This window comes from Triticum aestivum, chromosome 3D, assembly GCF_018294505.1.
Source record: "Triticum aestivum cultivar Chinese Spring chromosome 3D, IWGSC CS RefSeq v2.1, whole genome shotgun sequence".
Taxonomy (NCBI): domain Eukaryota; kingdom Viridiplantae; phylum Streptophyta; class Magnoliopsida; order Poales; family Poaceae; genus Triticum; species Triticum aestivum.
In genome coordinates this window covers 199,768,853-199,840,941 of record NC_057802.1, presented here as the reverse complement: position 1 = coordinate 199,840,941, position 72,089 = coordinate 199,768,853, and the positions used below count along the sequence as shown (strand labels likewise).

Genomic DNA, 72,089 nt, shown 5'->3' with positions numbered 1-72,089 from the left:
GTCTAACCATTGTTTAGGTTTTCAGCAAAGATTATGAACTAACCATATTCAAAATAACACTTAGGTCTCACATTTTCTCATATCAATGACATAACAAACTAGCGAGCAATAATAAGATATCTCGGATGACAACACTTTTTCAAAACAATCATGATATAATGTGATAAAATGGTATCTCGCTAGCCCTTTCTGAGACCGCAAAACATAATTGCAAAGCACCCCTGAAGATCAAGCACTGACTAGATATTATAATTCGTAGCAAAAGAGATCCAGTCATAGTCATACTCAACATCAACTATAAACAAAGCATATAAATGACAGTAGTGCTCTCCAACTGGTACATTAATAAGAAGATGATGACTCAACAATAAAAGTAAATGGATAGTCCCTTCACAGACGGAAGCAGGGATTTGCAGAGGTGCCAGAACTCGAAGCTTTTTAAAACAGAGATCAATATAATTTTGAGAGGCATGCTTTCATTGTCAACATAACAACCGAGAGATCTCATTATCTTCCATGCTAGACACATTATAGGTGGTTCCCAAATAGAAAGGTAAAGTTTTTACTCCCCCTCCACCAACAAACACAAGCCATGGCTAGCCGAATCCTCGGGTACTCTCCATACCAACAACAATCCGGGGGAGTTTTGTTTCATTATTATATTTTAATTTTGATTTTGATCATAGGACTAGGCATCCCGATTACCAGCCACTTTCTCGTGAATGACAAGCGAATAAACACTCATCGTGAGAATAACCCACCTAGCATGAAAGATATTGATAGCCCCCTGTCGCTACATGAGCGATTCGGGCATACAAAACAGATTATTATTTGAAGATTTAGAGTTTGACACATGCAAATTTACTTGGAACGGCAGGTAAATACTGCACATAGGTAGGTATGGTGGACTCATATGGAATAACTTTGGGTTTAAGGAAGTGGGCGTACAAGCAGTATTCCCTCTTAGTACAAGTGAAGGTTAGCAAGTAGATTGAGGAGCGACCAACTAGAGAGTGACAATGGTCATAAACATGCTTTGAGGTTAATCAACATTGAATTCAAGCATGAGTAGGATATAAAACACCATGAACATTAATATCGTGGAGGCTATGTTGATTTTGATTCAAATACATGCGTGAACATGCGCCAAGTCAAGCCACTTGAATCATTCAGAAGAGGATACCATCCTATCATACTACATCATAACCATTCTAAATGCATGTTGACACACAAGATAAACCATTATCCACTCCTAGCTAATTAAGCATGGCATGAATAACTATGATCTCTAATTGTCATTGCAAACATGTTCCATTCATAATGGCTTGAATCAAGAACAATGAGCTAATCATATTTACAAAAAAAAATAGGTCGAGTTCATACCAGCTTTTCCTCATCTCAATCATTTCATCATTATTGCCTTTCACTTGCATGACCGAACGATGTGAATAATAATAAGAGTGCCCGTGCAGTGGACTAAGCTGGAATCTGCAAACATTTATTCAAATGAGAAGACAAGGTAATATGGGCTCTTTGTTAGATCAACAATAGTGCATATGAGAGCCACTCAACATTTTCATCGTGGTCTTCCCCTTACGACCCAAAGAAAAGAAAAGAATTTCAAAGAAACACATTGAAATATTTTTGGAGTTTTTGTTTTTCTCTGAAGAAAGTAAATCAAAGGAAAAATGAAAACGAGAAAACTATTTACACTGGAGAACTTCCAACAAGTAAAGAAGAACGAGAAATCTTTTTGGGTGTTCTTTTAATATTACAACTAAATAAAGTGGAAAGAAAAACTAAAAAGAAGTGAGAAATTTTTTTGGATTTTATCAAAGTTTTTCAAACACATAAGAAGAAAGCAAGAAAAATAAACTAACATGGATTATACAATGAAAAAGTATGAAAACCGAGAACTAGAATGAATACCGAGAACTAGAATGAATGTGTGATGCATGAATGTAATGTCGGTGAGAAATACGTACTCCCCCAAGCGTAGGCTTTTGTCCTAAGTTGGTCTATGACCACGACTCATAGTAACCCTCTCCTGGATACTGCGGAGGGTCCTGAGGGTTCCACTGGTTGGCGAGCTCCTGTGGCTCTCACTGATAAACAGGCTCCTGATATGGCTCAGGTGTCGGTGCTGGCTCAGGTACTGGGGGTTGTGTCAGACCCCGTGTGCATAGATGTCCTCGGGCATAATAATGTACCTGCCTGAATAAATATTGAACAAAGAAGGTGCAGGAAAGGTAAGAATCTCACAAGTACCCTGACTGAATACCAAGTTGTACAGGAGTCGCTTTTGCTTATCATTGTTAATAAAGTGATGTGCTACCATACTAGCATAGTCTAAGTATTTAGTGGGTAGCCGCATCTCCTCATCATCATCATGTCTAATAGGAATCTCGAAATGTGTAGCGAGGCGGGAGGCATAAATACTACCGTAAATGGCACCCTTCGACCGGTTTGTGTGTAACTGTCGAGCAACCATAGCGCCCAAAATAAAAGTTCTATCAGCATAAAAAGCATGGCGTAAAATGGCAAGGTCGGGTGCATTGAGAGTTCCACTCTCCCCACGACCAGTCAAACATCTCCCGGCAGATAATGCATAGTAACGTAAAACAGGAAAATGTAAACTAGGCACTCTCATTTCCGACACTCCTCTCTCTTCCCCCACAGTAGTTTCAGAGATGGAATCCTCCATGTCTCTATGATGTGGCTCACTGATACTGTCGTCAAAAGGTATTTTGCAAACATTGCAAAAATCATATAATGTCATTTCCTTAGGCACATCATACAAGTGAATTCTACCATGGGTGGTTCCTTCCTAGGACAAAAAGTGAAAGTTCTGCAAGAAGGTATTAGTGAGTAGGAGGTATTGGTCGCACTTATCTTGGAGGAAGGGGACGATGCCGACATTGTTTGCCAAATAAAAGAAATCCTCATAAATTCCCGCCTACTTAAAAAATGTGTCACTTGGCCACTCACACGGCCTAACCTCTGCCGCACGTGGAAGATTGTACTTGGGCTTCTCCTCCGGAGTTTTCTCCGAATTACGGCTTGATGAACCCCTTAACCACCTCCTCGTGTTTTTTCTTTTCTCTGAAAATTTCTGAAATTTTTAATAACTCAAAATAAAAGTGAACAAAACTCGACAAAATTGATAGCAACTACTCCTACAAGTGCCTATAGGCTATATTATGCAACAAAACTACTTTGAACCATATACATTTGTCATGCAAGCTCAAAAACATGGTCACCACAGCAGCACAAATTTGCAATATATAAAGCACTAGAACAAAAACTAATTGGACCATTGGAGGAGTCACATACCGATGAACAATCCCCCAAAGCAGTTTCGGAAACGGAGCTCCGAGCAAGGAGATCAAAAATGGCAGCAAGATGAACAAGAACACGGGTTTGAACAATGGAGTGATCTTTTCTGGAGGAAGACGAAGTGCATGGGTGGCTGGAATAAGTGAGGGGGCCTATGTGGGCCCCACAAGCCTGCTAGGTGGGCCCTGTGAGCTTGTGGCTCAAGGTGCACCCCCATGGTGTGTGTTTAGTGCCATAAGTTTCCAAATATTGCAGAAAAAATCATATAAAATTTTTAGGTCATTTGGAGAACTTTTATTTTCTGGTCATTTTTTATTGCATGGAAAATTCATAAAACAGCATAATGATAACATTTCTACTTTATTAATTCTAAATAACAGAAAATAAAATGTGGGTACAGAAAGTAGTGTTTGCTAAATTCATCCATCACATGCCCGTCAAAAGGAATCCGTTAATAAGGTTGATCAAGTCTTCTTAACAAACTACGTCCGAATGACATGAAACCGAAGAATCTTCGTATAAACTAGGTTACCTCAACAGGGATATGCATGTCCCCAACAATAAGAATTTCATATTTCTTTTTGACAGTAGGAATAGGGAATTCAAAACCTTCAATAGTAATTGTTGAAATTTTTCCAATAGAGTTGATACTCTTGAGGTTGTTTCTTCGGAAAGTGTACCGTATGCTCATTACCATTAACATGAAAAGTACCATTGCCTTTATTGCAATCAATAACAACCCCTGCAGTATTTAAAAAGGGTCTACCAAGGATGATCCATACTGTCGTCCTCGGGTATATCAAGAATAACAAAGTCCGTAAAGATAGTAACATTTGCAACTACGACAGGTACATCCTCACAAATACCGATGGATATAGCAGTTGATTTATCAGCCATTTGCAAAGAAATTTCAGTTGGTGTCAACTTATTCACATCAAGTCTTCGATACAAAGAGAAAGGCATAACACTTAACACCTACTCCTAGATCACATAAAGTTGTTTCAACATAGTTTCTTTTAATGGAGCATGGTATAGTTGGTATTCCTGGGTCTCCTAGTTTCTTTGGTATTCCACCCTTAAATGTATAATTAGCAAGCATGGTGGAAATTTCAGCTTCCGGTATCTTTCTTTTATTAGTAACAATATCTTTCATATATTTAGCATAAGGAGACATTTTCAGAATATCAATCAAACGCAAACGCAAAAAGACAGGTCTAAGCATTTCAACAAAGTGCTCAAATTCTTCATCATCTTTATTCTTTGAAGCTTTAGGAGGAAAAGGCATGGGTTTCTGAACCCATGGTTCTCTTTCTTTACCATGTTTTCTAGAAATGAAGTCTCTCTTGTCATATCTTTTATTCTTAGGTTGTGGGTTATCAAGATCAACACCAGGTTCTATTTCCACATCATTATCATTATTAGGTTGAGCAACTTCATGAACATCATCATTGTCATCATTACTAGGCCTATGTTCGTCACCAGATTGTGTTTCAGCATCAGAAATATAAATATCATTTGGATTTTTAGGTGTGTCTACAGTAGGTTCACTAGAAGCATGCAAAGTCCTATCAGCATTCCTTTTCTTTTTATTAGAAGGACTAGGTGCATCAGTATTAATTCTTTGAGAGTCTTGCTCAATTCTTTTAGGATGGCCTTCAGGATACAAAGGTTCCTGAGTCATTTTACCACCCCTAGTCATAACTCTAACAGCATGATCATTCTTCTTATTGTATCATTGAACTCAACTGAAAAATACTAGATAAAACTATTAGTCCAACAAAAGATATGTTGACATTAATTACCAAAATCACCTAGGGAGCACTTGTCCTTTCAGAAAGATCTAGACACATGTTAGCGGCGGCGATGGCAGTTGCAAGATTACTTAAGGTCTCATTTGTACTTTTCTTTTCTGGGAGAGTTTTTCCTGCAAAGTTCTGTGGACACGTGTTGTCTTTCGACCCTTCTGGTCGGTTCCGCGTGTATGCTTGTATTCGTCTTATTTGTGATTAATGATATATGCAGTTAACTTCAAAAAAAGAAACGTTGCTTCCTTGCTAAACCCAGTTATTAACTTATAATTTTTTTGCAAAAGAATTAACTTATAATGCTTGTTAGTGTCAATGAATAAATGAACTAAAAGATGATAGGCTATGCTCATACTATTTGGCAGGTTTTCCTTTTAGCTGGCGCAAATCATTTGCAATAAAAATGCCATAATTTGACCTCGATCAGACGATTTTTTTTAAGATTTAAATGCACTAGAGGTCCTATAAGTTTCGTCGTGGTGTCACTTTAGTCCTAATTCTTCCAAAATGCACCCTTAGGTCCTACTTCTTTAGTAAGTGGTTCATGTGAGGTCCTTTTCTTATGAGCGCTCATTGACCTGCCCACGTGGCGTGTTGATCCACGCCACGTCGACAGATGGCCCAACCGCCAGGCGAGAAAAATACACTGGAGGTCCTAAATTTTTTTGGGCAGTGTCACTTTAGTCCTGCTTTTTTCAAAATGCACGTTTAGAGTCTAATTCTATAGTAAGTGGTTCACGCGAGCTCCTTTTTTGCACGATGTTTCGCTGACCTGCTTGCGTGATGCGTGGACCCATGCCACATCAACTTTGCCTCCTTTTTTTACAGAAAGCCCCTTGTAACTCCCCCTCTTGACATTTCCCAACCCCTACTGAATCTCTCTCTCTCTCTCGTGCCCGCACCGTTGCCATGGATGGGGCAGCAAGCTCCTCGGCAGGGAAGCGGGTGACGAAGAGGAGTGTTTCAGCAGCGTCGGCACTGATGCCTCCTCCACAAGCTCCTACCGCCTAACCCCAAATCGAAGCAAGCGGTTTGAGAAACTTAACGAAATGGTGCAAATCAAACTAAATCAATGTCTACAGCTAGTGATTGTTGCAGAGTAGAGGAAATCACATAGCTACGGGACGGTAGCGGTGAAAAAATTAGGGTTTTTTGCAATGTTCCTCATCTGCTAGTGACCCTAAATGGACGTGGCGTGGGTCAACGTGCAACCAAGCAGGTCTGCGAATGCTCGTGCGAAAAAGGACCTCGGGTGAATCACTTACTATAGAATTAGGACCTAAACATGCATTTTGAAGAAAGTAGGACTAAAGTAACACTGCCCAGAAACTTTTAGGACCACCAATGTATTTTTCTCACCAGCTGGTTGGGCCATCTGTCGACGTGGCATGGGTCAACGTGCCACGTGGGCAGGTCAACGAGCGCTTGTGAAAAAAGGACCTTAGGTGAACCACTTACTAAAGAATTAGGACCTAAAGGTGCACTTTGAAAGAATTAGGACTAAAGTGACACCCGATAAAACTTTTAGGACCTTCTGTGCATTTAACTCTTTTTTAATTGCCATAATTTGGTCTCGATCAGACGCGTGCGGGGGCGTTCACGGGGAGTTCCTTCCCTAGCAAACGATTCGCCAGTTAACATTACCAGATCATTTTGAAACTGGGAATTTAAAACTTGTGTTACATAGTTTTGATTGCTTTACTGAAAAAGGCTTCCGCCCTGCTTTATATATAAAGCAACGAGCAACATACAGGAAGCACACCACCTGACACCACACACACACCCAAGGCAGATACAAGGGAGCTGACGAACAACAACGCTACTCCAAACAACCCAAAGCAAACAACTAGACGAAAGAGTATAGCTAAGGATCTAAAGAGCTCTCCACCGTGAACGAACCACCATGACGAGACGAAGCCGCAACTCGACGAATCAGGGTGTAACACCCCGGATGTAACTTTCCATATTTGTAACTCCAACTCTTACCATTTTCGGCTATGTGCTATGATATTCCCTTCGTGGTCGGGTTTTGTTTTTCGTTTTGCATTTTGTTCATGTCATGCATCTCATATCATGTCATCATGCGCATCTCATTTGCATACGTGTTCGTCTCATGCATCTGAGCATTTTTCCCGTTGTCCATTTTGCAATCCGACACTCCCACATGCACCGGCGCACCCCTCTTGTTTCTTTTCATGAGCGGGTGTTAAACGTTCTCGGAATGGACCGAGGTTTGCCAAGTGGCCTTGGTATACCACCGGTAGACCACCTGTCAAGTTTCGTTCCATTTGGAGGTCGTTTGATGCTCCAACGGTTAACTGGGTAACCGCAAAGGCCTCTTGTGTGTTGCAGCAAAATCCCCCTCCTAACAGCCCAATAACCCCTCTAAGTCACATCCATGCTCTCGGTCATTCGATCACGATCATGTGGGCGAAAACCGCACTCCATTTGGAGTCTCCTAGCTCCCTCTAGCTATAAATAGGTGATCCCCCCGAAATTTTCGCAGATCAAACCCTAACCTCTTCCTCCTCCGCGCGCTGGACAAAACATCCCCCGCCGCCGGACACGTCCGCCGCTGCCCCCGCCCAATCCGCCGCCACCACGTGTCCCATGTCGCCGCTCCCGCGTCGCCGGCCCGCGAGGCCCGCGCCTGGCCTCCCGCGGCCCGTGCCCCGTCGCCCGCGCCCGGCGCCTCCCGCCGCCCGACTGCGCCCGCGCTCCGCCGCCCGGCCCTTCGCCGACCGCCGCCGCCTCGTCGCCTTCACCGGCGCGCCCCGCCGCCGTCGCGTCTTCCTCGCCGCCGCCGCCTCCTCCCGCAAACTCGCGTCCTCCGCCGACCCCGACCCCCGACGTCGGGCCCGCACCTCCTCCGGTCGCCTCCTCCCTCTCCGGTTGACCTCCGGCCGTCCTCTCCTTCTCCCTCTCCGGCAAGATCTCCGGTGAACCTCGAAGACCGCGCCGGATCTGGATCTGAAGGTTGACCCCGAAATATCCTCCAAGTCCCCGAATTATTACATTATGTTGCATTATTCATCATGGCATATCTCCTTGCATACTGCTCCGTTTTGTGTGCATGATATATCGAAATGTTCGTCACGAGATGCTCTTCATTTTGTTCCATTGTGCCATGCTCGTTTGAGTCCATCTTGATGCCCAAATCTCTGTTGCAAGAGTGTTCTATGCTGTTAACTGTTGTCTGTTTACAGAACTTGGTGTTTTGTTATTTTTGCTACTTTTGATGTGTGCATCTTATGAGCATGAGCTCTACAGGTGTTTTGATCTATGCCATGCCATCTTTACAGAGGTGTATGCCATATATTTTTGTGATCTATGTGGTGACTAGCACAAGCATGCAAACTAGGCTTCGTGATGTTTCTGTTTTCAGGGAATTAGGATTTTTGCGGTCTGTTACTGCTGTTATTTTGTTGCCATGTATCCATGTGTCTACAGTGAGATCCATGCTTATTTTGAGCATGTTCAGTAAGGATGTTTTGTAGATATAGTTGTGCTCTATCCATCCATGCCCCTGTTTGCAATTATGGAGTGTCCTAGCATGTCTTAATCTTGCTCTACTTTTGCTATAAAATATTTCTGGCAGTTTGTTAACATGATATTCAATTTTGCCAAGGTTGTTGTAGTTGATCCATACATGCTATGAGCTTGCTCTTGCCATGGTTAGCTGCATAGACATGTCATCTTGCTGTAGATATGCTTGTTTTGTCATGAATTGCTTTGTGATGAGTGCATCAAGCTCACCAAGATGCCCTCATAATTTCTGTTAATGCCATGTTCTGTTTTCTGCTAAGTCTGAAACCTATTAACGAAACTTGCTATGTTTACATGGGTGCCATCATATCTTCTGATCCTTTTTGGCTTATGGTCAGTAAGGGACTTTTGTTATATGCATTTATTAGATTCATGCCATGCCTTGTTTTTCTATATTAAGTTCCTGTAGCATGTGTTTTTCTTGCTCTGAACATTACTACCTGATGTTGTTTCTGCCATGTCCAGTAATTTCACCAAGTCTGTGAACCTGATATCTTTTGCATTCTTGCCATGCTTGTTTGAACCTGTTATTGTGTGATCTAGCCGTAGCTCAGTGTTCATCTTTTGTCAAGCATCTCCTGTAGATTACTGTCATATACTTTGTTGCTATGTTGGGATGCTGTAGCATAGTTACTTGATGTATTCTAAGTGCTATCATGCTGTTAATCGCAGAATCGAGTCATTCTTGTTTTGCTTGCCATTTGCAAACCGTGCATCCGTTTCCGGTGATCTTTATATCGATTTCGACCGAAATCATCTCATCTTTCCAGTGCCATACTTGGTTTGCCAACTTACTGCCTTGTTCATCCTTTTTCTTCCGGAGCATGCATACGCATCGCATATCATATCTCGCATATCATGCATGTTTTGCATCATGTTGCTTGTGCATTTCCCGTGATTGATTGTGGTTCCATTGCTTGTGTTTTTGTTGTGGGTAGAGCCGGGAGACGAGTTCATGAACGAGGAGCCTGTTGAGTACGCTTACGAGGATCAAGCTTTCGACAACTCTGAGAACCTTGGAGGCAAGATGACCATACCCTCAAAATCACTTCTATCTTTGCTTTGCTAGTTGTTCATTCTATTACTATGCTACGCTACCTACCACTTGCTATATCATGCCTCCCATATTGCCATGTCAAGCCTCTAACCATTCTTTCCTAGCAAACCGTTGTTTGGCTAAGTTACCGCTTTTGCTCAGCCCTTATAGCGTTGCTAGTTGCAGGTGAAGTTGAAGTTGGTTCCATGTTGGAACATGGATATTTTGGAATATCATAATATCTCTTATTTAATTAATGCATCTATATATTTGGTAAAGGGTGGAAGGCTCGGCCTTATGCCTGGTGTTTTGTTCCACTCTTGCCGCCCTAGTTTCCGTCATACCGGTATTATGTTCCTTGAGTTTGCGTTCCTTACGCGGTTGGGTGATTTATGGGACCCCCTTGACAGTTCGCCTTGAATAAAACTCCTCCAGCAAGGCCCAACCTTGGTTTTACCATTTGCCACCTAAGCCTTTTTTCCTTGGGTTTTCGCAAGCCCGAGGGTCATCTTTATTTAAACCCCCGGGCCAGTGTTCCTCTGAGTGCTGGTCCAAACTAGAGCCCTTTGCAGCGCCACCTCGGGGAAACTTGAGGCCTGGTTTTAGTTGTATGGACTGCTCATCCGGTGTGCCCTGAGAACGAGATATGTGCAGCTCCTATCGGGATTTGTCGGCACATTCGGGCGGCTTTGCTGGTCATGTTTTACCATTGTCGAAACGTCTTGTAAACCGGGATTCCGAGACTGATCGGGTCTTCCCGGGAGAAGGTTTATCCTTCGTTGACCGTGAGAGCTTATAATGGGCTAAGTTGGGACACCCCTGCAGGGTATTATCTTTCGAAAGCCGTGCCCGCGGTTATAAGGCAGATGGGAATTTGTTAATGTCCGGTTGTAGAGAACTTGACACTTGACTTAATTAAAATACATCAACCGTGTGTGTAGCCGTGATGGTCTCTTCTCGGCGGAGTCCGGGAAGTGAACACGGTCTGGGTAATGTATGCACGTAAGTAGTTTCAGGATCACTTTTGATCATTTCTAGCTTCGCGACCGTTGCGTTGCTTCTCTTCCCGCTCTCATTTGTGTATGTTAGCCACCATATATGCTTAGTGCTTGCTGCAGCTCCATCTCATTACACCATCTTTTCCTATAAGCTTAAATAGTCTTGATCTCGCGGGTGTGAGATTGCTGAGTCCCCGTGACTCACAGATTCTACCAAAACAGTTGCAGGTGCCAACGATGCCAGTGCAGATGACGCAACCGAGCTCAAGTGGGAGTTCGATGAGGAACGTGGTCGTTACTATGTTTCTTTTCCTGATGATCAGTAGTGGAGCCCAGTTGGGACGATCGGGGATCTAGCATTTGGGGTTATCTTATTTTTTTTATTTGGATTTGACCGTAGTCGGTCTATGTGTGGATTTTGGATGATGTATGAATTAATTTATGTATTGTGTGAAGTGGCGATTGTAAGCCAACTCTTGTTATCCCATTCTTGTTCATTACATCGGATTGTGTGAAGATGACCCTTCTTGCGGCAAAACCACAATGCGGTTATGCCTCTAAGTCGTGCCTCGACACATGGGAGATATAGCCGCATCGTGGGCGTTACACAGAGACTCCAAAGCGGTGCTTCCAGGAAAGAAACGACACCGAAGAGACGCCACCGCCCGATCCATGGAATTGAGTTTTCACCCGGAGTAACACGAAAGACGCAGGCCACTGCGATGGAGCCTTCAAGAAGGGAACAACACATGGACGCTGCCACCATCAGTCTGGCCCGAGCCAGACGAGGTTTTCACCCCGACCACCACCCTCCGCTTCCGCACGGGGTACGGCCCTACATGAGAGCGTCGACCGCACCACCACCACCTCATTGCAGTATACTGTAAGAGCCAATTCACTAATACATACTCTCTCCATTCTCTTATACAAAGCCACTATGAAAAATACATTTTGCACATATACAAGGCCACTAACAGTAATCGAGGCAAAAATTAATGATGTTTTCCCGTACTACCAACTTGTTTAATACTTGCATGCATGTAGTCATAATGACAATGTGCTACTTCCTTCTCATTCCTTCCTTACATGCATGCGGACGCATTAATGATTCCGGTTAACAGAAAAAAAGCTGGCCTACAAAGCAGTCATTAAATTTTACCTTGGTAGCTTTAATTTGAGTTTGTGGCGTTATATAAGGGAATAGAGGGAGTACATGATATCCGGTACAACAGAAGGCCATAGCAATGCATTTCCAGCACAAATTGAGTTTCTTTTCCGATGTACTTTGTCCTATAGATCTTTACATTTTGCATATTACGCATCTCGCCCTATAGTAGCATCACATTTTCTTAAAAATACATCTACAGCTTGATTGGTATTGTTATGTACTCCCTTCGTTCTTAAATATAAGTCTTTTTAGAGATTTTAATATGAACTACATACGAATGTATATAGACGTATTTTAGAGTGTAGATTTACTCATTCTGCTCCGTATTTAGTCTATATTGGAATCTCTAAAAAGATTTATATTTATAAACGGGGAGAGTAGTTATTATCTACAGAAATAACATACATTACATGTATTTTTTTCAAGCAGTGGTCACTTATATCACACTTCAAAGATCTTGAACTGTCACAGCTGTGACACTACGGATTATTAATGACAAATATTTAACAGTGAGGAGGACGCTGAGAGAACTGATCATGATGTTGTCCAGAGTCCTAATAAATTTATTTATTTTTGTGTAGAAACACCACCTGCGTTATTCATGTGATGGACTGTCAATTTGTGACATATTGTGTCACTGCGCTGTGATTTGGTGATTGTGTTGCTATCTGTCTATGGTTTGGAGAATTGATGTTGCAGTCACAAGAAAGACCAAACGAAGCTATAAGCGGCAGCAAAGCGCGCCAGTGTATATATATGTATATCAAGGCAGGTGAAAACGTAGCAGCAGATGAGCTGAAGCACGTCCTGGAAAAACTTATCAAGATATAAGTAATTACTCCCTCTGTAAACAAATATAGTGATCTAAACGCTCTTATAAAAGTTCACAGAGGGAGTACATCATACAAAACGCCACCGCATCATTTGTACTTCTGTCCTCCCACACTGTCAGCCATCGTAAACTGTAAGAGAACATATACACCTGGATTCTCAAAATCAGCAAAAACCGTAGCTACAAAAAAAAATCACATCAAACTCAAGATGCAGCTTGGGCTGCACCAAGTTTCTTGGCACCCTTCTGCAGATTCTTTTTTGGATCTTTCTTTTCAGAACTTTCCTCCTCTTGCTTCTTCATCACTGGTTTGAACTGTTCCAAAACAAAGGATAAGGTCACTAGAGAACTGGGCTAAAGCACATTCAGCAGCCACAAATGATGATACAAGTGCTAGGCAGACCAAATACAGACATGTGAAAGCTGAATGAGATAGGAGCACTGCTTCTACAAAGAACAAAGGAGAAGAGCATGGACCAGAGTCAAAGGCAAGGGACGCAAAACTATTGACAGTGCAACAAATCCATCAGCTTACAAGCCTACAACCTTAATTCTCGCAGATGTCACGCCTGCACCACCGGTAACCGCAGCAATGACCGTGGCAAAGGCGGACATTCGGAGATGCCAGTTTAGGATGATGAAGGGGTCCGGCCTACGATGGAGGACCCATGTCCAGAGAGAGAAGGAGCTGGAGTAACCCGCAAGATGTTGAGTTCGGTGAACCAGGTGCATGGACAAGTGAGGTCCACTTAAAGCATGAGTGTCGCGTTAAAAGGCCAAGTGCCAATCTCTGTAAAACATGTCGTTGAAACGAGACCTCTGAACTTCCCATCTCTCTTTCCCTGAACATTTCACCCCCTTCTCCAATTCCGTACCCTCCTGCCGCCAATTTACCCCGATTCTTCCCCTCCACCGGCAGTAGAGCTGGCGCCTCGACCATCGAGGGGGGTGACACCTACATGCCGGAGTAGTCAGCATACGGTTCCCGACGATGGTACTTCGGTCACAAATGAGGACTCCTTGGCCAAGGCTATGCGGCGTAAAGCAACGCAGAACCTCGACAACCAAGGTATTACGTCGCCACCCAAATCCTTTTTAGCTTTTTCCAATACTAGTATCGTTTCTAAGTTGAATAATGTGGGTGTTAGTCTGGGAAAGAATGAGAAGGATATTTCTATTTCGACAAACGCCTTGAAACATTTGGAATATGATCGATTAAAAGTTGTTCCACATATTTCTAGCAAGTCTTTTGCCTCCTCTACTGACGACGAGGAGCTGCATGCCACATCAGATTTTTTCTTTTGGAAAATGAGGCTCACCCCCGGCCTTTGCATCTGAAAGATGCATATGGTCAGCTACTCTCTCATTTAGTAGGAGCGGTTTAGGATGTGGGTCTAGATGAACCCGGGCTTAGTTCTTTGATTGAGCTTACAGCCTCCGGACGTAAATCAAAGACCGCAAGTTCGAAAAAAGTTATTAAGTCCCATAAGAAGGCGAAATTTTCTAAATCTCCTATTGTTTCCCCATGAATGGAATGTTTTTTAATAGCAGAGGTCTTCGTGACTTGGCTAAACATTTATTCATTGCGGAGTGTAATAGGGATTACAATTTAGATTTTTTTTGCCTATCTCTGAAACGGGGAGACGTGACTTCTCCGTAAGTCTGCTTAACCGTCTTTCTGGCGGGATAGAATACACTTGGGTTTCACGACCGTCTAGAGGTCGTTCTGGGGGCATCTTACTTGGCGTAAACACGCGGACAATGGATGTTTTATTACCTAAGGTTAATGAGGCTGAAAGGATACAACAATATAGTCCTATTTGCCTCCTTAATGTTAGTTCTAAAATATTCACGAAGGTTGCGACTATTAGGCTGAATTCAGTTGCTGGACATGTGGTTCGTCCTTCACAGACAGCTTTTATGCAAGGTAGACACATCCTAGACGGAGTTGTTATCCTTCATGAAACTGTCCATGGATTACATCGGAAAGAGTTAAATGGGGTCGTACTTAAAATAGACTTTGAAAAAGCTTATGACTAAGTCAAATGGCCCTTCAACAGACTCTCAGAATGAAAGGAATTTTTTCTGCAGCGTGGCGTGCAATGATCCATAGCTTCGTTTCAGGAGGCAGTGTTGCCATTAAGGTCAATGATGACCTTGGCCACTATTTTCAAACGAAGAAGGGATTGCGACAAGGTGACTCGCTATCGCCCATGCTATTCAACATAGTGCCGGATATGCTAGCAGTCATGATTGAGCGTGCCAAGGCTGATGGACAAATTGATGGGGTAGTGAATCATCTAGTTGATGGTGGCCTCTCCATACTTCAGTATGCCGACGATACGATTCTCTTCATGGATCATGACCTCGAGAAAGCAAGAAATCTGAAATTAATTTTATCAGCATTCGAGCAACTCTTAGGTCTTAAGATCAATTTTCATAAAAGTGAATTATTTTGCTTTGGCGAGGCCCAAGACGAGGCTCACCTGTATGCCGACCTGTTCGGATGCGGGTTGGGCCAGTTTCCGATCACATATTTGGGGATACCGATACATTATCGGAGACTCACAGATGTTGAATGGAAACACGTCGAGGAGAGGCTGCAAAAAAGACTTGGCAGTTGGAAAGGTAAGCTGCTGGCTCTAGGAGGAAGATTGGTCCTAATAAATCCAGTACTAAGTAATATAGTACTATATATGATCTCCTTCCAGTTGCCGAAAGGAGTTTTACATAGATTTTATTATTTCCGATGAAGATTCTTTTGGCAAGGAGATAGCGAGAAAAAGAAATATCGACTGGCTAAATGGAGTGTGGTTTGCCATCCCAAAGACCAAGGCTGGTTGGGCATTCATGACCTTTTGGTTAAGAATAGGTCCCTACTCGGTAAATGATTGTTTAAATTACTGACGGAAGATGGTGTATGGCAAACCCTCCTTAGACAGAAATATGTGGGCTCCAAGGCGGTATCCTAAGTATACTAGAAGCCTGGGGACTCTCACTTTTGGGCGGGTTTAATGGCTACGAAGAAATATTTCTTCAGCCATGGATCTTTCTCGATTAAGGATGGCTTGGAAATTAGATTCTGGGAGGATAAGTGGCTAGGAAATGCCACTCTCCGGGAACAATATCCAGCTCTATACAATATTGTGCGTCACAAGGGTGATACTATCGCCACGGTAATGGAATCATTTCCGCCAAATGTGACATTCAGAAGGGATTTATTTGGACCCAGACTACAATCGTGGAACATCCTGCTCCAGCGGTTGTCCACGGTGCAATTGTCACATGGGTCAAATGCATTCCGATGGAACCTACATGGAATGGACCGTTCTCAGTGGAGTCTATGTATAGAGCGTTTATAAAGTCTGATGTGCCAGTTGATAATAACAAGAAGATCTGGAAGATGAAGATACCGCTTAAGAATAAAATCTTCGCATGGTATCTTTGTTGCGGAGTCATTCTTACTAAAGATAACCTTATTAAGAGGAATTGGCATGGAAGTCCGCAATGTGTCTTGTCACCATGATGAGACAATAAAACATTTATTCTTCCAATGCAAATTGGCTTGTTCTATATGGCCAGTCATCCAAATAGCTTCTGGCTTGTATCCTCTTTATAGTGTTGCTAATGTATTTGGCAACTGGCTACATGGGATTGATCACAGGTTTAGAACCCTTCTCAGGGTGGGAGCGCTTGACGTTATTTGGGCGCTTTGACTGTGTAGAAATGATAAGGTTTTTAACGACAAAAGTACATCTCTTATGCAGGTTATCTACAGATGTACCGGAACTTCGTTTATGGTCCTCTCTACAACGTGTGGAGAATCGAGACCTGTTTATGGAGGTGTGTACACGATTGGAGGCTACGGCGAGGGATACTTTTACCCAACATGGGTGGCAGCATGATCTTAGGATTGGTCCCCTCCGCTTTAGGCATTATACAGATACTGCATGTTTTCCTTATATTTCGCCTTTTTATATTTTTTTTTTGAATGAGAGGACATTGTTTGGCTGTGTGCATCTTAGCTATGCAGACGCCGGGTGTAATGCTTATAAATCTTTTAAGTAATAAAGCGCCCCTTTTTGAAAAATTTACCCCGATTCTCTCTTGTGATCATCCCTACTACTAGTGGGATATCAAAATTTGGTATCACAGACAACATACAGATTGTTGCACTCCAGCTAAAATCCTCTGAGACTGGATCGTAAAATTCCACTGTGAAGGGTGTTGTATCACTTTGGTGAGGATCCCCCGGTAGGTTGGAACCGATCCAGAGAAGGAGGCCCAGCCGCGCCTTCCAGGTCAAGCAAACTATCGGCATATACGAATTTTGTTTTGAGAGGATGGATGCGGTAGCAGAAGCTGGATGAGATTATCACCCCGCTTCAACGCGATGGCCATGACATGTACAGTCCCCGCGCACTTCCGGGTCAGCATAGCCACACTCTACCTGGATGGTCATGCCGCTCTCGGGTTCCAAGTGTACAAGTGGAAATAGCGTCTCATCTCTCGGGACACATTCATGGTGGCGGTGATCATGGAATTCCAGCAAGGTGAGTTCAACGGCCAGATGACCCGACTGCTGCAATAGAAGCAAACTGGCTCGGTGATAGTCGAGGGGGGTGAATTTCACCATGTTCTCTTGCTGCGTCCATCGTATTTGGGCCGTATTTACCAATATGAACAGGCGCAAGGGGCCCATGTTGGATCCACCGACTTCCGCAACCGTACCACCCTAGCTAGTTTCCCTGAAAGAAGCCACACTACTGCCATAAACGGAGGAGTCCATGACTGATTGAAGGAGACCAAGACGGCAGGCGAGCGGCAACTAACCAAGACCACTACAAATAGGCGTCATGGCATAAGCGGCAACCACGACACTTACACCAACGGGCGAAGCGCTCGCCGCTACCACAGAGTTAGCAAGTAAAAATACTTTGAGAAAAGAGAAGAATTATTGCTTTAGGTGTGGTTTTGTGGGACACTTTGTGGTCCATTGCACGGCCGAGCTTTGTGATAATTGTTTGAAGCCTGGGCATGAATCTGATGATTGTCCGCTTCTGACTATGCCTAAGCCTGTGGTTACGATCTATGGTGTCTGCAACAATAGGCTTATGTTTTTCGAATCTCCATGCTCCAACTTGAGAAAAATGCAAGGACAGGGATAGTGCGTGTCTCTGGAGGTTCGTTGTCGGATGATCAGGTGGTGCAGCAGCTTTGGAGACTTGTACCGGGAGATATTCGATGGACACCTATTTTGTTAGAAGAGAATGTGTTTAAGGTGGACTTCCCGAAGAAGGAAGATTTGACAAGGCTGATGGTGTTTGGTATTTTCAAAGTGCCTGACAGTCCTTTATTCGCTGCAGTTTGAGGAGTGGCCTAGTCATGAGCCAAATGGAATCCCTCTGCATGAGATATGGGTGTGGTTCTATGGGGCTCCTTCCAAGCCTCTTAATGATTTTATGAAGGTTTTGAGCATTGTTCCATGATAGGTAAAACTGAAAAGGTGGACATGCATGGGGTTGCTAGACTTTTGGTAGGTGTGGTCAGTATTGGCGATGTTCCACAATATGTAGAGTGGTACTATAAGAGTAAAGGGTATGAGTCACGCTTGACATTGAAGGTCGTCCTTTTCCAGCTGACGAGCACTTGGATGATGATATTGATGATCCTAAGGATGGAGCTGGGCATGGGTCTGAACAAATGTGCACCAAATGAGGAAAGTGCTGAAGGTGAACGGTCTGGAGGTAATGGTAAGGGCGGGGCTCCGGGGACTACTCTATGTTCTGGGTTGCCGGCAACGCCTGTGGTTAATAAGACCATCTCCTTTGCTTCTCCGACTATGAGTATTCGATTTGGGTCGTTTGCGGCGGCCTTGGCTCCTAGTCGGCTCTAGAGCGATCATGTGGATGGCGACAACTGGGCGGAGCAGGAGGCTCCATCATTGACACCCCCACTCTCGCTGTACACACTACCAGGGCGATACTAAGTTTCACGCAGGAAGGGGCGCACTCCGCTGGCTGGGCCAAATCTGCAGGGACCGGGTCCTATGTGTCAGGTGGATGTGGTGCCGCCGACTTACACAATCATACCACCCCTGGTCTCCTTGAAGGAAGCCACATGACTACCATAAACGGAGGAGTCCGCGACGAATCAAAGGAAACCAAGACGTCGAGCAAGAGGCAATTAACCAAGACTATTACAAATAGGCGTCCACCCGATGAGGAGATCTTCAACTGCCAAGATCTCTGGAAACACTAGTTCCAGCCAATTAGCACAATCAGTAGATCCGATCTAGACATCGAAAAGTTGACTTCCAACTCACCAAGCACATCTTGTACACCATCAATGTAATCCTTAACATACAAGCAGGAGTAGGCTTGTTGCTCGCATAGCAGGGACCAGAACCTAGGTAAATCAATGCCCATGTCCATTTGGTAACTTGAGGTGACATCCCACTGTCATACAAATTGCGTACGACTTCTTTACTTTTGTGAGGTACATTGCGAAAAACACATCAACTTGACTATCACTTGCAGATTGAGAAATGTATGTATCATCCTATGTCCTTGCATTCCTCTCAACATGTGTTTGTTTGTGAATCAGTTTGTTTTCAGCCAAAGGGATGGCATCCGCGGCGAGGTGCACCTCTAGGTGCCGACCAGCTTGACGTGTGCGGTGTCGCTCACGCGCATCCAGCAGTGTTGTTGATCTACCATGAGTTTGAGGGGCTGTGTTAGAGTAGTTTATACAGTCATGTATAGCCGTTATATAAGGAGCATTCTGCATAACCCACACCTTCACGTGCGTATATATTGTGATGCGGAGCATCCTATGGTCATCCCCATGAACCTACCATCGTCTCACCAAGTGCCAAGAGGACCCATGACACGAGCACGAGCTAGAGCTCTCGACACCGAGGTGACTTCTTTCCTTAGTGATATCACATATGATCCTCTCGAGACATGGCTACTACCTAAGTCCAGAATGCTGTGCATGATTAGGTACCAAGAAGACCCTCTCGAAGATGCACGTGAAGACGGACAAGGCCCCAAGTTCACGGATGAAGAGGAACGCCGAAAGGAGAAGAAGGCAGCTCCAGGGCCCGGACATCCGGCCGCTGGAGACATCCACTACAGCAACAATCCAGCAGCCGAAGCTACAGGACCCGGACATCCGGCCCCGCACCAGCCCGGACATCCGGCCCCTGCCCGAAAATCCGGCGCCTGTCACAGAACATACCCGAAGCTGAACCACTTCGGCCCGGACATCCGGCTCTTCGCGAAGGCCCAGACATCCGGCCCGACGCCCGGACATCCGGCCCCGTCTGTCTGCGCACAGTAAAGGGCCGAGGCCCATGTACCCCTTCGCCCACCTAGACTATATATACTCCTCCTCCCTCTTTCTAGGGTTAGCGTTGTGATAGCTCATTTGTGAGATAGAGCATCGCTCATCCATACGGATCTACTCCTTGAGAGAGACCGCGGCCCCTCTACGGAGAAGATCCCCCTTGGATTCAAGACCCCCTCTTGGGTGGCCCCATCAAGACCTCCTCTCGGAGAAGAACCGGTTACCCTATGTATCGTCTCTTGTTGGATTTGGACCGTGTGATCTCTATGTGTACTCGGATCTAGCATATGTGTGACCTAATCTTGTTGGTTTAAGTGATTCTCTCGTGTTTTCCCTCGTGTTTCCCCTCGTGTTCTTCGTGCTCCTCGTTGAGATCCGCTCCTTTCGTGAAAGATTGGCCATCTAGGGTTCCACCCTACATCATCTTGGATCAGAGCCAGCTTGTCTCATGATATCATCTTGGTATCATGAGCCATGTTTATCACGATTTCAGAGCCCCCTCTCTTTGTTTTCTAGCCTTGTTTTGTTGATTTTGTCCCTAATTCGAAAATTCCCCACAAAAATAGCCCCCAAATTTTTTTTGTGATTTGTTGGTGTGATGAAGTTTTGTTGGATTTGATCCACGGATTTCGTGTGTTGCAGGTAGATCTAGCTTTTCCCCATCTTTTCCCCAATTTCCATCCACAAAATCTTCCGAATTTTGCCCCGGATTTGACCTCTCCACGCGGAGTTCTTCGAGTTCGTCCACGGATCCAGAGCCCGGACATCCGGCCCGACAGCCCGGGCATCCGAGCCCCGCCCCAGACATCCGGCCCCTGACAGCAGCACTCTCCACCATTCAGTCCGTACTCTCCACCATTCCAATCCATACGATGCTCGCCATGAGTTTACCACCGAAGACATTAGCTGCCTTGGGAAAGATCTGCCCGAGGGTTCCTATGGGTGGGCACGGCAGAGGCCGGAGGGGAATCTTGCTCGGTTGCTTGGGAGATTGTTTGTCGGCCCAAGTGGGCTGGCGGACTAGGCATTATGAACATGCGGTGGATGAATGTTGCCTTGCAGGCGAAGTGGCTGTGGCTTCAAAAGACCGATGCTTCCATACCTTGGGCGGGATTCAACTTCTCGGTACCGGAGGACTATAGGTCATTATTCGGAGCAGCGACGAGTGCTATCATTGGCAATGGTCGCAAGGTACTCTTCTGGGAGGGTAGATGGTTGGATGGTTTCCGGATCGAGGAACTCGCGCCGCTGCTTTATGCGAAGGTGCGTCCGAGGGTCAGAGCCTCACGCACGATGGTGGAGGCCCTAACTGATAGTGCGTGGGCTAGAGATGTGGGGCCGCGACTCACTGTGATGGAGCTGGCGCAGTTCCTGGAGGTTTGGCCCGAGTCGCGGTGGTTCAGCTACAACCACTACAGGAGGATCAATGGAGATGATCTTGGACAGGAGACGGTATGTTCTCGGCCAAATCCGCATACACGGCGAAATTTGCAGCCCTGGAGGTGGCACCCACCACGGACTTCACATGGAAATCGCGAGCACCGCTACGCTGCAGGTTCTTCGCGTGGCTGGCACTCAAGAACAGATGTACGTCTGACAGGTTAGCGCGTAGAGGCCTACCCCATCAAAACGCGTTCCCGTTCTGCGATCAGCACGACGAGACAATTGATCACTTGCTGGTCACCTGTGTCTTTGCGAGAGAAATTTGGGACAAGGTGTGTGCGGCTATGGGCCATACGGATGGTGCTCCGACAGCGGAGGTCTCGCTTCAGGGTTGGTGTTTGAGGGCTGGGGCTCATGGTCGCCTCGGCAAGGCGGAGCGGGCTATTCACCTTCTATGCCTTTGAGAACTCCGGAAGCATCGGAACGCGATCGTCTTCGATGGGCCGACACCGAGCATTAGGTCTGTACTTAGGCGCATTGCATCCGAGAGCAAGGTTTGGCATCTTGCAGGGCTTGTAGGTGGGGAGTTAGATGGCTTCCTAGCGGCGGTTTCGCGGTGGGCATGTGGCGAGTAATCCACTCCATTGTCTTTGATGTAGGTGGAGTGGACTGGGTGTTGCCTGCGTGTAGGCACGCCTTGTAACATATCACGGGGTCTTTCCCATTTCTTCTATATCATATGATACACACACTCGTGCGTATTCAGGAAAAAAAATACTAAAAGGTAACAAAAACGATAAAATAATGTAGTATCCATATCCCTTTAATAAGGGAAATAAAGGAAGGATGAGTTGGACATTAGGGGTGGACAAACCTGATATACAGAATAAATAACATTTCTCCGGATTTGAGCCATCATATCCAAGAAAAGATTATATCCCTCAAGTTTATATTCGATAAGGGGGTCTCGTTGAGCATAGCCCCTTAACCCAACAGCTTGTTGCACAAACTTTAAAGCTTGCAAGTGTTCTTTCCAGAGCTTATCAATATTGCTTAGGATTAGGAATCGCTCGGCTTCCTTCATCAAACCTGGAGCTTGCTTCTCCACAATTTCCTGCCATATAAACAGATAAGTTAGGAAACATGCAAATGTGGAATTACAGCTTGTTTTTGCCAAAGTTCCTGATATAATTAGGCCAAAACTACTTTGAAGATATTGTTTTATCATGTGTCATTTGAAGAAAGCACCTTTGATCTCTGAATTTAAGTCTGAACTGAGAAAGCTATTGCTTAATTTTTCTGTTGAGATTGGGTTGGCCACATTATAATACCCCCTCCATTCCATAACGTAGTGCGTATAGATTTTTTGAAGAGTCAAACTTTGACTGAGTTTATAGAGAAAACTATTTATATCTATAATATCAATTATATAAAATATGAAACCACATTATAATACTCCCTCCGCTCAGTCTTGCTACCGGGCCACCTTCCAGGGAGCGACGGTATGCCACTCCTGGAAGCTCATATGGAGGAGCTGGGCGCCGCCAAAAGTGAAATTCTTCGATTGGCTGGCATGTCAAGATCGCTGCTGGACCGCGGAGCGGCTCGCACGCCGTGGCCTGCAGCACCACCCGCGGTGCCTTCTGTGCGACCAGGAACCGGAGACGATCGGGCACTTGATGCTCACGTGCCCTTTCACTAGGCAAACATGGCATGAGGTCCTTTCTTGACTGCGCTTACCGGCGCCGGCGCCCAAGCACGATGACTCGCTCATGGACTGGTGGCTGCGCGCGAGGGAATCCACACTGCCAGCATAGTGGCTGAAATCCGTGGCGCTTTTGGTGCCGTGGATGATCTGGAAGCATAGGAACGCGTGCGTTTTTGACCATATGAGCCCATCGCTCAATGAGCTTGTCGACAGGATCAAGGACGAGGCCCGATGTTGGGCAAAGGCCGGGGCTCGAGGGCTCAGGGTCGTTTTGCCATCATCCTGGGATGTCCACTGATCTCTTGGCGGCTGTGTAACTCTGCCTCCTAGGAGGATGTACATTCTCTTTCTTTCCAACGCAATGAAACGCAAAAGCCATTCGTGTTTTCTCGAGAAAAAAAAAACTACATCTTATGATGAATCTAATGATATAGGTTTGACATTCAAGATGTAAATGTTTTTCTCTATAAATTGGTTCAAAGTTTGTGATGTTTGACTTTTCAAAAAATCTATATGCACTACATTATGGAACGGAGGGAGTAGTAAAATATATTCATATGTATTTGCAAGGTGAAACTTCCATTCTTGTTTTCAATGGTTAAACATCTGTTGCATTGATCTAACTATTTTATAATTTTCAGTGTGTATCATGCAAGAAAACTCTACCCATGAGACCAGAAAGAGCAACTAACAGCTTTTTGGAAATATGCTTCACGCCCTCGGGTTCGAAGGTACTCTTGTAAATCCTCGTAGCTTGAGCATTTACTCTCCAACAGTTCGGGTGTCAAGTCATTTAATAGGTAACAATACCTAGAAAAAAGATAGAAACATTATGAAGGAGATAATAAATCACTTAGTAGATCGCCTGAAATATACATAATATCAGAAAACTCACTGTTGAACTTTAGCTATCAGCTTGCCAAGATCCCAACTTTCCCTTGGGGTACCAGGACCTATGTTTGCCTTCAAATAGGATGAAAAACTAGCATCATTTTTCGAGAAAACGCAAAGGGTTTGTGCTTCATTGGATCGAAAAGATGGGGAGAGTACAGTCCTCCTAGGAGGCTAGTGTTACAAGCATTGAAAACTAGCATCATTTCAGGGTAACTAGTTGCTAACTTTCAATTGCAGTTGTAAACTTTGGCATTAAATAATTAGGAGAAATTACCAAAATAAATCTGTTATGAAAATGGTGGTACCTACTAACTAACCTCTAATATGTCGTCCATTGTTAATTCAGCATACTCCACAATAAGTGACTCCAGGCTACCAGATGCTAGGGCACGTCTTCTTTCTGCATATACCCTATCCCGCTGGCTATTTAATACCTCATCATACTCGAACAGCTGCTTCCTGATATCAAAAAAGTAGTTCTCAACTTTCCGTTGAGCTTCATCTAGGGCCCTTGTTAGCATCTTTGATTCAATAGGAAGATCTTCAACTCTGAAAGCTTGCATCAGACCCTACATGACACAGTTCGCAATGTTTTCAATTTGAATGTACACTATTTTTAACTCTCATGGAATGCTGAAACAGTAGTCTGTAAAAGCCACATGTGCTGAATGGTGTGGTCTGAGACTCAAAGTGTACCAGATAAACTCTTGCGGTATAAACATTTCATATTTGGGATGCACATTGAAAGAATGCCCTGTCTTTTCTGTTCCTAGACAAACAGAATGATGCGGAGCATCCTACGGTCATCCCCATGGACATTTCATCATCACCTCGAACACCAAATGGACCAATGACGAGAGCCCATGCACGTGAAATCGAAACCGAGGTTACCTCTTTTCTCTTCGAGCTCCCTTTGATTTCATATGAGAAATGGCTTCTACCTCAAACGGAAACTTTGTGCATGACTAGGTATCGAGGAGAAGTTCATGAAGAGGCAAGAGCCTCAAGAAGGAGGAGGAGAAGGAAGAGCTCCAAGACACGAAGCACCGGAGGCTCTCTGGACACCCCAGGTGCCCGCACCATCCACCCCCGGGTGCCCGCACCCTCCACCCCCGAGTGCCCGCACCGGCTGGCCCCGTGGGGCGCGGCCCCCTGACTACCCCGGGTGCCCGGCCCCCCTCCCTGGGCGCTACCCCGGGTGCCCGGACCTCACCCCCGGGTGCCCTGCCTCCTCGCTGATGACCCCGGGTGCCCGGCCTCTTTACCCCGGGTGCCCGGACATGTCCGGCTGTGCCTGCGCGCACTTAGGGCGAAATGACCCTTGTAACCCCTTCCCCCCCCCCCCCCCCCAATTCGTCCCTAGCCTGTAAGTACTCCATATCTAGCTCATTTCTAGGGTTAGCAAAGTATATGATAGACACTAGAGAGCTTTGCTCCTTGTATCCCCTCCTCTTGGAGAGCAAGACCCCTCTCTGGGAAGAATCCTTGTGGATTATCAAGGCCTCCTCTTGGAGAAGATCAACATCAAGACCTCGTCTCCTTGGAGTGGGAAGAACTCTACCATAGTGCTATTTTCCTTGAATTGTTCTTGTATGCTTCTGGATCTCATGTATGCTACTCTAGTGGATGTGTGATTTGGGTATGTTTGAGTGATTTTCCCCCTTGTGTTCTTGTGTGTTCATCCTTTTCCCCCCTCCAAGTGTGAAAAGATCTTCCCTAGGGTTTCACCCTACAACACAGAACCTCTCCCCTCCTAATTCACTAATCTGTAGGAAGGTACTGGACTTTCAGATTTAACAAATTATAAAAAGACATGCCTAAAGTAGATGGTATTGATTGAGCAATTCTTGCTTGCAAGTTCCAGTTTGGATACTGCCCCTACATAAAGCTTGTAACTGGTAGTAAAACATCGAATTTATTACTGCTGCGGGTACTATTTACAACAGGTTTGGAACTTCGGACTAAAAGCTTAGATGTGTGTAGCAGAAGAATTTTGCAAGGTTTTCATTTTTTGGCTAAGGGCATCTTATTGCAAGCAGAAGCGATTGCTTTGAACTGCACATGGACCCATATCTTCCATAATATTCTGATAGTCTAATCTGAACTTTTTATGACTCTTAGTAGTTGCGAGAGGTAGGTGAACTACATTATGAAGGCATGAGGTGCTTTGTTTAGCAGCGAACGGATTCCAATTCGTTGCATACCACCTTCATGAACGAGGAATATACAGATTATGGAATAATCGAAACTTCAAGTTGACCAAATATTCTATTAATCAGAAGCTTTAAGTGGAGTCAAGTAAGTTGTACAGTACAACAGAAAAGATGGGAAATGCTAAATGACAGGGCTTTGAATGCAACAATGTACTTTGTGCAGCCTTTGATATTGCTACCACGTTACCCTAAGGGAATAATATAAAATAAAGGAAGGAAATAAAATATACCTGTATCCGGTCACCTCCGAAGATTCGGAAGATGTTATCCTCAAGACTAAGAAAGAAGCGAGAGCTCCCAGGATCCCCTTGCCTGCCACTTCGGCCACGAAGCTACACCAGATAAAAGCAAACCAATCAAAGGTAATGATGGATCTATAAAAAGATACAATGGTGGTATGATACACAACCAAGTCTGAAGGGATCACCCCTGTTTGCGGTGTTTCGGTGTTTTCAACATACAATAGGTAGATCTGTTCTTTGCGAAGTTAACCCCATTGTGACCCCAAATGATATTTTTTTTCTGTTCTACTAGCTAAATCTAATGGTTCATACTAGAGTCAAGCCTGCCATCCCATGTTGACCATCTAATCACCCATTTGATGGCCTAAAGAGTATTGAATTATCTTAATTAACTCGTTATTACAATTATTACTTCCTCCCAATCCTCTAATGTATGGCAAGAAAATAGCTGGCCTGCTACTTGCTCAATTACCAATAGTTTTAATACTATTCATTCCGAAAAAATATCCCTAATAAGGACAATTCATGTTGATATAGGATAATGCGCATTACTTGTCAAAACTCTTTGATTACGTTTTTTTCTGAAACTCAACATCTTGTGAAACATGTGTTATGATGCTTCACATCTTTGAAATAAAAGACTAATCCCAAGAAACACTAGATTGCTCCATTTGCACATGACAAGATAATATTGCAATCTGTGCACAGATGGAGACTCCAACATTTGTTGCACCCAAAACTTGGCACAGATGGAGACTCCAAAATCATGACGAGAAGCCAAAAATCATAGAACTCCATCCATTCCCTAAAATTATCATGATTGTGAAGACTCCAAAATCATGACAGGCCGCAAAAGATCATAGTACTCCCATCTCATCTGATTTTTGTAAGACTACATGGCCGATTTTCGGCATGCATTTTTTTGCAGGAAACCAATTTTTGCGTATTGATGACAATAGCTTGAATGGGTACTCCCTCCATTTCTGATTTGCGTAAGGCTACAAGGTCAATTTTCAGCTTTTCTTTGCGGGAAGCCGACTTTTCTATATATTCATTCTGCAGAGGCCAACTTCTGCATACTAATGAAAATACCTTGAACAGTACTCACTCCATTTCAGAATGGATGTTCTTTTAGAGTTGGGCTCAAGAATTAAGGGTTTGAGTAAAATGTCCATGTTGCCCCATCTCTTTATCCTCTGAAGGCAGTAAAGTTCTGACTGTTTTTGAGTACGAGATTTTTTATGGCTAAAGTAGAAATGGATGTTCCATGCAAGTGCATTAAATTTTTTGGAAGAGTTCAAACAGTCACAGCAGGCAGGGGAACTAAAAAAATAGGGAAGTGCAAGCTGGCATATGAGTATCTAGATATATTTTGTCATGGCACTAATGAGGTAAAATAGGAATAAATAACTAAAACTGCATTGGGAGTGTAGAATGACAAGTATTTTGAAAAAAGCTGGAGAGGCTGAAAAGGCATCTATTCTGAAACTGAGGGAATGCCTGATTGTCAATTCTGCGGGACTCATGTCGTTCAGTTCCTACTACATGAAGCCCACCTGTCGCAATGACCTGAATAAATGACGATGATGCCATAATCAGTTCATCACTATGGTCTTCAATAGCAAAGATAAACCAATAAAATATCCTTTCTATGTGCAAACCTTCTTCTTTTCTTCCTCTGTGTAAATCTTAAATTCATCTGCTATCTTCATGAATGCGGTTCTCAGAGTTGCAATTACTTCATCACGTGTCGGTCCCTGACATGTAAAAATACATAGGTGAGTCTGGATTCCTATGCCTGTGGAGAGGGGGGGTCTTAACAGAATATCCAGAGATCAGAATAGCAGTTTCTGATGGTGATATACAAGGCTCAAACTGTGCAATTGTGTGGGCGGTCCCAAATGATTAGTGGTAGGTACACAAGTTCTAAGAACAAAAACTAAGAAAAAATAGACAAAAAAACTACCTGGCTTTCAGGTAGTGTGTGAGAAAAAAATTGAGTCATATCAAAAAAATATTAACCAAGGCAAGATTTAATCCACCATGAGGGTAGTTTGAAGTATTCAAGTCATTTTGATGACAATAAATTGGTTGATTATCTGAATCTCGATTCCCCGGCAAGAATTCCAGTAAACCTGTGGGGAACAACTGGCTACTGACTTAGGAATCAAACTGCTTTGTTACAACAATACTAATACTAATAACCGCAAGACACTCAAGATAGAATTACAAAAAATCACATTTTTGGACAAGAAAATACATTATAAATTTGAATGAACTGCTTCGGTACTGCTATGTATCAACCAACTAATAATATAATGCCAGGTTTTCAAGCCATACGTACAGATCACAGATCGTTTTGTACTTATTCTTAGAATAATTTTGGGCGCACATCGATCCGTCGAGGACAAGCAATCACACAAGCACGAGCATGACACCGAGATTTGTTAACGAGGTTCACCAACATGGCTACATCCCCAAGGCATGACTACGCGTGCTCCTCCCCATGTACCAAACCACATGATACAGTCCTATGCGCCATCCCGATGCACCAGTTGCTTGCATTTGCCCCCCGAAAGAAAACCCTGCAGCAGCTCAAGAAGATTCAGAGAGGTTTCCTCTGGGTCGGGCGAATTGGCGTCATTTGCCCCCCCCCCCCCCCCCCCCCCCCACCCCCGAAGAAAACCCTGCCATGTGAACTGGCGTCATGTCTCCCGCCCCCTCGGCTGGACCTCCAATTCTCCAGCAACGAGCGTGCACTGTTCTTTCCTTCCACCTACATGATCATCGGAAACGGCATGAACGCCCTGTAATGGGAGGATCACTGGCTCAAGGGTCGCTCGGTTGGCGAGCTCATGCCCCTGCTCTACAAATGCATCCCCAAACGCCGGCGCAAGGTCAGAACGGTGGTTGAAGGCCTCAACGGCAACGCATAGGCCCGTGACATCCAGGGTGCCCTCGACATCCATGGAGATTGGCCAGTATCTGCAACTTTGGCAACTCGCGCAGCATGCCACGCTCAACGATGCCCCTAACCAGCTGATATGGAAGTGGTCCGCGAGCGGCATCTACTCGGTGCAGTCTTGCTACGCGGCACACCTTTCAAGGATCAATGCACTCCTGCTCCTGGAAGCTGATTTGGAAGACTTGGGCTCCCCCTCGGGTCAAGTTCTTCCATTGGCTTGCCAATCTGGATCGTTGCTGGACTGCCGACGGACTGGCCCACAATGGACTGCAGCATCATCCGCACCGCCTTCTTTGCGATCAGGCGCCGGAAATGATTCGGCACCTGCTGCTTGACTGTCCCTTCTCCAGGCGGGCATGGCATGAGACCCTGGCCTGGCTACGCATACCGGCACCGATTCCCAACCAGGAGCCCACCCTCATGGACTGGTGGCAGCACGCCAAGGACACCACACCGCAAGCACAATGCAAGGCCCTACAATCCGTTGCACTACTCGTACCGTGGTTGGTCTGAAAGCATAGGAACAGTTGTGTCTTCGACAACGCGACGCCCTCCCTAGGCACGCTAGTTGACCGGATCAAGGAGGAAGCCTGTTCCTGGGCAAAGGCCGGAGCAGCAGGCCTTAGAGTAGTCCTACCACCTTCATGGGATGTGCACTGAGCGTTGTACCCGATCTTCAATTGTTCGTCCTAGGACGACTGTAACTGACTTCCTACCTTTCCAATGAAAAGAAACGCAAAGGTCTTTTGCGTTTTCTCGGAAAAAAAATATTTGACACATATTTTAACACTCCACCTTGGCGAATATGACCTCACTATCTTGAAGCCACCATGTGCAAATCACCGTGTGCCTTGGACTTAAACCATTAATCATGAGTTTCGCTACTACACCCTTGACTTCACATGACTCCACCTACAACTGTAGTTCCTTCTTTTTCTCCATTATAGTCAATGCTCCCACAAAAGTTATGTTCTTCTGCACTCTTGTTTTGTGTTACCAATCTCCCAGAGTATCCGTCCAACTCTATCACACACCGACCATAAAGTCACCATATCAACAACACGATTGTATCGTCACCCTGGTAGCTTCTTCCTTGATCTGTGTGAAAGTGAACAAGTCGCATATTAGATGCCACATATAAGAACTTCCGAGCTCACCATTATCGCTATTGTTGACTGCATGTTTGAACTTCAAGAAATTCTTGGTTGCCCTTTAGTCATCTCGAGTCAAATTCGCATTTGTCTCATCTTTTTTTCTTAACAGTCTCTATATGTCCCGTAGCTATAGTACTCCGCCTCCTTTTGCATTTGTCATCTGCACTTTGTCATGTGCACTGAACACCACATAATATACGGCCATGTACTCTCCAAGCTTTTGACATTCAGACTTTCCGACACTTTCGCATATTCTCCATGGTCAACATTCATCCATCTGACACGTCATACTCGATAGCTCTAGTCACCAACCCAAACCTGGTACTCGCCAACACTGCTTCAGCATCCTCTCTACACTTCGTCGGACCACAAGTCTGACCACCAGTGCTATGATCTATCATTGTATCCCATGCTTACCGCACGCCTCGCCGCTATCACCGTCCGAGCCTTTGTTGTCCCTGACGAATATACTAGGTCGTGAACCCACACCACCTCAATCCTCACTGCAGAGAACAGCCGATCATCACCGACCGATGCCAAGTTTCACGTATCCCTCGAACCACTAGATCCCAGCCCGAACAACATGCCCCTCGCTTTTCCTGCTGAAATAATTTTGACTTACGCCATAACATCTGTCAGCATTGAGTGAAGTGTCCCATTAGACCCCAGCTCCGCCTTCAACATGACTCCATGGTGGTTGTACATGCCAGCCCCGCCCGTCGACTTCAAGCTCTCATGTGTACACCATCTTGAATCAACCCCGCACCATCGCCATGATGAAGCGCACAAGCCCTTAGACATGCGCCGCGTGATGCCATGCCCAAAAGTCGGCCATCAGCAGCATCACGCTCCTATGTCGTCGTCAATGAGACCACCGCCGTCTTCCATACCGACCGACATACTTGTCGATCCGCCAGGCCAAACGCCTTATATGTCTGTCCCCAGCCGAACTGGCCCGCCTGCAACCATGCTCCACACCTCGCGCCATATCAACCCAGCACATCACGGTGCATTCGTAGACGCTCCCGTAAAACATGATCCTCATGACACGCTTCAGACTCCTCAAGCCTTCACCTTGACCTTCACACAAATGTGTACCAGCAAAGAAAACTAAAGCAAAGTCCCTTGTAGCCTTCCCACGTGAACAAAAAAAAGGACATCAACAAAGCTAGCTAGCCAAACTCCTTATTCACCACACGTATGCCAATTTCTTTCTTGATGGCATCACGGCCTGAACTCTCTGACTCAGATCCGAAACTTACCATCATGATCAATCTGATAACTTGATCCGACGACTTGCGGTTGCCGATCCCGACTACTCTTCATCTTCTAGATCAAGACAATGACCTCCTTGAAACCTTGATCTGATACCACTTGTTAGAATAATTCGAGGCGCACATTGATCCGTCAAGGACAAGCAATCACACAAGCACGAGCACGACACCGAGATTTGTTAACGAGATTCACCAACATGGATACATCCCCAAGGCATGACTATGGGCGCTCCTCCCCATGTACAAAATCACATGATACAGTCGATGATAAGCCAGCTGAGGCCATCAGACAGCGCTCTGACCACCACGCACGGCCAGTCTGGCCACCCCTGCCACGGGGGCCGGACCGTCCCTCTCGTGATATCTGTCTTGCCTAGCAGCTTATGTCTAGTCTATTTGGCTACCCTGCAGTCCCCTTATATAATATGCCCAGGTTACACATGTTCGGCTCAAACACCTAACGCTCCGCTAATTATAAGTCCAACTGTACCACAACTTGTACACACAATATTCGACACCTATTTTAACACTTATACTTCAGATTTCAACTAAAAATACATGTGGAATAATCATTTGGTGATAGATACTTAAGTAACCCAAATATCTCTTAAAAGAGCATACAAAAATTTGTGATAACTTCAAAAGGCCTACCTTCTCACATGAGTAGGAGAGACGCTCTTCAGCTTCTAGCTCAGGTAATGACTTTTCTCCCCATTCTTTGACAGCCACTTCAACTGCATCTTTGATACATGATAGTGTATCTTCTGAAAGTTCACAAGGGAACAAGCTTTCATTTGTCTGGAAGAGGGGATAGTGCAATAAGCCATTGGGAACTGAACTTCATCACATATTAAATCATAACGCAACAATCTAAAGAATAATTCACAGAATCTTGAAGGCCACCAGTCATCACTTTTTTTTGATAAGGAAGCTTTTATTGAACTCAGATCATTACATCAAGATGATACAATTGCTAAGATCACTCCCGGCCTCTGCATAACTAGTCATCATATGCATATTAAAATAACTACTGAACATATAGTTCATTATTTACCTTCCATGTCTTTCTTGGTGGAAGCTGCTTTTTGGACACAATGACACCATCAACTGGATTGACAATTCTGCAACATGATTTCAGAATCAAAAGAAGATATAAGCAATGTTGAGCACCTGTAGAGGGAAATAATCAGATGCAGTGTCTCTGATACATGGGAATTCTGCTGACAAGGATTTTAAATACCTTGGCATAAGCATCTCACGCAACTTCAGCCTGGCCATGAATTCCGCATTGCCTCCAAGGATAATATCAGTGCCACGTCCTGCCATATTGGTGGCAATTGTCACTGCACCAAGGCGTCCACTCTGAGCTACAATCTCTGCCTCCCTCTCCACATTCTCTGGTTTAGCATTAAGGACCTTCAACAGAAAGTTCAAAATAAAAAAACTTCAGATTGCTTTAGAGATCTTGGGAAATATAACAGGCACAAACTAGAGGGTGAGGAGACGTATACTGGAGTACATTTAGTAAACTTACAAAGTCTGTACAACAACAACAACAAAGTCTTTTAGCTTTTAGTCCCAAACAAGTTGGGGTAGGCTAGAGTTGAAACCCATAAGATCTCGAAAACCAAGTCATGGTTCTGGCATGTGGCTAGCTAACTTCCATGCACCCCTGTCCATGGCTAGTTCCTTGCTGATATTCCAATCCTTCAGATATCTCTTAACGGACTCCTCCCATGTCAAGTTTGGTCTACCCCGACCTCTCTTGACATTATAAGCACGCTTTATCTGTCCGCTGCGCACTGGCGCTTCTGGGGGCCTCCGTTGTTTATGCCCAAACCATCTCAGACGATGTTGGACAAGCTTCTCTTCAATTGGTGCTACCCCAACTCTATCACGTACATCATCATTCCGGACCTGATACTAAATAAACTTACAAAGTCTATTTAACAGAAAGTTGCTAACAAACTAAATTTTGAAAGAAAAAAGAACTAGTTAACTATGTGGAGTGCGAGAAGGCAGAAAGCCAAAAACTTTATTTTGTACTATTATGCAGTTTCCATTAACGTGACAGTGACGATGTTGTGCTAAACAGGGAAGGCAGGACTAGGTACCGTTTGTGAAGCTAACAAGCATACCTCGTGAGGAATCCCTGCTTCACGTAGTTGTTCAGACAAAGTTTCACTTTGCTCAACACTAGTTGTACCAACAAGCACAGGACGGCAAGCTTTATTCATTCTTGATATCTCCACAACAGCAGCACGCCATTTTCCACTTGTTGCTCTGAAAACAACATCTGAATCGTCCTGCAAAGGAAGAAGCATAGTCGAACATTCTCAGAAAGGGGGGACTTGGAAAATTGAATCGAGAGACCTACAATTACTAAAAATTAAATGTGCGCAATGAAACAGGATGGCAATCACCTTCCTTATCATAGGCTTATTCGTTGGAACAACTGTAACTTTTAGTTTGTATATGCTCTCGAACTCCTGTCTTTCTGTAGCTGCAGTTCCAGTCATGCCACAGAGTTTCGGAAACTGTCATAAAACGTATCAGTTTCCTGCCAAATAACCCAGTGAACATCTCCAAAAGTAAACAGAAGAGAGTGATCAATCTAGCACAGTGAGCCATACATTCTTCATCACATTTACAATTTACCACTATCAACGGAAATGCTCAACAATGGGCTTTTTAGATGAATGCTCAACAATGGTTAGCGGCTGTTAAAGCTCAATTAGCGTTGAAGATGATATAGCCAGTCAATGATTATTGGCTTATTGGCACTTACCATTTCGCAGAGGTCAATAACATTTAAGGATTAGAACGAAGGGATCGGCACTTGCCTGAAGAAAGAAGTTCTGGTAACTTATAGATGCGAGGGTTATGGTTTCATTCTGTATCTGCACACCTTCTTTTGCCTCAATTGCTTGGTGGAGTCCATCACTCCATCTTCTGCCCTGCCAAAATAAAACAATATACCTTAAACAAAGAAACTAATCTACAAACTCTTTATGTTTATATCATCACCCATGGCTTAGATTTTACAATTACACTAGATTTTGCCCCTATCTTTGAGATACAATAATTGTTTCAAAATAAAGAGATTTGCCAAACCATCAAAATAACCTGATATAATAATAATCATAAGTCAGTCATCACTTGAGGCTTGTGTCTTTTGCCCTCTCATTTATCTTCAGACATTGTGTGGATGAATATTTGTAAGCCGTAGTGAAGGACGAGGAGATCAAGCATAGATAGCGAGAATACTTCGACAAGCTGTTCAATGGGGAGAATGAGAGATCTACCATTGAGCTGGACGACTCCTTTGATGATATGAACAGACGTTTTGTGCAACAAATCCAGGAGACTGGAGTCAGGGAGGCTTTAGAAAGGATGAAAGAAGGCAAGACGATGGCCTCTGATTGTATCCCATTGAGGTGTGGAGAAGCCTTGAAGACATAGCGATAGTATGGCTAACTAAGCTTTTCAACCTCATTTTTTATCAAACAAGATGACCGAAGAATGGAGGCAGAGTATATTAGTACCAATCTTCAAGAACAAGGGGGATGTTAAGTTGTTCTCTAATTACCGTGGAATTAAGCTGATGAGCCAACAATTAAGCTACCGGAAGTCATTGAGCACCGCTTAAGAAAAATGACAAGTGTGACCAAGAATCAGTTTGGTTTCATGCCTGGGAGGTCGACCATGGAAGCTATTTTCTTTGTACGACAACTTATGGAGAGATAAATGGAGCAAAAGGACCTTTTGTAGCTACCACCCTTCAGCCTGATACCCATGAGAGATGGAAATCAGATCCATACTACCCTGTTGTTCCTTCAGTGGCTGGTCTAGTTGCTCCCCCTGACGTGCAACACCATTACCATGCTTCCTTGAATACACCTTCAGGTGCTCCTCTTGCTCTGTTGTCCACCTCAGCACACTACCAATCGGAGCAGATGCAACATCATCTTGTCCACCTCAGCACACTACCAATCGGAGCTGATGCAACATCATCACCTCGCTTCCGTGAATAGACCTTTAGGTGCTCCTCTTGCTCTGTTGTCCACCTCGGCACACCTCTAGGCACGCTACCAATTTGAGTCGGTGCACAAACCTGCACATCGCCGGTGTAGGTCAGTGCTTGTGTCAAAGGAGTCACATGAGCTAATGTGCTATTACTCTCCCCCTCTTGACCAATTTCACCAACCTGAGATGGGTCAAGGCCTTCAAACATGACACCGAGATCAGTTTTTTCACCCTAGAAAGGTTCCAGTTCGCGAAATGTAACATCCATGCTCACAAATGTTCTCTCAGATAGACTCCAACATTTGTACCCTCTTTGTCCTGAAGAATACCCAATAAAGATGCACTTGACTGCCGGAGGATCCAATTTATTGACTGATGGCCTATGATCACGATCAAAACAAGTGCAACCAAACACCTTGGGAGGAACTGGAAATTTATTTCTGTGAAAACCAACTCACACGGTGATTTCATACCTGTCACCTAGGATGGCATGCAATTGATCAAGAAGGTGGCCATCATGACAACTTCACTCTAAAGGAACTTGGGCACATCCATGGTGAACATGCCCGGGCCATCTCCAGTAGGTGGCGATTTTTCCTTTCAGACACTCGATTTTGAGGTGTGTCCACATCTTCCTTTCAGACACTCGATTTTGAGGTGTGTCCACAAAAGATGTTTGATGCAGGATGCCCTTGTCAGAAATGAAGGCACCAATGGCCTTGTTAACATACTCAGTGCCATTGTCTGATTTGAGTGCTTGAATTGTCACATTAAATTGAGTCTGAACAAGTGCATAAAAAGTTTTTGAACACTGGAACACCTCATCTTTATGTCTCGGAAATCAATGAATGTAACGGAGTACTGCATACCACTGGTAGATAACACTAGACATGTCCATACATCAGAATGGATTAACACAGAAGAAGATATGCTCATGATCTCCTTACTCACATATAAGCTTCTGGTATGTTTAGCAAACTCACACGCATCACAGTTCAGCTTGCTCTTGTCCACACCACTCATTACATCAACAAACACTTGATACATTTTGTCAAAAGACATATGCCCCATACTACAGTGATGGATTAAGGCACTAGTCTCCTTATCATCAGCAACTGCAGCTAGCATGTGCATTCCCTCCCGGTCTGTCTTGCTGCGGTCCATGTACCACAGCCCCCTACGCCTCTCTGCAGTCCCAAGACTCTTGCCCATTGATCTCTCCTGGATCGAGCACACAACCTTGTCCATAATTATTCAACAATCAATTTGGTCAATCAAAGCACTCAAGGATACTAAGTTGACGGAAAAAGTTGGCACATGCGACACTGAGGATAATTCAATACACGGTGTGCAGCTGACTGTCCCAACTGTTGTGATGGGCTAGGTTCTGCCACTGCCGTGTAAATAGTTTTCTAATGTGTGGGACTGCGGAATATAGGATGCGAACTCATTAAAGTCTCCAGAAACATGTTGTGATGCTCCAGAGTCAAGCACCCATGCATAATTTACTTTATGGGATGCTATTGATGCGTGTTCAAAACTAGCCATGGACAGGGGTGCGTAGAAGTTAGCTATCCACGTGCCAGAACCATAAATTGGTTTCGAGATCTTATGGGTATCAGCTCTAGCCTACCCCAACTTGTTTGGGACTAAAGGCTTTGTTGTTGTTTTTGCTATTGATGTGTGTTCAATCTTACCTTCATTTGTATCGACAAAGTTGACATAACTAGTAGTAGTCTCCTGTCCTCGCTGCTTCACCTCGGCTGAGGTAGCTACATTTGCCTTGAGAGCATTCCAATAACCACCATGCCCAGTCTGACCACCACTCCCATTCCGACCACCTCTGTTGCTGCTGCCACCACTATACCCTCTGCCTCTTATGGGTGGTTCTATGCAAATCCGACTGATATGCCCTGGTTGACCACACTTGTAACAATCCCTAGAACCTCGTTGGTCAGCCACTCTGTAAGCAGATTCATTTCCATCTCCTCTAGATTGCAGGTGTACCTCTCTTCCTGGGACATCGCAACAATGTCCTCATCTAGAGACACAAGCGCTGTATGTGTGCCTGCTCTCAAAGCCTTGATTGAGACCTTTTAGAAACTGCATCACATGCCTGCGCTCAACCCAATACCTGGCAATCTCCATGGATTATGCATGGGGAAGCTAAAGGGGATCACACTTATCCAGATCGGCCCAAAGGTGTTGCAGCTTATTCACGTACACCACCATGTTGTTCGTCACAGCATGGATCTTGTCTTTGATTTGAGACATGAGCATCAGAGTTCCCCTACATGAGTACCTTTTGGACAGCAGGGTCCACACATCAAAAGCACTCGAGAATGCCTGAACAGACGCTGCAATAGCAGGAATCAGAGAATTGAGCATACAAGCCAGTATCATGGAGTCAGTGACACTCCACTTTTTCCATTCTGACCTCTCCTTGCCAACCGGTTCTTCAACCGTTCCAAGGACATATCCCATCACACCCTTTGTCTTCAAGACCAACAAGGCCCGCCTGGTCGGCCCGCCTCGACCAGCTCAGGTAGCTGCTCACGCCATTCAACTTGACATCATTGCGCATGAGCTCAAGCAAATCTGTGTGGGACACAACAATGGCGCCACCTGCAGGAGGTGACCCCTCGGCAGCTTTCATAATCATGAGCGACGCAAGTTTCTCTATAGCAGCAGTAAATTCAGTCCCCATGACTGCCTCCGCCTCCTCTTCTCCTGGATGTACCATCTACAGTGTTACGTCCTTCCTCTGCAATCAACAGCCACACCACAACCAGGATCACTCACTTCAGCTACTCACTTGGCTGTGAGACCTCTCCTACGTGCGCCAGCACCAAGCTAGCCAGCAGCGCCACCACCAACTCCAACCAGCACCAGCAGCTCTCAGCAGAATAAGCAGTACAGCACGCAGCAGCACCTGTGCTTCCTCTGCCAAGCAGCACCAACTCACCCAGCAGTACCACAGCACCCATTTCGTATTCCTCTGCCAAACCTGAGAGTTCAGCAGCCAGCAGCAGCACCTCCCGCGCGCACCACGTCCCTCTAACCAAGCCATCGAGAACCAGCACCGGAAGCAGCAGCAGGCAATGAGAACCGGCAAGGGGGCGTGGAGATCCTCGTGACCCTGACCAAGCCCCGCCGTCGTTGTGCACCAGACCTCGTCGCTGACCCCTGCAGTTGCACCGCAGCCCCACCGCATCGCGAGCTGCACGCCCGCAACCGCCCAGATCCGCTGTTGTCTTCCCGCCGGACCCCGCCGCCTCGCCAGCGATTACGCACCGTCGCCGCCTCCTCCAATACTCTGCCCTCTGATACCATGTAAGCCGTAGAGGAGGGGCTCCTAACCTGCTTGATAGGTTGTGGCGGCACTTGTCTCCAGACAGGGACGAGCTCGTCCTTCTTTAGGCTGGTCATGGTGGGAGTAACATAGCAAGTAACATAACACATCCCAAGAAAAGTTTGCTTACATGGCATGTATTTAATGAGGAGAGAGATGGTTGGAGTAACATAATATGTTACTGTAACATAACACATTCCAAAGCAAAATGAGTCTACATCTTAATAAATGATGGCTTGCATGATACTACATACATGTTACTCCCCACTATGAAGGTGGTAACATAGACTAGTAACATATGCATGTTACTAGTCTAAGTTACTCCCCACTATGACCAGCCTTACCCATCGTGGGGAGTAACTTAGACTAGTAACATGCATATGTTACTAGTCTATGTTACTACCTCTATAGTGGGGAGTAACATATGTGTGGTGTCATGCAACTCTTCATTTATTAGGTTGTAGACTCATCTTGTCTTGGTATGTGTGATGTTACTCCCACTATGACTAGCCTGAGTAACTAGCTATGTTACTACATGACTCTCTTTCATCATTAATTACTTGCCACGTCATCTATTTTGTCTAGATAGGTGTGATGTTACCACCTATGTTACTCCCACTTATGGGTAATCTTAGGTCAGTCACGATATAGGCCTGGGCCACATGGGCCAACAGGGATGGGCCACACTGGCCAACAGGGATGACAACAGAAGATGTTCTTAGTCAGGGTGCAAATGCATAGAGAAATGCTGACAACAGAAGATTTTCTGGTAGCACAATTGCACAGGGATTCACAATATCAAGGATATAACAAATAACCAAAAGTATACATCCATTAGCTATCGAAGAGTTGCTCCAGACATCAGCTGGGTATGATTTGACATAGCAAATGCACTAACAAGGAGACATCGGAAAGAATCAATTTTGGGGATGGATATGATAAATGGAACTTCAACTTACAAAACAGAAATCCCTCTCCTAACATTTTTCCTACTCCCCGCCTGTCCCACTTTAGGATGATTCACGGATCTTTGGAGAAGTGTATGCGACGTAGATCCATTATATACATATAAAGTTAGCCACTCATATACAGTGTTGGCTTCCTCCCCCTGAACCGCTCCCGCGATGCGCCCCGCGCGCGTCACGGGGGCCCTCGATCCGCCGCTGGAAAACTCCTTCCCCTCCAGCCTCTCCTCACCATCGCCGCCGCCGGAGGGCGTCCGCCGGGTGAAGCCCGTGCGACGCGGGCGACGACGGGGCCTTTACTTCCCTCCCCTGTTCGAGGCTGTGGCGGCGCGGGTCAGCCGCTCATGGGGGCGCGAAGCTCGGCATGGCTCTCGGCGGCGGGGACGTCGGGCTTCGACGGCTGTTAGGCTGGGAGTGGAGGTGCGCCGCTGCGTCGTTGGTGGCGGGGTGTTGGTCGGGCTCCCCCCGATCTGGATCTCAATTTGCGGCGGGCGGCGTGGTTGGTGTTGGCGGTGGTGGTCCCGCCCGTCGGTGGCGTGTCTTGTGGGGGCTGGTCGCGGCTGTGCATCGACGCCATCCCCCCTTGACCTTGTGGCTCGCCGTGATGGACCCTGCTCGGCCCCATCTGGGTCAAGTCGGGGGCTTTCGGCCACGGGCTTCGCAGCGCGGCGACTAGTCCGAGTCCCGGCGGCGGGGTTAGCTGGTGCTGCCGCGGAGGCTGCGCGGGCCTGTGCCGCGGCTTTGGTGCAAGCGGCGGCCATGGTGGCTGGTTGTGCGGGTGCGTGCCCGGCGGCTCCGACGCTTGGAGCTCGCCGGTCAGCGCGGGTTGGGCAGTGGCCCGGGGTGGCTGCTGCTCCGGCCATGGGTGGCTCCACGGCAGCTTGGCAAGTCGGCTACGGCGGCGGCTGGCATGTCCCGGCGTCGGCTTGTCCGTAGGCCGCTTGTGTCGGCCTTCGATCTGTCTCCTCGTCGCCCGGGTGCTATTTCCGTTGAAGTGATGGCCCTCTCCCAGTTGTGGCCCATCGCTAGTCTCGCGCCCGGCAGGCAGGACCGTGCCCGTCTTGCGCCCGGCAGCAGGACCGCGCCCGTCTCGCGCCCGACAGCAGGAGTGTGCTCATCTCGCGCCCGATGTGGCAGGACGAGTCGATGGAGGCTAGTTTGCCACGGGGTCCGCCCGTCTTTTCGGTTGGGGTAGCGGCGGGTATCGAGTGAGGTGGTGTCGAGGTCTTGGATGCCGGGGCGGCGGCCCTGGTGGTGGTAGCGTGGTGCTCATGGGCAGAGCCTGTCGCTCGGTGCTGCCCGGCGGCCATGGCCATGTGGGCGGCGTGGTAGCCGGGGTGTGGCGTTCAATGGCGTTGAGTGTTGGCCGGGGTGAAAACCTGCTCTATCTTCGGACGGACCGGCGGCGGCGTTGCTCGTTCCCTTCTTGAAGGCGGCGTCGCGGCTCTCATTGCCCATCGTGTCGATCCAGGGGAAACTCTGATCCTCGGATCGGACGGTGGCAGCACTCCGGTGTCGTAACCTTCCTGAAGGCATAATCTTGGAGCTCACTATTCGTCGTATGTGGCTTCATTTCTTCGCGGTGGCGTGGTTACTCTTGGAGTCCCCGGTTGCTCTTGTAGTGCTAAGGGTCGTGTTGCTGCGCTCAGCGCCTATGTATCCTGCCTTGGGTGTGTGCGCGTGTTGTGGTGGCGTGCGTTTGTACTGGGTTGTTGTCGGTCATTGCTTTATATATAAAGCGGGGCGAAAGCCTTTTTCGGTAAAGTTAGCCACTGACTTAATTTTGGGCTATACAAAAATTGCCTTACAGCACCGAGAATAATAATGCAATACTTACTTTTTTTGAGAAAAAATAATGCAATACTTACTGCCATAACGCGACCTGTGAACTCATCCACAATAAGCACCTCCTTGCTACGAACAATATAATTCACATCTCTAAGGAAGAGCTCCTTGGCTTTGATTGCATTTAAAACATATGAAGCCCATTGTTCACGAGGATCATATAAATCATCTATGTCCAGTATTTCTTCAGCGTCAGCGTAGCCTTGTTCTGTTAGTAAAACATTTCTCTGCTTTTCATCAACCTGAAAAATAATATTTATAAGAGAACGAATTGGATTGTAGCTCACAAACTAGTAAACAGGAGTATGAATACAAGAACAGATTTATGGCTAGGTCAAAGAGAAGATCTATCAGCAATGTACTCGTATATTTTAAAAATGTACTATTCTGAAGTGAACAGCAATAGAATACTTCTTACAGAACGTGCAAAAAACAATTACCCTTCTTTTCATTAAGAGGAGAAGCACGATTGTTACAAGAGTTAAGAGCCAAGGCAACAAGTGCCACCCATAACAACACACAACGGTAAGTGAATATTAGTACCGGTATTCAAACAAGAACACAGGTGAAAGATGGGGACAGAATACAAGTTTCTTTCAAGGCAAGCTACATGATTTCATGTGCTGCGTGAGCCACATGCGTCAGGTTGTGCCGCATAAGCCGCTTGTTGTGTTTTTTCGTTTTTTGGGCTTGTTGAGTTGTGCCCTCAGCAGAACCCCCCTTTGGACCTGTGTGTGCTACCATGTGAGTTTGTGCGTGTGTGTGCGGCGTGAACCTTGTTGTTTTGTTGGACCTTGTGGCTCTGGTGGTTGCTTTATTATATATAAAGCGGGGCAAAAGCCTTTTTCGGTAGAAGGAATAAAGTTGTGAGGCTGAAGCGTGATGACGGGGTGCTTACAGAACGTTAAGGAGTACTGGTGTAGGTGTCCATACGTATTCGTATTAGTCTAGATTTCATTCCTTGTATCCCAAGTCTCTTGTACTATATATTTGCCCCTTGGCCTATGCAACAGATAAGTTGCTCCTCTCACATGGTATCATGAGCCCAGGTTTAGGGGGGGGGGGGGGGGGGGGGGGGGTCCGGCACCACAACCCGTCCATCTCTCTTCCGATCGATTTCTTGGTTTCCCACCTCCCTCAATCGATTTTTCCGGTCTCCCATCCCAGTTAATCGATCTCCTCTCCAGCACAAAACACCAACTTCGCTGTATGTCCAGATTCGTTCACTCAATTGATCATGCCAGGATACAGCAAGAATTCGGGATGGGAGAGAGGATACAGGTGGGAGAGGAAGAGGGGTTGGTGAGATTCAGAGAAAGGAGATGAAAAGTTCAGATACAACTCATTTCACACCCCACACGCTAAGCCAACGGTCTCTACTTATCCTACATGCGCACACACGCTTACAGGTGGCCCCACGGTTCACCGCGTTCGGCTCACAAAGCCTTCTTCCTTACATCTGAGTCTGCTCTGCCTTCTGGTGAACAGCTGGGGCCTCATGGCACCACCTTGTGCTTTTCGTCCCCATACACCCTCCGCAAAATGGGAAGGCTGAATGTGCCATACGATTGACGAATGAAGTCGTTCTAACCCTCCTTCAAGCCTCCATGCCCTCTACCTATTGGGTTGAGGCACAGAGTCTCGCCACCCATGTTCTTAACATTCGTTCAACTAAAACCCAAGCTGCCCTTACCACTCCGCACGAAGCCCTTTTTCATCGAGCACCCACATATGAACACTTGAGCATTTTGGGGTGTCTGTGTTAACCCAATCTCACCGCCACCATGCCTAACAAATTAGCTCCGCGCTCCACGGCTTGCGTTTTCTGAGGATACCCAAACGATCACAAAGGATATCGTTGCCTAGATCTCTTCATGGATAGTGTCCACATATCTCGACATGTAATTTTTGATGAAAATGTCTTCCCATTTGCTAACCCAATCCCCCGCTCAGCCCACCGTAGCAGATCTTTTCCTTGATCTGCCTCCCGACCCACCTCTAGGCCATTCCGCCACCTTCCCCGGTTTTCCTGCCATGGCACATGAAATCCCTAGTGCCCAGCACTCTAGCCAGATTGATTATGTCCTTACTAGGACAACGGATATACATACCCATTTGGATTGTAAGGTGATACCCTGGGAAGTGTGTGGAGGACTGGAGGCATAGCATAAGCTTGCGGTGGCTAATTTCTACTTCGCACTTGTGTTATGCGGGACAAAGGTGCCAAAATCACAAGAACAAAATGGTGGAAGCTCAAAGGGGAAGTGCAGTGGTCCTTCTAAGGAAAGAGCGGGAAAACCTTGCTTAACAGATGTTAGCCACAGGATCAAATCAAAAGGTGGATGAAGTGGTGGCAAGCATCTGCCATTTCTGTGACAAGAAGGTCCCATAAAAGCTGAAAGGTAAGTTCTCTAGGACGACAATCAAAATTGTGATGCTATATGAAGCAGAACGTTGGCACACTAAAAGACAACACATCTGACAAATGAGCATTACAGATTGTGCATGCTATGGTGTGTGTGGCCATACAAGGACAAAAAATAGGAATGAGGTAATACATGATAGGGTAGGGTGGCACCAAATTAAGAGAAGTGTGTCCAACAGTGAGTAAGGTGGTTTGGACATATCCTACAAGGGCCTCCAGAAGCACCAGTTAATAGTGGGATTCTAAAGGGTAGCTAAAATACTAAGAGGGGCAGGAGCAACCAAAGTTGACATGGTGGGAGGCGGTAAAGAGGTATTTGAAGGATTGGAATGTACCTGGAGATTTGGCTCATGATAGGACTGCATGGAGATCAGCAATCCATGTGCCGGAACCTTAATTTACTCTTTTATTCTTCGTTTACTTTTTTCTATATTTCGCTTTTTTGGTTTCCGTATGTTTCTGTTGGGTTCCATATCTAGCATACCCCAACTTGCCTGGGACAAAAGGCTGCTGTTGTTTTTGTTGTTGTTCTTGTTGTATTTTACATTGTTCAGTTAAAATGATCTGTTGGCTGTTGCATGATCTATCTAGAACAGAACATTCATTCTGAGATTCTACAGGGATAAGACATATGCAGTAACAAAAGAGTAAGAATTGATTGTGCTCACAGTATAATGAATGTCTTGTTCAAAAGCTTCAGCTATTTTTGCTGCTTTGTAATACCGGTCACTTGGCTTTTCAGCCAGGCCTGATATTATAAGAGGTGTCCGTGCTTCATCAATAAGGATTGAATCAACTTCATCTATCACACAGTAATTAAAGTTCCTCAAGACAAGCTCATCTACAGTCTGCAAATAAAGATTCGGTTAAGTGCAGAAGCTGTGAACCTGAGAGAACAGGAAGAAATGAAATAGTGGTCCTTAAAACTTAAGAGTAAAATGCACCCGAGGTCCTAAAAGTATTCCGGGTGTGTCAGCTCAGTCCTATAAGTATGAAAATGCACATTTAAGTCCCAAAAAGGATAGGTGATTCATCGCAGGTCCTACTCAGGTCTGACCTGCCCGCGTGGAGCGTTGAAATGCAATGTAGGTAATATTTTGCACAATCACACAATAGTCTATTGTAATTCCATGGTCCCGTGCTAATGTTGTGCGCTATGTCACAGTCACCTACTTCTTGTGGATGGTGCACATGCTCGCGTGGACGTTGAGATAGGAGAACTTGTTATGGATGTGACCTTTTTTCGTGTTCTTTATCCCCCGTTTCAGGTGATTGGCAGGCTCTGATGGGCGGTGATGCTGCGCAGGATAGTACTTGACCATGGCCCGGGCTTCACATGCGGTGGAGAGGTCAGGCCCTGCAGCGGTGGCATGATGTCCGGTGTGCAGCGGCTGTTCATCGGGCTCACAACTGGTATGCACGCTCGCTGGACGAGAGTCAGAGCAGAGCCCAATGTCGCTGCTCGATCCCAAGGCGCTCATGCTCAGTCGCCACGCTTGCTGAGGACCTACGAAGCAGGACCAGGCCAGGGATCGGCCTCGTGGTGGACGTCGCCCTGGCTGCCGACAACGACGACGGCAAGAGCTGTCGTACCTGGCTGTCCAACTCACCACCTCGGTACCTCCGCTTTCATCCGCCGCACAAGAGTGAAGGCCAATTGAATTCCACCCCCACGCGTCCCGGATGAGACCATGAAGATGGTGTCATGAACATCAGTGGGCTCCTTGACCTGTCGCTGCTTGAGAGGTACCGGGTAACGTGTGTGTGACGGTGTACGTGGCGCTTGCCGCCAGCAACCACATGGGACGGCTGCTTGCAAAGACGCATCCCCTGTCAGGAAGAGCAAGCCAGAGGCGGGCGAGGAGTATGAGCGGTCCTACGTCTACTTCCATTGTTATGGCACTGGTGCCACTCTACCTGCTTTCGCATCAGGAGCACGTTCCAAAACCAGGTCGGGTTCCTAGCGATGCTGCAGCGCAGTATTAAACTGTTCACAGGGATGAGCTTGCCAGACCTTGCCCGCGTTCATGTGACACAATCATACTGGAGCAATATGGGGACGATTGTGTGCAGACCAAGCGATGAGAGCGCCGTCATAGAACTAGGAACGACTAGAGAGCAACGGGTGGTGTCGGGAATTACAGAATTAGAACTGAGTTCATTAAGGAGATTTTTGCAACAACAAAATGCCTACATGGCATATATTAAGTTTCATGCACTAGGGAACGCAACCAAAAATCTGAACTGATGGAAAGGGCTAGGCTTCTCACGGGTTACATGGCATATGACTCACGGGTTACATGGTATAGACACCCCCTCTCACGTGTGACGCGGGAAGTTGGCATGTGAATAGACTCAGAGGTATGGCTCAAGAGGCCTATACCTGGACACAGAGGGGGCAACAACAATTTTTGGATAAATCGCGAAAGCCAGGACTTGAACTCAAGACCTTAGGCTCCGTTACCATGTTAAGCTTCATGCACTAGCCAACGCAACCAAAAATCTGAACCGATGGAAAGGGCTAGGCAATCCACATATACACTAGCATGTTAAGCTTCATGCACTAGCCAAGGCAACCAAAAGTCCAAACTAATGGAAAGGGCTAGGCCATCCACATATACATTTCATCACCCTTCTCACGTATGATGCGGGAAGTAACACATGAATAGACTCGGAGTATCTCAAGAGACCTATACGTGGACACAAAAGGCGTTACAACAATTTTTGGACAAATTGTGGAAGTCAGGACTTGAACTCAAGTCCTTAGGCCCTGATACCATGTTAAGCTTCATGCACTAGCCAATGCAACCAAAAGTCCGAGAACTGATGGAAAGGCTACGCAATCCACATATACACTTCAACACCCCCTCAAATGGGACGCGGGAAGTCAACATGTGATATGGCTCAAGAGGCCCATACGTGGACACGGAGGGGGAACGACATTTTTTGGATAAATTGCGAAAGCCAAGACTTGAACTCAAGACCTTAGGCTCTGATACCATGTTAAGCTTCATGCACTAGACAACGCAACCAAAAGTCTGAACTGATGAAAAGGGCTAGGCAATCCACATATACATTTCAACAACATATTTGATAACGGGCCATGAGGGTAGGTTAGACTTGGGTAGGACCAATGGTGAACCATTTATCCACTTTTAGTGCTCAAATGTGCATTTTCGTAGTTATACGGCCTAGTTGACACAGGAAATACTGTAAGGACCTCTGGTGCATTTTACCCAAACTTAAAAGGCAAGCATGCGATCAAACATTGATAAACATTGTCCACAAAGGAAGAGGCCTACCATCGCAAGGTTATCTCTTAGATAATCAAATCCAAGCTCACTATTTGTGACATAAGTAATATCGCACAAGTAATTTTCCCTCCGTTGCTCCGGTGTCATGTTCTCTGCCAAAACAAAGACCAACTGTTCAACAAGCATCAATAACAAATAAAGAAAATCAATAAATGATGCCAGAAAAAGAGAAAATTCAAAAATAAGTGCTTGATGGGCACATGGCTGTTGCATAGCAGCAGTGACAGGCTAACGGACTCAGAGTAATACTACAATCAGCTAAACATCCATCTTGTTTGGCATGCGTTTTCTGGAACAGACAAGTAAAAATCGATCTCAATTGCGTTTTCTGGACCAGACATGTACAATTATTGGGTACTTTTGCTCTTTTCTCACACATATCAGTACTTCCACGAGCAACTCATTTCATTCACAGGAGTTCAGTTGGTACGTTAGTACCTTAATTATGTTTGGCGTATTAAGGTGGATACTGAACAAAGTGTGCACTTTGGAGATGGCACAAACAACAATAATGAACAACGTGGAGTGATCACATACGTTGAATTAGTCCAACCTGCAGTCCCAGAAAGCGGGGAACTTGACCAACCCACTCACAGTCACGTCTGGCAAGATAATCATTTACTGTGACAACATGGACTCCTTTACCACTTAATGCATTTAAGTACGCTGGCAGGATAGCCACGAGTGTCTTCCCCTCTCCAGTCTTCATTTCTGCAATCTCCCCCTTATGCAGAACCATCCCACCAATCAACTGTACATCAAAGGGGCGAAGACCAAGAACTCTATTGGAAGCCTCCCTCACAACAGCAAATGCTTCCTGCAATAGCCAAGAAACCATCAAAATATTTCCACCTTGAAATATCTTTTTCAGCAGTTGACATGTCGGCATGTTGAATATATCATAGAACAAAGTACTTTGCAGTTTTCAGACAAACACTGTAGTAGGCTAGTAGCTACTGAGGAAAATAGTTGGTGGCTAATATGTAAGTCCTAAAATAAAAGTAACTTCTCCCACATCTCCAAATGTGAGCTTATCAGTTCAGTTATTAACTTATATTTTTATCAATTACAACTTTTTCAGTCCAACAATGCTAAAAAAAACATTCGGTTCATTTTGAAATTGTATACATTTTGAAGTTATTTACCTTTTTATTTTAACATAAATTGAAAATGTTTTTGAGTTATCACATTTTTAATAATGAAGTGGCAAAGTAGTTATATAGTTCCCGAGTTCTTCAATTTTTAAAATGAGGTTCTACTATTTGTATGTTATGAAATCAAATAACATCTATCCTTGTTACATGTTATTCCCTAAAAAGCCTCTGCCGTATCAGTGTATAGAACACTAGAGATACGGGGATCCCCGGATATGCGGCAATATGTGTATCCCCGAGTATCAGTGCAGCCTAGTAAAGCCCAACCCTCTCGGGTTGGGTCGGCAATCTTGGTACTGTGTAGGGCATTTGTGAGGGCCGAGCGAAAGGTCTGCGCTTCGGCGCTGGCGACGATGACGGCTACGGGCGTCACTTCCCTCCAGGGGGCGTTGTTGTGGGTCTCCTCATGTTGCCTGGGCTCCGGGGTGAAAACCGTTGTCCGTCCTTCGGACTCAACGACGGTGGCGCGTGGTGTCATCACCCTCTTGGGGGCGTCGTTGCGGAACCCCGGCCCATTTCGGTTGCAGCTTGCCAGCGGCTTCGGGCTTGCCTTTTTCCTGACATGTGGCACCCAATACTATGGCGTGGGGTGGTCCCGATGGTCTCCTATCTTTTAGACGTGTCCCTATGATTATCGTTCTCGGTCCTTGCGATCTCCTGGCAGGAGCGGTGCTCCTCGGCCCGGAGCAAGGGGGGAGGACTCTACGGTGAGTCGGCCCCTTCCGGAGATGCTCGGTGTGTTCCATGCTACAGGGTCCGGTGGTTTTCTCGTGGCGACGCGGTTTCACTCTTGTTCAATAGTTTTGGGTGTCTTGTTAGGTGTGGCGGTCTCCTGTTTTCTTGTGCGGCTTCGGGTTAAGGGCACTTGTCTCGCTCGGATGCTGTTGTATTTTTCTTTTGGCCTGCTTTGTTGAGGGTTTCCTCACCACTTTGTATCAGTTCGGCCGTTTGTGCCTTTATTTATAAAGGGGGGCGAAAGCCTATTTCGAGGAAAGCCCAACCCTAGACAGGTCCCAGTCCTCAATCGACCAGGGCAGCTTGATCCAGTCCCGACTCCCGCGATCCCATGCACGAGTGCGCCACCGCTGCCCGCCGCTGAATCTCCCGGTGGCAGGCAAGGTAATTTTCCCGACAGTTCTCCTCAATGTTCAAGTGCTTGCTGTCTGCTGACTTGCTGCCACCTGCCACTGCCGTTACTGGCTTGCTGCTACCTCACATGCTGTTGTTGTATACCTGCTGCTGTTGTTGCCTTGTTGCATATGCTAGATATTTCTGTCGAGTAATTGAGTTGCTGCTGAACTGCTATTGTTGCTTCCTTGCTTGCTACCTTACTAGCTAGGGAATGGCATCTGCAAGCAGTGGCATGGGGCAGGCAGCCACTCTTCTTTTGGTGGAGCTGTAAACAACGTCAGTGCTGATAGTGAAGAGGTTGAGGCTAGGGCGGGTTGCTCACAATCCCAAATATCCTCTGTGGGCTCGTGCGACAAGAATATTACCAGTTGCAGACTCTACTTTCTAGGTTATTTCTATGTTCATTTGTTGCTAAGTTATTTCTATGTTCTTGTTGCTGTTTAGGTTATTTCTATGTCCGTTTGTTGCACCTTACGTTCAACTTCCTTGACCTTGTCATGGCATATCAAATTATGGCATAATCTGATATTTACAAAATCACTCTAGGATGCTGTCCCCACTATCAAAACCAGAAGCTTCCATCCATCTATACATATAAACATACGTTTACCAGCTTCTAAACTACTCCGTCTGTCTCATCCGTTCGAGCGACAATTAATATGGGACAAAGTACTATGCAGCCATGATATTTGTGTTCATATTTAGAAATGTTATTTATTCTATACTGCCTTGCAAGCTGATTTGACAAAGAAAAATACTGTATGGAACTTCATGATCAAAGTCTTGAGTTGCAGAAAATACTAAAATAACCAATGATGTCAGAACAAATGAATAATCAAATATGCAACTTAACATTGGATTCTAACTTTTACCTGTATTACACATATGTTGAATAATCATTTTACAACTATTGAGAAACATTTGTAAATATGCCTACAGGATATTTTACTAATGTTTTTCTGTGTAGCACATCACATAACTTCAGATTGTACTTCACACAATTTTTCACTATTATTGGCTAGTTGTATTTAAACACATCATTTGTTGTGCCTGTACATTGCATTCCATATTATATTTTAGAGATATGTACCATCAACATTTATACCAAACTAACTCACGACAATGTACAGGAATGACACTGGTAATATTATATTGTAGTTACTTCCAAGCTAAGCAATGTCTAATGGTAAGACCTCCAATGCAAGGTGCTTAGATGAGGTGCTAAGTGCATTAAGTACCTTAGCAACTCGACTCCCCAATGCATAGGTGCTTAACTTGTTGTTGCTAAGCACACTTTATTTAATGAATTAACACCTAAAGCCTTTCATCCATTGGTCAAGTTGTTTCATTTAAGTGGTTTGCCTAGGTTCACGCGTTTGGCATTGGTTCTTTCTAGGGTCACCAAAGTGCTCTCTCTCCTCCTTAATTGTTGCGCCATGTCAATTTTTTGCTTATGTGGCATGCTTAGCACCTGTCCACCGTGGAGCACTGGGAAGGGCCTAAGCCTTTCAAGCTAAGCAATGTCTTCTTGTTTTTTGGGTGACACGGCCTTCAGTGAGGAATTATTGTACAACGTTCCTGAACTACCTTCGCAGCTTGATATGTTTAGATGTTAAATCTAACCTAGTTCTTGGCGCCCACATAAGTGGACTGAAAAAGCAATCACCAAAGTCACAATTTATAACTATAGTTTTTTTAATTTTTTGCAGGGAATTTACAACTAGAGTTGTGGTAACCATAAGTTGACAGTGTAAACTAACTAATACTACCTCTATCTTGATATAAGACGTTTTTGCAGTTCAAATATTAAGGTACAGAGGTAGTAGTTGCTTTATTTGATTAACCATTGTCAGGGCGCAATTTAATTACAAACTCTCTATCCATTCCCTCTGCCTCGAATCGGAACTGAACAGAAATCTGGAGTATTTAAGAGATTGTAAGTGATTCTGGATGTTGTCCAATACGTACGGGGAGGAGGGAGCCGAGGGATTCCCCGGCGCGCGCGCGCTCTTGCAGAGCGGAGGTGCGGGCGCGGAGGTCAGCGTCCGAGAGCGCGGAGACCTCGGGCTCCAGCCTGTTGACGAGCGCGACAGTGTCGTTGTACCTCCTCTTCGCTGCCTCACCGTCGTCGCCGCCGCCGCCGCCGAACATGCCGCCCAGCAATCCCCCCAGCCCCGCGCGCGCTGCCTCGCCGCCTCCCCGCCTCTGCAGCCCGCGACAGCGCCGGCGGAAAAACTGGACGTGGCCGACGCCACTGCTGATACTACAGGGAGGAGACGGGTGGGGAAAGTGGAGGGATGTGGCGCAGGTGGCGGTGGACGAAGGTGCCGTCACCATCGCGCCGCGAGCTCGCTGCTGGCTTCAGCTCCTCAGCTTCACTTGTGGTCTAGTGCAGTATGGCATGCACGGCGCCGCGTGCTCTCGGCGATAGGCAGTTGTGGCCGTGGATGATGGAACGAGGTCGGTGAAAGAACGAGGATAAGGAGTCGGACAAAGCCCATCTCTTTTTTTTTATACTAGTAGACCTGTTGCGCCAAATGACGCAAAGACCCACTAAAACCATGTTGTCGATGAAAATAGTTTCATATTTGATATTGATAATAGAAACCCCATGTGTTAAGTCATGCTATATTAAAAATATGTTTATCATGCTGAGGAATCTGAGTTTGAAAAAAAAATCATATTTCTATAAGATGCATAGACCAACTAAGGAAGTATTTTTTAAAGTTAAAAATATCGTTATCACCATGAGAAATCTGAGTTTGAAAAAAAAACATGTTTGTATAATATTTAGACTTGTTTGTGTGGCCCATCCGGAGTCGGGCTTGCATCTCCTTTCCTATTATTAAGGATTTCTCTGCATACATGGTTACACAAATGGACCGTTACACCAAACAGCACAATGTCTATTTCAAACACGAATTGTTTTGAAAATTAAATTAATTTTTAGCACGTAGGAACAAAAAGTAAGAAAACAATAAAGCAAGCAACGAACCTGCAAAAATTTCCTCCAAATTTTGCGTGAAAATCCATCGAATATATCCTTGATCGCATATTTGTCTCTGTCGAGGTACTCTACAGGAAGGTTCTCCAAAAAACAGAGTAAAGTTGTTTTTCCTTTTTGAGAGTTTGATAGCAAACCTGCAATGCATCAAAAAGGGATTAGAATTGATAAGAAAATAAACCTCTGCTATTTTATAGTCGAAGAACATGCTTCAATCAACAAAAATACAAAAACATTGAAATTTGACGGTGTAAGGAACCTGCAGTGATATATTGAGCCATAAACTACTTTGCAATTATATAGTGAACCATAAACCTGAAGCTCTACTTTGATGCCAATAAATTTATAACTGGGAAAGTAGGAAAATGAAATCATATACTGTAAAACATATTGCTCATGGTACATGGTGGATTTATCATAATTGATATTTGGCTGGAAGTGGATAAGTTCTCTAGTTATTCTGAAGCTCATTTTCAGTAGTCAGATAAATCGACCTGATTTCCCAGCTTAGACGTTTCAGACATGTCTCACAATATGATGTGACCATGGGTTCAATCCCATATTCAATTATGTACCAAGAGAGGTCCCATTTGGGTACAATCTTGGAAAGCTATTTGGAAAAGAGAGGCCCCATTTGGGTACAATATTGGAAAGCTATTTGGAAAAGAGAGGCCCCATTTGGCACATACTGATACATTTAGATCAAACCCCATGTGTAGTGGGCGCAGCAGTGGTTGCAAACAAAGAGCCTTACCTGAATGTGAAACGATGCTTAGCATTCTGCCTCACCAATTGATCTGCAAAGGATCTTCACAAAAGAGAACATATTAGAGAGAGAGAGAGGATTAGGCAAATGTATATAGCAAAGCATCTACAGTAATGTCATCACACTGCCAGTTTCAATTCACGCAAAACAATTGACAATTTAGTCAACAAATAGCTTCAAGTTCTCATGATCATAGTTGATTTCATAATCTAGTCCACCATGTTGATGCTCTGAATATCAATTAAAAAAGTTCATTTGAAAGGGTTATTTTAGACTACATAACTTGAAATGGTGTAGCAATTAAGTAGTACAGCAGACCGAATAGTAACAGGCCAATTATAAACAATGCAGTGCAATGCCCTTTTCCTTATGATGATGTTCCTTAGTGTAACCTACAAACCAAATCGAGCATGAAAACAACCATGTTACCTATTTTTGTGCTACATATAGACTGAAACCAAGTAAGATAATGTAACCTGACAAGAAGTACAGTATCGTTGATAACAAAATAGAAATTGAGAACTGGCCATTCCAAACAAAAACAACATTGCTAGTTCTGCAAAAATGGATAATCCAACGTTAAATAGTGATGCCTCCGTCAATCAAATCCCTGGGAATTTTCCTGCAGATAGCATAACACAAAAACAAATCTCAAAACACTGTACAACTCAGTAGAAATCCAAAAACTGCACTCGACAATGCCAGCAAAAAAGTCACACCCCACCGACAATCTTTTTAGAAGAACAGGGAGGCTCCTCCCCGATTCCATTGCTCGAATGAAATCAAACTCACGTCATACAATCAGCTCACTGAGAGGAGCAGTTCAGCAGGAATGTAAGGAGAAAGTAATATAAAAGAGTATAGAGCTAGGGAACAGTAAAAGCACTACAGCTTAGGCGAACGCCCAAATCGCGCTCAAAGGGAGCTAAAATAGAAAGTCACTAGGCGCAGCGCAACTCCTGGGTGGCTTTGCGAGTCTTCAATGGAGGGGCTGCCAACGCTTGGGGGGACCAAGTTGCCGTCAGGGTCGAAATTGGGCTGGAGAAGGTGATTGTGCCTGTTTCTCGCTTCTTGGAGGGCGAAGCAAAGCTGCTGTTGTTGTCAGAAATCTTCAGCTTGTCCCATGGATCCACCAGAGGGGCTCCCAGCGGCAACTCCTTCATCAGCCACTGATCAACAGGGGGCGGCGTAAGAAGCTCGCAAGATGCCTTGAGAAGGCCTCCAGCCTCTCTGCATCCTTGCCTGAGGACAGGGTTGTCCAGTTTTTGATTGTCTTGAGGATCAGCCTCAACACCTGTTTAATCGAGGTCCACAATGTGTTATTGAAAATAAAAGAGTTCCTATATTTCCAAAGACACCAAAGCACAGCTGCATTAACTGTATTAAGTGCAGAGTGCTTGCCATTAGCTACCCAGAATTTAGCAATCGATTCATAATCAAGCCCCACATTTGTCTCGAAGAAGGCAAAGACAATAGGCCAGACCTGTTTAGCTACTACACATTCAAAGAACAAGTGTGCGTTTGTTTCAACCTCAGCGCAGTAAACGCGGTCAAGAGGTTTGATAATCTGTCTCTTCCTAAGATTATCCCTAGTCATCAGTTTGTTGTTAGCAAAGAGCCAGAGAAAGACATGAATCTTGGGGGGAGTCCTAAGCTTCCAAACGGCTGGGATATAGACTGGTTGCACCCCCCTAAAGTTGATAACATGATAAAGCGAGCTAGTGGAGTAAACTCCCTTGTTATCTAGCTGCCAGATTAAAGCATCTGTATCATCAGTAAGGGTCACACTTCCAGCAATCTCCACCAGCTGGTGCCATTGCTCCATGAGAATGTCATCAAAGTTTCTTCTAAAAGTTAATTTGAGTTGATTCACATCCCAAACCTCACAAACACTCTTAGTCTGCTCATTACAAATGGAGTAAATCGGCCATAACTGCACAGACAGAGGGGAGGTATTAAATCAGGTGTCCTCCCAGAATCTGACTTTGGTACCTGATCCAATTTTCCATCTGTATCCAAACTTCAGTGTTTGGATAGTAGATTTAGTGCCCTTCCAGAATCTGGAAGCCTGGGGTGACAGGTTGGGGGCAAAGATATTAATTCTACCAGGCATGTATTTATGATCGATGATCATTTTCCAAGGTTTCCCTTCACCTTCATAATATTTATTTGAATGTATGCTACAACTTTATTCATATCCATCAGGTTCGACCAACCAATGCATTATTCGATTCATATGTACATATGTTCAAGAATTACATGAGAACCAAATAAAGAATGATGAACCACAGTTGTATACTTGTACTAATAAAGACGGTAAAGAAAGAGGCGAAATATATTCTGGTTGCTGAACAAGGTGAAGCGGAATGCCCATATTGTGCCCTCCTCCATGCAGAAGGCACGCACGACTCTAGTCCAACCCCTTGTGATGGCCGATCTCCCATCCTTCACGGTCTTCATGAAAACATCTAGATAATCATCGTGTTCTGGTAGAAATACTTTAACCTTTGCATGCCCACCAATCATGTAGTTTGAGAGGTAATCTTGAGTAAACTGCTTTGGCAACCACTGCAAAAGGAATAAGATTTCAGACATTGTCATCTAACACAACTCATTATGGGTAGTAAAAAGAAGGTTGCAGAGTTCCTACTTACCATCCTGCAGTTCGCTGTTGTCTTGGATAAAGTGTAAACAAATAGTTTAATTGCCATCTTTGGACCCATTTTACTAACAATCTTTATCAGCTTCCTCACTTGATGCTGGTTCATCGCTATCTCATTGCCCCATACGCAAAAAGGGTCGAAACTCAGATCTTTACCAATGACATATGTATCTAAAAGCACCAAGTTAATATTAGAAGCTAAACAGCAATGGCACAATGATGTAGTACAACACTCATTTATAATATGTCTATATACATCCGTATGTGGTAGTCCATTTAAAATCTCTAAAAAGACAAATATTTAGGAACGGAGGGAGTATCTTATAACATCCAATATACTCACATATTAGATGAATTAACATCTTATATTATGGGCCGGAAGGAGTTTAGTTCGTTCCTTAAAATTATCTACTGCTGTATCCACGGGTTACAGTTAGTTTGAGCTAGTTCGGGCTCAAATAGCCCTAAAGTATATCTAAACATGAGGGCTAGTTTGAGCTAGTTGCATCTATAACCCACCCAAAAAAACTAGTATCCAACCCAAGAGGTGCTAATTGGAGCTAGTTCTCCTAGTGCATTTATTGTCAATCTAACCCTGCCATCCAAATAACTCTTTGGATGGAGTTAGTTCAGGGTTAGTAATGAGCTAGAAACTAACTCTAACATCTAGCTAAGTTGAGTATCCAAACAGGGTTGTGTTGTTGCTGTTGCTGCTGCTGCTCTTCTACATATATCTAGACATCATTAGAACATTAACGTAACACTCTTCCTTATTGCTATGTAGCCTAGGATTGCATATTTAGACATTAAGTACAGTGCATGTTGCTAGGTAGCCTCAGATATATTACATATGGCCCTAGTTAACCTAAGGAAAAATGGGTTGCAGATATATTCAGTTAAGAGTCCGATTCACCGATTAGTCCCTTATCAGCCGCCGGCCTATATGGTACCAGCTACGGATATCCTGAACAGTGAGCAGATATAAGCCATGGGATGAAACTAACCTCGATGGAAATAGCAGTCGTTCCCAAAATTGTCCTGTGTAGGTACATCAAGAAGCATGTTAAGCACAACAGGCTAAACATCAACCAAAATTACACATGGCAGACAAAAATCTTCAAAAGATAGCTTCAGTGTGTAGGTTTAAGCACGCTATTAAAGTAAAACAAGTGGAAAGGTGTGCTAACTGCAACAGGCCTAACATTTAACAACAAGCAAACATGGTCATTCAAACTGGTATTGTGCCGGTCTAAGTACAATGGTTATGGTTAAATAAAAATGGAAAGGCGTGTTAACTACAAGATGCAGCAACCAAATGTAGTCATTCATAGTGGTATTGTTGAAACTGGTACTGATGAAATTGAACTGCACGGTTCATACTTGCACATATAGAACATCACGTTGTGAATAATTGGAATAAACAAGGCATACTACGAACAACCAAAGATAGCATTTGAAACTAAACATATGCTAACTACAAACAACCGAACAATCAAAAACTTTAAAAGAGGCATATGCTAGCTATAACAGGCTTAACAGCAAGCAAATATATGATTTCCTATCGGTATGTTTAAAACTGGATTGATGAAATGTACTGCACAGTAAATAATTGCACATATAGAGCATCACATTGTGAACAACTGAAATAAACAAATCATGGGTTTCCTCACTTGTCACAGATGGGCTCATTCCCGAGGGAAGAGCACGGACCCTGGATGTGCTCCATGTTGTCGCAGATGGGCTCCTTCCCCTTGGAAGAGCACGGCTGTAGGGTGCCCTCCCTGATGTCGCAGACGGGCGCTTTCCCCTTGGAAGAGCCGGAGAGGGTGCCCTCCTCATGGTCGCCGTCGATGAGGTCTGACTTGGAAGCTGTGGATCCCAAGCCAAGGTCACAGAACGTGTCCTTCAGAAATGACAAAAGGGGCTCGATGGCGATGTAGAATGGCAAATTGTTGACAGCGAGCCAGAGGAGATCAGCGGCGGGGCCATGGATGAGATCGACGGCGGTTGAACCCGAGGGGTTGGGGGTGGGCCACTTAACCTGTGACACAGCCCGCCTCAGGGCGTCGCTGTCGATGACCTCGATGTCGTAGCCGGCGGACGAGACATGCTCGCATACTCTAGCCCGCAGCTTGAGTGCCTGCCGCCAGTACTGGTTGTCAGCTTCCTCAGTGACGTCGGGCGAAGAGACAGCTATACACCTCTTTTGGGCCAGTCACTCCTCGAGCTCCACGGGAAGCGTAGCCGGGCTTAGGCTGCGACGCTCTGGAGTGGGGGATGGGGATGGGGATCTGTGGGAAAGGGGGTGTTTGGCAGGCGTCATCTAAGAAACTCAGGGCGGCCTGGGTATGGAGATCGGTGGGTAAGCTGCACGGGCAAATCGGTAGATGTTGACAATGGAGGCCTTGCGGCGGCGGCGGGGGGGACTTTGCTAGGGTTTCGAGCAAGGGAGTGTGTGTGTGTGTGTGTGTGTGCGTGCACGCCCGAGGGGGTTTTGGTGTGTGTGTGTGTGGAGGGGGGGCGCGGGGTGTTTGAGGAAATGACGCGGGTACTGAAAAATTTACTACGCGGGAGTGAAATGTCGGGCTATTGAAAATTTTGATGATAGTGCATCGCACACGGTCCGGAGATAACAATCGTGTGTTATGAAAAAGAAAAACCCTCGAGGCGGGCAGATATTTTTGATGCAGGCAGGATTGGGAACAAGAAACATCACACACGGTCCGGAGATAACAACCGTGTGTTATGAAACAGAAAAACCCTCGAAGCGGGCAGATATTTTTGAGAGGGAGCCTCGTGGAGCCCAATGTACTGTGCGGATGTGTGCGTGAGAGGTGCACTGGCATGGCACACGGTTAGTTTGAGTGAATCGTGTCTGTTGCGTCATCCGACTTTTCTAATGTTCATAAATTTGGCGAAAAATGACGTGGGAGAGGGTCAGAACACGAACACACTTGCATGTGGACCAAATTTATGTATCAAAAGGGTGGTTTGATTTTCGTAATGCCAAATGCAACTTCGATGTGGCACCTCTCTCGCAAAGCGCATGGTATTGCTTGCTCCCACCCTCTCGTGTCGGCACAAAGGGAATCCTAAGCTATGAATGCATGCCCCCTCCCCCTCAACCGAGGTTCACCTAGCAAAGTGCGAAGTAGCTAGCAGCCCTCCTCCTCCCTCGTGTCGGCACGAAGGGAATCCTAAGCTATATATGAATGCATGCCCCCTCCCCCTCAACCGAGATTCACCTAGCAAAGTGTGAAGTAGCTAGCAGCCCCCCTCCTCCCTCGTGTCGGCACGAAGGGAATCTAAGCTATATATGAATGCATGCCCCCCCAAATGAGGTTCACTGTAGCAAAGTGTGAAGTAGCTAGCAGCCCCCCTCCCTCGTGTCGGCACGAAGGGAATCCTAAGCTATGAATGCATGCCCCCCAACAGAGGTTCACCTAGCAAAGTGTGAAGTAGAGCTAGCAGCCCCCCTCCCTCGTGTCGGCACGAAGGGATTCCTAAGCTATGAATGCATGCCCCCCCAACCGAGGTTCACCTAGCAAAGTGCGAAGTAGCTAGCAGCCCCCCTCCCTCGTGTCGGCACGAAGGGAATCCTAGCTAAGCTATGAATGCATGCCCTCCCCCCCAACTGAGGTTCACCCTAGCAAAGTGTGAAGTAGCTAGCAGCCACCCCTCCCTCGTGTCGGCACGAAGGGAATCCTAAGCTATGAATGCACATGCCCCCCCAACCGAGGTTCACCTAGCAAAGCGCGAAGTAGCTAGCAGCCCCCCCCCTCGTGTCGGCACGAAGAGAATCCTAAGCTATGAGCATGCCCCCTCACCCCCAACCGAGGTTCACCTAGCAAAGTGCGAAGTAGCTAGCAGCCCCCCACCCCCTCGTGTCTCCACGAAGGGAATCCTAGTTAAGCTATGAATGCATGCCCCCCAACCGAGGTTCACCTAGCAAAGTGCGATGTAGCAACCCCCCCCCACACACACACACTTTCAGTCGGCGGGCCAGAGAGGCATATATCTCACCAAGATGGATCGTAAAACGGACCAAGAATAATCCACCTTGGTCGTACAACCTCTCTCTTATTGTTGGTCAAAGTGATGTCCGTCCATGCGACCCCGGAGACGGGCTAGCTCGCCAATAATCCCGCAAGTAGCTAGTCCCCGAAGACAACCACTGCATGTGTGTGGCCCAAACATATGTATGGAGAGGTGTGTTTTTGAGTAACAATGAACAACTTTGATGTGGCACCGTGATTTCAAACTAGAAATCCCCACACTGAGTGAGGGTTAGGTTGATGATGCATATGTATGTTACACCACACTTCAAGCCAACGACGGGGATTCATATATGCATGCATGCGTGCATAGTATATGCGCTCAAACTTAATTAGGTCTGAATCTCACCATGACCTATACTACGATAACACTAACCAAATGAAGAATCCGCCATGGTAACCTATCTTGTTGTTGGTCAAGGTGATCATGGATGTCCACGCGGGCCCACGAATATATAGGCTTGTCGCCGATAACCACGCGAGGGAGTGTATCGTTCGAAGGCAACCACTACATGCATATGTATGGAGGTGATGCATGCATGCATGTTTGAATACACAACATTGATCTAGCGCGTGTGTCAAAAATCGTACACTAGCTCCTCACACAGAGCGAGATCGATTCATGATGGTGTCATTGTACTAGCCACTTCGACTCAATGGGAGGGATTCATGCGTACACATGCATATGTGTGTGCTCAAAGTGTATCATGCATGTCAGTCCAGAGCAAAAATATTAATCCCCTCCTAAATCAAATTAACCTCTCTTGTTGTTAGGCAAAAAGAAGTGATGGACCAAGCGGGCCAACAGATGGAAAGCATCGATATCGCTAATAACCGCTTAAGTGGGTGCGAGAGGACAACCACCACAGCTTTGCATGTGGGCCAAACATATATATGTTGAATACACAAAATGCACAACTTTGATGTGCCACATGCCTCAAAAACCGTAAACCATGCACCCACAGAGAGCGAGGTTCATATCAAGCATACTACATATGATGGTCCCCTTCCCCCCTCTTCACCGCATACTATATGCTCCTGCCGTAATATATGTACAACCCAAAATAATCCTCATCGATGGTGAAATTAATTAACCTCTCCCGAGGTAGGTCAAGGTGATGCATGCATGCATGCATCGACGATGGCCTCGTGGGCCCACAGATGGAAGCGCCACACGTGAGTGTCCTAACTAGGATATATATGTATGTGGTCCAAAAAGGTGTTGTGTGATGTTTGAATGACCAATTTCACAATTTTGATGTGGCACGTGCCTCGGTAACCAAAAAGTCCCGACACTAAGTGAGGTGTACTTGTTCACGGACGCATACGTATAGTATATATGCTAGTCCCCTCCCACCTCTTCGACGCGTACTATATACCACCATAACACAAACAAAAAAGATTATACCTTGTTGGTCAAATTAACCTCACTGCCGGCTGTTCGTCAAAGTGATGGACGACGACCTCACGGGCCCACAGAAAGCGTCACACGCGAGTATCGAGTGTCGTGTAGGACAACCATCAACTGCATGTGGCCAAAACATTTATGTATGAAAGGGTTGTGTAATGTTTTAAATAACAATTTCACGACTGATGTGGCACCAGCCTGCCTAACAAAACGGCCAACCCACATGGTGGCTCACAACTCGTAGTGTACCGCGAGCCACCCGCCACCCCTAGACGCACACACCCACGCACACCGCGAATCCACCGCAACTACAATGCATGTTAAATTAATTATCTCGCGGTAAACATACATGTTACCAAAGGAGGGACGTTTTAATTTCAAAAAATTCGTAGAGATCATTAAGATGTTTTAGTACATTGATTGACTTTCTATGGGTATAATGTGCAAAAATCAAATTTGAGCTACATGCACACGTGACAGTGCACCTAAATGGATTGCAAAAACACATGTGTCTCACTGGGTGCATGTTTACTCCCCGTGCAACAAATTTCAAAAATTGAGAATCTTGAGTTTTAAATTCTAGTACATCCAAAACTTATTTGAAGTTCATGAAACTTATCGTGTTGTCATATGGACACCAATACAAAGTGGCATTGTATTTTTTTGGTCAAATTTGAGACCAGTTTTGATGTAATCTTTATCTAATTACAAACGGGAGATTATTAATAACCGGGAACCAATATCCCAAACGGATTATTTATTCAAACCGTGAGCGTTAGACCAACAATGGATACGTGTCATGCTTCGGTTAAGCAATAAAGCGACAGCATTAATCATCAAAATAGAAAAACAATATATGTGCCGCCGCGCGACCCGTGTGGCGTGCGAGCAGGCGTGAGTTGGCAGGACGCATGCGAGCAGTCCGCCGCGCAGGCAGACGGGGAGGCGTGCGTGCAGATGTGTGAATTGACGGAGGCATGCTCGCTGCGCAGTGTCATCGGGAGGTGTGCGAGTAGCTGTGTGAAACTTTGGTAGGCATGCCAGCAGTCCGGTGCGCAGGCTCACCGGGAGGCGAGCCATCGGTTTGACCACCGCCCGCCTCTCTCCCACAACTCCCACTACGATCCTCTCTCCCTGCTTGCAACCTTGACGCCGCTCTCAGTTCTCAAAGCCATCAGTGTATGCGGATGCCACCCAAGCGCCCCATCGGAGGGAGTGGCGACGCCGGGGCTGCTAAAGCACCGGAGCACGGCGTGGAGATGGAGACAGAGGTTGCCGTCACCGCCGGCGAGTTATCGCCGCACCCTGACATCGTCGACGGCGTCGAGCTTCCATAGCCGGAGGCGGAGTTCCACACCGACTCCGACGACCACTCCGGCGATGACTCCGACGAAGACGGACAGCTGGTTAGTCATCTATACCCATTTATGTGTCAAATAGATCATAGGGTTTCTCTGGTTACTCCTGCCTCCCCCTTTTTGGAATAGAAATCATGTGGTTATGTTCTCCCAATCCATGAAATCTAAGTAAGTTTTGTTAGATCCGTGTAGTGTATTGATTGTTTGAATGGTACAGGTGATAAGTGATTAGTTGTTTCATCTGTGCAAATGATTTATGCTAGTAATCCGACTAGGGTTAGTGTTTGTGCTAATAATTCCTAGCCAGGACTTGACAATTGATTTTGAATGACCTACGTATGTTTGTGCCATTATTTTCTTCAAGATTGCTCTGTACATAGACGACTGTGCTTAAAAATCAAACCATAATATCTGAATATGTATAAATAAATAGCCATAAATTCCTAATCCTACTTCACGGCATGTAATCAGTGATTTGATGCCAAATTTGTTTTACTATATGTATAGGTGTTGTCTGACGATGTGGACAGCGAGGATGAAGATGCCCAGAGGAGGTACAAGAGGCGAATCCTGAGGGAGCTAACCTGGAACGACGGCTATGTATGCCCATTTTGCAACCACAAGATTAATGACGCGTATCTAAGTGTTCTTGCGCATGCAAGAGGACGGGCCGTTGGCTCCTTCAAGCAGAAGTATTCTCGCAGGGTGGCGCACGGCGCGTACGCCGAGTACCTGGAGAAGCTTCAGGATCGTGTCGGCCGCATGTGGGATGAGATGTGGGATGGATCGAACTATGTACGCTTGAGTATGGTTAATGACGGTTGAACTATTTACTTATGGTTGAACTATGCTTATGTACGTGTACACTTATTATCTATGTCTGAGTATGTTAATATTTTGCCAAATTTTGGTAAAAATTACAACGAGGGACCAATAAACCAGGACGGAGGTAGTACGTCAATCACACACGGTTCCCAAAATTGGAACCGTGTGTAATGACTATCATTTTTCCTGCTGCGTCAATCACACAGGGTTCACTCTAGCAAACTGTCGCCTCCAAAATTCTTTGTGGGACAGAAAACCCTCACCACCCAATTCAAAAAAGAAAAAAGAAAACCCTCACCATCCCCACGTCACAAAAACCCTCACCCCGCCCGCCACCCACCTCGGCCCCTCCGGTACGTTCCCCATTCACACCTGCACAAGCTCCTCCGTGTCTATGCCATGGCACCGCCTATCGCGGCAGTAAACACTTAGATCGACGCCTGCCGCCGCCGCCAGGCTGCCGGCAAAGCCCACCGCATTTCGCCACTTCCGCTTGCCGCCGCCTATTGCCATCGACTTTCTCGACGCGGCTCGCGGTCGTCCCAGCTCCGCTTGGTTGGGAATCTGCTGTACTGAGGGTTCTTTCTCATGGACGACAAGGTAACTAATTTAACGAGATATTATCTCATCTCTTATCCCAGTTCATCTGCCTCCTTTAATCACCCGGCGGAAATCGCCGTGAATTCATTTTTATTCGAGCTGATTTGAGGGTTTTCTTTCATTCATAGAATGTACAGTGCGCCGATACTTCAGGACTTGGCGACCGCCGCCAGAGATTCCATCTCATCGTACCAGATAACTTGAGGACACGCGCGGTATGTTCAATCTCACCCTAAATCGGTTGGCATGGCCTACTTTCCTGAACATATTCTAAATATTGCTACATTTGGATAAAAGGTGCCACATGCATCATATACGTCAAAGGGGATTTCCCCCCTCTTCTTTCTATATTAAGCAAATTAATGATGTATTGTTCTTTCGATTACTATCATATTTCCATGACATCATGTTTACCCTATCTGTTTAATTATAGACTTTTGTCCTTCGATTTGAACCGCTGTGCAGTTCTTTCAATTTGGGCCCATATTCGCATGTTACCATATTTTCTTTAACAACCCTACCATTTTCTGCAGGACATCCCTCGTTATGCAACAGATTATGTAGTGCACAATTTTTCCCTTTACATCCATGAAGGCTCCATGAATGTCATACTGCGCACAAACCATGGATTTACAATCGTTGCTACTGTAAGACTTGATGAACGTGGTGACTCCTATTTTGGCACTGGCTTTTGGAATGAAATTGCAAAGTTTTATGTACTGAAAGCTGGCACTAAAATTGCACTGCACATAGAAGGGCCTGGTCATGAGATATATGCTAACTTCCCCAACAAAATCATCCATCCAGACTTTGTTCGAAGTAAGTTTTCTTTTCAACTATCTGCATATGTTAACTTACCCATCAATGTCAAATGAATTGTGTAGTATTTAAGCAACCAATTGTTATTCCCTTATCTTACTATATTCCTACCTAATAACTTCTAGTTACCAACACACTTTTCTATTGCCCTGTTTTAACTAAATATTCCCTGTACTCCCATTTCTATCAGAAAGCGCCGCTGACAAGGAGACTCCGAAGGTGGAGAACGGGGCTGCAACAAGCGGAGGCGGGGCGAGCTAGAACTGCAAGCGACTCCAGCAGGCCTAGACTTAATCAGGAGCCTCCCCGATGATATGTTGAGAGTCATCATCTCCCTCCTCCCAATCAAATATGGGGCGCGGACAACCATCCTTTCCCGGCGGTGGCGCCCCCTATGGAACTCCAGCCCTTTCGACCTCATCGACACCCATGAGCTCTGCCATGGCTATCGCAAAAGCTTGGATGCGTTCTCCAAGATCCTCGGCAGTCACCTTGGCCCAACCAAAGGCCTTAGAATGGGCAAGTTCTGCTCCAACGGCAAGGACCGAGCCAAGCTTGATGACTGGTTCCGATCCCCCGCCCTAGATCAGCTCGAGGAGCTCACTTTTGATGATGGGCATGTGCGGTCGCTGCCAACGTACGCACTCCGCCTCGCACCCACGCCGCGCATCGCCAAGTTCAGGAACTGCCATTTCCCGCCCCTTAATGACGCGCCCGCTCTTATTCTACCACGACTGAAGCACCTCGAGCTCGTCGCCATCTGCCTCTCAAAGGGTGGCATGGAGCGCCTGTTCCGTGGCTGTACTGCACTCGAGTACCTTCGTCTTCGGGTGACCAATGGGTTGAGTACCTTCCACATCACCTCCATGACTCTCCGGTCTATTTATGTGTGTTGCTGGTGCGGCAGGAAGACATCACAAAAGGTGGACCACGGTATGGTCATCCAGGACACACCTGCACTTGAGAGATTACTTGTAGTTGATCAAGAAGGTCCAACAAGAATCAATGTCATTTCTGCGCCGAAATTGACAGTGGTGGGCTACTCGTCTGACAAATACTTCGAACTTGTTATTGGATCCACACCCGTTCAAGTACAACAGCCGCCTTCTACCTCTCCTTCTACAAATTAACATTATTTCTAATTTCGAAGATGTTTGTTCGTCTGTCATTCAAAAAATGATTCCGACAGGCTTGAGCCCGAAACTGCGCACAGTGAAGGTCTTGGCACTAGAATCTATCGGGCCCGACCTGGAGCAAGTTGTCAGTTTCCTGAGATGCTTTCCGTGCCTGGAGAAGCTATATATCGAGGTGATGTTCCTTTCCTGTTAAATTTTAACCATAAGGGAGTTCAATTTGTGACACCTTTTTCCAAGTTTACAATGACAATGTACTACGATTTCTGAAGGTTCTTTTGGAGGATTTCAGTACATACATGCCCCCCCATATTGGTTGCTTGATCCATATGGTTACAATCAATAAGCATTTCTCCTTTGGATTCATCCGTACTAGTTTTCTTAGGGAACTTTTCATCCACTCCAACCTCTTGTGAAGAAGGCTACATTTTTCTAGAATGTAATCAAATGCCCATGTTAATCATGTCAGATCGAAGATGGCATGTTAGTGCATTTTACAAATCCTGCAAACCAAATAGCTAGTCCTGTAGTAATGTTCAAAACTGCATGTAGGCACTAACACGTTTTCTTCTTTCGGAGATAAGATTAGGCCCAGTGGTGGATAATGTGATACAATATAACAATCACGTTGAATGCCTAGATCTGCATCTCTCAGAAATTACTTTGAACTCCTACCGAGGGACCTTACTGGAGATTATATTCGCCAGGTTCTTTGTTCTCAGAGCAAGGGTGCTGAAGGAAATGAGGTTTGCCCTACATTTAGTTCGCAAAAATGTATGGTCTGTTGATCAGCGTCGGCGCCTGTGGCAGAATGGAGTAGGTCCAAAAATGCTGAATTTCATTTTGGAACTTTAGATGACAGAGTAATCGGAAGTCATCGGGTCAACCCCATACATGACTTCTCAGTGGCTGACCCCTTTGCAAAAATTGTGAGGTTTCGAAGCCGGACTTAGAAGCGGTGATATTAGTTTGAACCTCTCTGATATCCATGTTCAGCGCATCAGCGCGAGCGTTTGCAGCTGATGAGCTGAATTTCATTTCTAATATCAGTTTGAACGTTGTAATCTTTGAATTTGAGCCATATAACTCTGGAATTTGAACCTTGTAACATTTCGAGCTTTTGTGGTACAATGTTGAAATGGCATCGTATGAGACTCGTATATTGCTAGCACTACTTTGACCTTAATATGCAATGGTCTTAGATTTTATTAACCATTCTCGAATCAGTTTGCCTTGTCGACCTCACAACACACGATCTGTATAGCTAACTCGACTGTGATCTTCGACATTATTGCACACAGCTGGTTTCTTCCACCGTGTGCATTGTAGAGCGCAGAATTAATTATCGCACTCAAGTGTCCACGCCTAGGGTGCCGTGTTGTCAAGCGTGCACTAGATTCTGGAATCCTCCGCTATGAACGCCGTGACAAGACGTGACGATTACAGGCCGGCCGGCCCCCATTTATTATTACAGCGGCCATTTAACCTACCCTTGTGTCTCTTCAACCTTTCGATCGCGCTCCACCATTGCAAGAAGCACACCCACCACGAGAAAATCTTAGAGGGTATCCTGCGCAGCTCCAATGGCGCTCCGAGTGGCTGCCGACGACGAGCAGTAGTTCACCATGCGTGCCGTGGTGGACACCCACAGAAGGTTCATGGACCTCTCGGTGGTGTACACCAACGACCCGGTCTGGGCGGAGCACTCCATCCACATCATGGAGCTGTTGCTTGCCAAGGAGAAGTACAAGGTGGTCGGGTTCGACCTCGAGTACACCCGCGCTCGTGCCGGGTCTCGTCCCAAGGTCGTCGTCGCCCAGATGTGCGTGCGCCACCACGTCCTCGTCTACCACTACTACCTGGCCACAAGGCCTTGCGAGCGTTTCGCTAGGTTTGTCAACAGCCCCCACTACATGTTCGCTACGGTGGACATCACCAACGATGTAAAGGCGCTCGAGAGTTCGGGCATCGCCTGCCAGAATCTTGTCAACATCCAGGGCCAATACAAGATCTGGGGCATCAAGGAGCATGAGAAGGACTCACTGGTTCACCTCGCCGAGGCCATCATCGACCCCTACTACAGAGACATGAAGGATTCGTGCAAAAAGGACAAGCGTGCTTCGCACTCGGCCTGGATGGAGAAACTCGACAAAGCTCATGTCGTGTATGCGGCCAAGGAGGCATACACGAGCTACGACATGTACTAGCGGATCGTTGACATGAGGAAGTCCTTCCTTCCCCAAAACGGCCAGGGATCCAGCCGGAAGCAGAGCAATGGCAAGCGTCGTTGCAACAATAAGTAGATGATTAGATCCTCGTTTCTCCTACTTTAGTATGCATGTAATTGCTTATTTTGGTGTGTGCAAATGTTATGTATGTAGTCACTTGTGTAATTGTATGCTTAATTTGGTTATGCAATGCTGTCTTTTTAAGTATATATGTTGATCCTCTGTAGACAGAACGTAGATGGTGTACGGACAAAGAAAATCACATCGCACACGGACTAAACAATGGAACCCGTCGGTGATGTTTTCATCAATCACTCACAATTGTATACCAACAATCGTTTGCTCACAACACACACGTCTTATTAGCAGCAACCGTCTGTGTTCTTATCGGTCTTCAGACACATTTCTGATTACAGACCTGTTTGCCGCGTATCACACACATCTTGTTAAGTTGAACCGTTTCTGTTCTCATGTCTCAACGCAAACAGTTCATCCGAGTGAACCGCATGCCGTATATCGCACACACCTTTGATCTGGCTGACCATTTCTTTTGTGTTGCCTAATCACAAACAGTTCATCAGAGTGAACCGTATGCTGTGTATCGCACACGCCTCCATCTGGTTGCCTGTTTCTTTTGTTCCTCCTCATCGCAAACAGTTCGTTGAACTGAACCGTATGCCCTTCATCGCACACGCAACTAAAACCTGAACCGTGTTTGATGCATCCGTCATCGCAAACGTTTTACACATTTCTGCGGTTTTCATATAGCACTGTTTGCGATTATGGCATCGCACACAGTTTCTCGAAGGGTCTCTGATCGTAGCGTCGCGTTAGCAACATCCTGCAGTAGTGATAGTGCCAAGTGCCAGTTGCTGTTTTTTTCCATGTATTTACATCGGAGAAATCAATATCAAACGGAGTTCAAATGCCACGAAACTTCACGGAGAATTTTTATGGGCCAGAAGGAACACAACGGGCCCTGGTTGCACCTGGGGGGAGTCCCGAGGAGGGGATGCCCACCTGGGGTGCCCCCCGGACCACCTCTTTGCTCTATAAATACCAAATATTCCAGAAACCCTAAGAGCATTGACGAAATATTCATCCAGCCACCGCAGAGTCCAGAACCACCAGATCCAATCTAGACACCATCTCGGATGGGGTTCACCACCTCCATTGGTGGCTCTCCGATGATGCATGAGTAGTTCTTTGTAGACCTTCGGGTCCGTAGTTAGTAGCTAGCTGGCTTCCTCTCTCTCGCTGAATTCTCAATACAATGGTGTCTTGGAGATCCATATGATGTAACTATTTTTGCGGTGTGTTTGTTGGGATCTGATGAACTTCGAGTTTATGATCAGTTATATCTTTTTATATCCATGAAAGTTATTTGAGTTTCTTTGATCTCTTATATGCATGATATCTTACAGCCTCATATTTCTTCTCCGATATTTGGGTTTTGCTTGGCTAACTTGATCTATTTATCTTGCAATGGGAAGAGGTGCTCGGTAGTGGGTTCAATCTTATGGTGCTTGATCCCAGTGACAGAAAGGGAAACGACACGTATGTATCATTGCTACTAAGGATAAAAAGATGGGATCTATATCTACAAAATAGATAAACGGATCTTGTCTATATCATGTCATTGTTCTTATTGCATTACAACCGTTTTTTTCATAAACTTAATACACTAGATGCATGCTGGATAGCGGTCGATGTGTGGAGTAATAGTAGTAGATGCAGGCAGGAGTCGGCCTACTAATCTTGGACGTGATGCCTATGTAATGATCATTGCCTGGATATCGTCATAATTATTTGAAGTTCTATCAATTGCCCAACAGTAATTTGTTTACTGCTACCTCTTGAGCACTGCGTTGGTTTTTCCTTGAAGAGGAAAGGGTGATGCAGTAAAGTAGCGTAAGTATTTCCCTCAGTTTTTGAGAACCAAGGTATCAATCCAGTAGGAGACCACGCTCAAGTCCCACGCACCTACACAAACAAATAAGAAGCTTGCAACCAACGCGATAAAGGGGTTGTCAATCCCTTCACGGCCACTTGCAAAAGTGAGATCTGATAGAGATGATAAGATAATATTTTTGGTATTTTTATGATAAAGACTAAACACTACAAAAAAGACACATTTGTGACATTTTGGGCCGAACGAAATTTTTTCTGTCATACTTATGACACTTCTATGACGATAATTGTGACAAAACCCGATATCATCATAGATGTGGTGGGGTCCTACTTCTATGACAAAAAATCATGACAGAAAATGGGCTTTTCATCCTGGGCGGGCCGGAGACGCAGCTGCATGACATTCTTTGGGCCATCCATGACGGAAAAAACCGTGGTAGAAGCGAGGGCGAGGAAAATATGGGGGTGTTCCCGGTTACGGTGGGTGGTCGTGGCCGAGCGATGCGTGTTTCTCTCATACACGCTCGTGCGTGGGTGCGAGGCGTTGGTCTCTAACTGAACCCGAGCGATTGCACTGCAGGCTACACGTTACTGAACCCGAGCGATCGATCGATGGCTGTTAACTGAACCCGATCGAGCGATTCCTTCGCTACTGCTGCTAACTGAAGCCGATCGGTGCTGCCTCTGGATGAACAGTGAGCGTTGCTGGGGGGGTTTGGATGAGCAGTTCCCGGTGGGGTGGATGAACAGGACCCCGTGGTGTTGCCTCTGGATGAACGGGACCCCGATCGATCGAGCCGGTTGGGGCTGGATGAACAGGACTGCGTGGAGGGCTGGATGAACAGGACCGGGCTGGATGAACAGTAGACGGTGGAGGGCTGGATGAACAGTAGCCCGTGGAGGGGTGGTTGAACAGGAGCCCGTGGAGAGGGCTGGTTGAACAGTAGCCGGTGGAGTAGTGCGCGGTGGAGGCTGGATGAACAGGCGCCCGTGGATGAACAGTCGCAGGTGGAGGCTGGAGGAGGTCGACGGTGGATGAACAGTAGCCCGTGGAGGCTGGAGGGGGTCGATGGTGGAGATGAACAGTATCCCGTGGAGTCCCGTTTTGCGGTACACCACACCTCTCCCGATGAATAGGACCCCCGTTTCGACCGTGGCACTCCAACACAAGTCTGTTTCCTCCGTTTTGCGGTACGCCACACCC

General features: G+C 45.7%; 1 protein-coding gene across 4 annotated transcripts; it reads right to left on the bottom strand.

Moving 5' to 3' along the window:
• Window positions 1–12,694: 12,694 nt before the first annotated feature.
• On the bottom strand, window positions 12,695–52,602 carry LOC123078225 (protein translocase subunit SECA1, chloroplastic). 4 transcript variants are annotated; one of them, XM_044500648.1, is made up of 20 exons: window positions 52,085–52,601; window positions 48,369–48,648; window positions 47,820–47,923; window positions 45,186–45,365; window positions 42,116–42,334; window positions 34,748–34,861; window positions 34,328–34,441; window positions 34,043–34,210; window positions 33,145–33,320; window positions 32,959–33,025; window positions 32,556–32,702; window positions 28,173–28,268; window positions 28,012–28,080; window positions 26,500–26,601; window positions 24,374–24,625; window positions 24,058–24,125; window positions 23,855–23,972; window positions 22,329–22,568; window positions 15,208–15,321; window positions 12,985–15,105 (listed from the first exon to the last, which is right to left on the bottom strand). In XM_044500648.1, the coding sequence occupies exons 1-20, from the start codon at window positions 52,451–52,453 to the stop codon at window positions 15,022–15,024; spliced, it is 3,081 nt and encodes a 1,026-aa protein (XP_044356583.1). In that variant the 5' UTR covers window positions 52,454–52,601; the 3' UTR covers window positions 12,985–15,021. The 4 variants fall into 4 exon arrangements, 3 of the variants coding, with proteins under 3 accessions (XP_044356584.1, XP_044356583.1, XP_044356585.1); XR_006437192.1 differs by lacking the exon at window positions 15,208–15,321 and having other exon boundaries at window positions 12,695–13,036; window positions 23,829–23,972; window positions 52,085–52,600; XM_044500649.1 differs by lacking the exon at window positions 15,208–15,321 and having other exon boundaries at window positions 12,695–13,036; window positions 52,085–52,599.
• Window positions 52,603–72,089: the final 19,487 nt, after the last annotated feature.

Coding starts and splice junctions, on each gene's coding strand:
- LOC123078225 (XM_044500648.1), bottom strand. CDS start 52,453: ATGGTGACGGCACCTTCGTCCACCGCCACCTGCGCCACATCCCTCCAC. Junction 48,649..52,084: donor CCCTCGGCTCCCTCCTCCCC/GTACGTATTGGA, acceptor TGGCTATTGCAG/GAAGCATTTGCTGTTGTGAG. Junction 34,862..42,115: donor TCACAGGTCGCGTTATGGCA/GTAAGTATTGCA, acceptor TTATTTTGGCAG/GGCAGAAGATGGAGTGATGG.